At 44.4% G+C, this 70445-nt stretch overlaps 4 protein-coding genes across 6 annotated transcripts; 2 read left to right on the top strand and 2 right to left on the bottom strand.

The window, feature by feature from the left end:
* Positions 1-1691: 1691 nt before the first annotated feature.
* LOC132446181 (60 kDa lysophospholipase-like) lies at positions 1692-17302 on the top strand. Of its 2 annotated transcripts, XM_060036333.1 has the most exons (18): positions 1692-2108; positions 3887-4016; positions 4502-4537; positions 5498-5609; positions 5897-6022; positions 6448-6531; positions 7061-7187; positions 7558-7670; positions 10406-10591; positions 10933-11046; positions 11305-11424; positions 12202-12297; positions 13257-13420; positions 13734-13820; positions 14323-14422; positions 14767-14832; positions 15019-15057; positions 15624-17302. In XM_060036333.1, exons 1-17 carry the CDS (start codon positions 1940-1942, stop codon positions 15034-15036), a joined length of 1848 nt encoding a protein of 615 aa, XP_059892316.1. In that variant the 5' UTR covers positions 1692-1939; the 3' UTR covers positions 15037-15057; positions 15624-17302. The 2 variants fall into 2 exon arrangements, with proteins under 2 accessions (XP_059892316.1, XP_059892317.1); XM_060036334.1 differs by lacking the exon at positions 4502-4537 and having other exon boundaries at positions 1693-2108.
* Positions 17303-27930: 10628 nt separating this feature from the next.
* On the top strand, positions 27931-36525 carry LOC132446098 (cytosolic 5'-nucleotidase 3-like). The gene is made up of 10 exons (XM_060036203.1): positions 27931-28133; positions 28788-28865; positions 29305-29403; positions 30002-30071; positions 30687-30733; positions 31494-31579; positions 32476-32565; positions 32812-32974; positions 33839-34039; positions 34586-36525. Exons 1-10 carry the CDS (start codon positions 28131-28133, stop codon positions 34703-34705), a joined length of 957 nt encoding a protein of 318 aa, XP_059892186.1. The 5' UTR covers positions 27931-28130; the 3' UTR covers positions 34706-36525.
* Positions 35936-44801, bottom strand: fkbp10b (FKBP prolyl isomerase 10b). The gene is made up of 10 exons (XM_060036202.1): positions 44418-44801; positions 43723-43868; positions 42902-43091; positions 42521-42666; positions 41617-41806; positions 39366-39511; positions 38404-38593; positions 37676-37818; positions 37240-37403; positions 35936-36770 (listed from the first exon to the last, which is right to left on the bottom strand). Exons 1-10 carry the CDS (start codon positions 44609-44611, stop codon positions 36576-36578), a joined length of 1704 nt encoding a protein of 567 aa, XP_059892185.1. The 5' UTR covers positions 44612-44801; the 3' UTR covers positions 35936-36575.
* Positions 44802-46985: 2184 nt separating this feature from the next.
* Positions 46986-69884, bottom strand: LOC132446219 (disintegrin and metalloproteinase domain-containing protein 11-like). 2 transcript variants are annotated; one of them, XM_060036383.1, is made up of 22 exons: positions 69822-69884; positions 68023-68085; positions 66857-66942; positions 65982-66056; positions 65254-65325; positions 64511-64677; positions 64023-64107; positions 63453-63543; positions 63185-63236; positions 62007-62106; positions 61280-61351; positions 59495-59587; positions 58513-58593; positions 57923-57973; positions 57495-57558; positions 57004-57109; positions 54408-54527; positions 52547-52715; positions 52137-52251; positions 51540-51630; positions 50183-50200; positions 46986-49459 (listed from the first exon to the last, which is right to left on the bottom strand). In XM_060036383.1, exons 3-22 carry the CDS (start codon positions 66884-66886, stop codon positions 49444-49446), a joined length of 1668 nt encoding a protein of 555 aa, XP_059892366.1. In that variant the 5' UTR covers positions 66887-66942; positions 68023-68085; positions 69822-69884; the 3' UTR covers positions 46986-49443. The 2 variants fall into 2 exon arrangements, with proteins under 2 accessions (XP_059892366.1, XP_059892365.1); XM_060036382.1 differs by lacking the exon at positions 46986-49459 and having other exon boundaries at positions 49591-50200.
* Positions 69885-70445: the final 561 nt, after the last annotated feature.

The following is a 70445-nucleotide window of genomic DNA, read 5'->3' as shown; positions in this document are numbered from 1 at the left end:
GATTGCAACTCTCCACTCATTCTCCTCTGACCATGCATTTAATTGGCTTTGACCGCCATCAGTTCTCGGCAATTGCTCATTCGCCCTCTCACGTCTGACAGGTTCGAAATGATACTGCTGTCGGCCATCATACATGTTATTTGTGGTTCTTGCCACCTTACTGTCCGTCCACACCAGAAGCGAATTGAGCGACCAAATCGCCGGAAGTCATTCACTTTCTATGGGCAAGAGCGACCAAAGCGACCAACGCTACCAGCGGCCAAAGTTGAGCGACCAGAGCGTCAAAAAGAAGTTGAAAACTTTTTAACTTTATGCAAATGACTATTATTCGCTTCAGCGACCAAACACTGACAGCCAATCGGAATGTAGACGCTCTTCACTTGCGTGGATCCCAGGGAACATCGGCAGGCACTTTGGTTCCTACCTACCTTTATTCACTCACTGAACAAAATGTCGGCTGAAGTATTAATCGCGGCTGTAACTGGGCACCCGGTGTTGTACGAACCCACCCTTTTTCAGTTCAGAGATCGAAACGCCATAGTGGTTTGGATATCAAGTGATGATAAGCAATCTAACCAACCAATCGCGTGTAGCATGCTTTAAACAAAACCGTCACATAAACAAACTAATCGACAAGACGAGGGATAAATGACAAGGGATATATCTCTTGTCTTTTATCCCTCTATTCCCCACTATTCACGGAGCCTGAGGTGAATAATTTTTAATTAAATAGTCTAGATAGATAGATAGTCAAGTCTTTATTAATACCAAACGACACAAATACCACCTAAATGGGAATCCATTTAGGTGGTTCGTCCCACAAAGGACAGTAGCCTACAAGACCACACAGAACAAGTCTGACTGGACATACACACAATACATCACATTAAAACTAGACACGCGTTGATAGATAGATAGACAGAAAGACCTAGATAGATAGATATGTTCCATTATTTGCCTTGCGGAGCCAACCAGTCCTGTGCACGTATGCAAATTAGCCATGTGCGCTAACGTCTATATTGTTTTGAATGCGACGAATGAGTGCAGATCATGATTTGCAGATCCAGATCAGTGAAACATATTTCAACTACTACAGCACGCAGGGTTTTTTGTTCTCGGTTGTAATTAGCCTACATTTTAGGATTTTTATATTGGGGGGAATCACTGTCCTACTTGTTGTCGAAGCACTTTATCGAACAAGCAAAACCGTCTCGGCAATATGGCCAAGGTGTATGGGAGAGTTCAATATTTGATATGGCTGTCTGTAGGGCCTACTAAACGCATACGGCTCCTTTAAATGCGTCTGCATAATTGAATTGTACGTCATGAGCGACTTGAGCGACCAAAGCGAACAGAAAAATTCGCAGCGAAAATTCGCAGCGACTTTGGTCGCTCCTGGTGTGGACGTACAGTTAGACGCCATAGTTCTAGTAGGCTGAGGCTACCTTCCACCACCTGATATATGTACCCTTTAATCACAACTTCCGGTTAACCTGCACGTAGGTCTTTAACATGCAGGAAGAAGCTGTAAATTCCGGCCGTTATATTTTTTTTGAAGAAATGTGGAATAATAGGATTGTTTTTAGCCACCTGTTTGTGTCATCTTTTGTATTTATATCCACACATCGGCTTTGTAGCAGGGAGAGATTTGATTGGCTGCAGTAAGCGTCTACAGAGACCCCTATACGTCAGACACGCCCTAGGTCATCCGTTGACGGACGCAATCGCATGTATCGTCACTAAAGTGTCACTACACACTTTAACGCAGAACCATAAACGTTCACTACTGCGTCTAAGCGTCTGCGTGGTCATTGCGTTGCGGGAACGTGGGACCATAGAGAAGACTCCACTGTTGTGGTCGGATTTAAAGCTAGGGCCAGAGCCGAGAGGGGTTTAGTATAAGACGTCTACGTCGAATCCTCCCTCGATCTCTGAAAACATGACTTCACTCGCTCGAGCTTTGTCTAATTCCAAAACCAGCGACGCGGAGTGTCTTGATAGCCTCCCCAACGCGATGCGAAACTGCACGCTGCATGGCAGTAGGCGAGAGGTTCGGGTACTGGTCATCAACACCGGAGGAACCATCGGAATGAAGAGTCATAACGACGGTAAATATCTATCCATGTTCTCAGATGAGCCGGGAGAGAGTATCACGTTTCTAGGGAATCATCTGATGGACCATCTACTTGGACATTTAGGATGTAGTTTACGCTGAGCCTACTACGTGCGTTAGTGAGTAATTCATTGCAAGGAATAATAAAAAATAACAATAACAACTACATATAGGCATACTGCTGTTTAGGTTGAAGCATCACACTCCTGATGACTTGCACACAGGCACGCTGTTCAATCATTTCGCTGAAGGTTGGGATCTGGAAGAGCGCTAGTCAACTATGTGTCTGTGAAGGTTTCAAATCAACATCGTGTCGACCATTGATCAAGAGTATTCTTGATCATTAAAGAAATAAAATAAAAGCTACTTCACCAAGCTTGGATCAATCCAAGCTTAGGGCTGAAGTTGGCTCATAACACGCAAGCAGATGAGAGATGTATGTTGTCCTAAACCATAAACAATATTTCTTAAACACACACACTGGAAAGTTGAGACAAATTCCTATTATGTTCTGCATAAATGCCAATAAAGAAAAAATCCTAATCCTAATGTTGCTATTACAGTTTAGCTCTGAGTCCATAACTACACCAAGATGTAGGAAGGAACCTGGTTTTAGTCTTCACTGATCGAGATTCGGTAAGAGCCGTAACTTAACACTTTCATCTTTGGCACCAAGAATTATTTTCAGGTTTATCTTTATTTAGCTGGGGGAAATTGTGGCACATCAATTCATTAATTTGAACAATGCCCTTGATGAGTGAATCAACCTGACCATTCCTGCAATGTTCCCTACCTATAGAATTATAAAAGTCAGCCTGACCCCACAGGAGTCATTCACCCATATGTCCAGTAATAGGGGTGGAGCGAGTTGGCCTTCTTCAGTAGCGATGCTAAAAAGTAACTCAATGCTCACTGTGTAAATATAACTACTCATGCTTGCAGTCGAGGGTGACAGAGCCCAGCACACAGGTTCATGTTACAAGGAGTGACATCAGACGTGATGACGGAATAACACCAAAATATCAGTTTTGTGGTTTTCTTCCCTAAATTGTTCAGTGTGTTTTCCTGGTGCTTCACAGTATTGGAAGGCCAATACTGAGATTGGATGGAAGGCTTTCTTGGATTTCAATTCTTTGAAGTCTAGGGGATGCATTTCTAGATGAATTCATATGTGCTATGCTACCAATTCCTTTTGTGATATGTGATGTTTTTTAAACAATTTGCCTGTTTCTTTGGAGCGTTCAAACCTTCAAGTAGTAATAACGGCAAAGTGAACTGAAAGGTTACGCAACAACTGTGTGATAATAACAGCAACCCACAGATTCATGGAAAGCTTAAAGTGGCCTGGCCCAAATACAATAACAAACATGGAGGTCTTCCTGACATGCAGTATGTCTGAAGGCACATATCAACTGCAATTGTCAAGGCTGAAATTGACGGTTGATAATGTACTTCTCCTCAACTAAGTGAAAGATCCAATGGTTTATGTATTGAAATAAAAAATCGTACATTAAAGTACTTCAGTACGAAAACACTTCTCAGGTTTGAATAAGCTTCAACGATTTTTCTCACACTGTGAATACGTAATGTAACGCTAACATGTAAACAAGAAAAATAAAAAAAGTTATATTGTATTCTTGCGCATGTGCACCAAGTGCATTTTTCCTTGTTACCAGCAAAGTTCACTCTCAGCCAGGTTTCTGGGTTGCTTGTTTGTAACACCGCCCCAAACGCGTGCCTCTCAAAGGCTGATTGTTTTTGTCTCACCCCCAGTCCTCTCACCGGAATCCAATGCGTTTGTGGAGGGCCTGCGAAAGCTGACCACCTTCCACGATGAGCAATATGCCCAGGACACAGGCTTGTACGAATTCTACGATACCCCGGACAAAACACTGGTCCTGCCGTAAGCCTTTCGTCCACCAAGACACCTCTTCATAGCATATGTCATAAATATATTGCCTGTTAAGCCCTTTGAGACTGTACCTGTGATTAAGGGCTATACAAATAAAATTGAATTTAGCAATCCCATTGGTCTATTTAGGAGTCACCATCGAATGACTAGTAAGTTCTATACTAACTAATTAATATTTAAGAGTTGAGTATTTGTCGACCTGATGTGTGGGCTAAGGTTGTCGAAGATGTGTTCATTTCACTATGGACACAAACTCGTGCTAAAGAATGGAGGGTTCATTTTGAACTTCTAGCAAGCCACAGCACTATGTACAGGCCAAGTCATGGTTACATACTTTTCTATTCATCTCTTGGTTTATATTTAGTATCACCAGGGGTACAAAATAAAGCAACAGCCCCACCACCTCCCACCATTACTGCAACAGATACACTCTGCATCCTTCCTTCCTACTCTCAACTGCTCCGTTGCCCCAACAGGAACCCAAGCAGCCATGCTGAAGAGCGCTTTAAACGGTATTGTAGTACTGGAGGCATTGTGTGCGTCTCTACTATGCTTTTGTCGTGTCGCCTGAAAACCTTGTGCCATGAGCACGTTTTAAGATCCTGCTTGCAGTTCAGAAAAGGCCTTGCTGAGATTCCCGAGGCACATTGAAGCTACTCTTATTAGTCAGTTTGGTCATGGGTCATGTGACATCCTCCCTCTGTGACTTCAATACCAGTAGAGAGGGTGGCTGGCTTTGGGCCAAAGAAGAAGCTTTGAAGAAAAGGCTTTTTGTTTGTGGATGTTGCTCATCTCCTGGGGTATCTCTCCTTCTGAAGCTGTTAACTCCCTTTTTCTGCTCTTCTCTTGGCACTTTTGAAATATCTCAATATTGAGTTGAGATAATCCTAATTGAAATGTTAATATGCATGTGTTTTGCATTGCAATTTGGATATGTGTTGGCATGATTGCATTTCTTTTTTGCACATTTTTTCAGTAAAGAGGTAATGGCGAGAGGTAATGGCGAATGAGGAAACCTCTGAGGCCGGTCTGAGGGGGGCGCTGGATCATTTGCTTTTGCCTAGAATGTGTTAAACATTGATTCCCAGGGACGGAATTGGTTTGGCTAATGATTTATCCAGATGCTTTATTTGTTGTTTATTGAGAGACGGGCCACAAGGCCGGCCCACACCCCCACAACCTTTATTCCCCCCCCCCCCCCCCCCCCCCCAAAACACACTCACAAGCACAGACTCGAATGTTAGTCCTCCATTCTTCCCATCCGTTCTCTTAACGCTCTCCAGTTTAAGCATAAACTAGGATTAACAGAATGAACGTATGATTTCCTGTGTGATCCATTGCTCCTTTTCATTGTTATGCTGAATATCCACCTTTGTTGTAACTGCTGTATTCACTGCTTACTTTTAACGCCCTTCCTTTTAATCGGCTGGGTAATGTTTTTTGATAATTGCAAAGTCGACGTCTTTTCACAGGTCGTACAAGGACAATAAACGGGTGGTGTACACCTTTCTAGAGTACAGCCCCTTACTGGATTCCTCCAACATGTCGACCGAGGACTGGGGAAAAATCGGGAAAGACATCGAGGTATGTGAGGCCCAATTATTAGTTTCTCTGCAGCACATTAATTATCATGCCCTTTGGGTAACGAAATGTTAGTTGAATAAACAAGGCCAGAAACCTAGCTGCAGGCATCATAGAGCATGATGTTTCACACCCTTCTGCTCATCAATTAAATATAAGGTGAAACATTTAAGAAGAAGGCATTGCTGGTGCGTGTTGGATAGATGTGTCTGCTCATTGACTAAACAAAATGTGTTTTCCATAGATTGGTCATCTCAACCTTTTAAACCGTCTTAAATTTGTCTCGGTAGAAAAACTACGAGTGCTACAATGGCTTCGTGATCCTCCACGGCACGGACACCATGGCCTACACGGCCTCCGCCCTGTCCTTCATGTGTGAGCACCTGGGCAAGCCCGTCATCCTCACTGGCTCCCAGGTAACGTGCTTGGTGGCACTTAGTTCTATGAACATCCTTACTGTGCTGGCAGTGTCGTCATCCTCATCTTATCCGCTTATCCGGGGTCGTGTCGCGGGGGCAGCAGCTCAAGCTTTATTTATACTGTCGTTATACATATTGTTTCTCCTTCTTCCGACAAATGTACTTATTGTAGGTTGCTTTGAATAAGGCGTCTGCTGAATGCCCCAAATGTCACTGTTAAAGTCTGTCTACTTTACTTTTGTATCGACAGGATAGTTGAGTGTGTTGAAAGAGTGAGGGTGTGACATGTATCATAAGACATTTAAACCCGGGTAACCAAGGCATATTGTCGCCCGACTGGTTTGCACATCAGTGGGGTTAGTCACCGATGCACCACTTTTCAAATGTAATTATTTGATTTGAAAACATAAACTTTCTTCCAGGTGCCAATTTATGAAATGAGGAGCGATGGCAGGGACAACCTGATGGGGGCGCTGCTGATTGCTGGACTGTTTGTAATTCCAGAGGTGAGCAATAAGAGGCTGCTACTGTTGGCAACTGCAGGTAGATACTACGTATATGTTGCTACTGTGTGTCAGTTGATTCTTCTATTAATATTTGTAAATCAGACAGAAAATTTGTCATTGTTTTGACAATTTGTTATAGTTTTATGTGGAGGGAAGGAAACAAAACTTAACATTCTCAGTCAACGAGATTGTTGGGTAAACGTAGGTGTGTTTCACAACAGCAGGTGATTATCTCAAACAGTAAGAGGACTGTCAGGGAGTTCAACAAGATACTGGGAAGACAATGAAAACTAATTGATTATACTCCCTTTTTTACAGGAAAGATGAAACAGTTGATATGTTTGACACTATTTTAGCTGAATTCACTTGTCTAGCGAGTGAATGAATCTATAATGGTTTAGCTTGAACCAACCTCCTTCCCGACAGACGTTTGGTTCATGGCTGCTGTCCTCATCAGAAAGATTGTACTATTAAATCCATATTCCTCTATCAAAATACATTGTTCACCTGCACGCCTCTTCCTATCAAGGTATGCGTGTACTTCCGCAACAAACTGTACAGGGGAAACCGCGTCACCAAAGTGGACACCGGGAGTTTCAATGCCTTTGCCTCCCCTAACCTGCCCCCCCTGGCCAAGATGGACGTGGATATAACAGGTAATGGATGAATAAATGGATGGATGGATGATTGAATGGCTTGTCATGGTGCTAGCTTTTACATTTACATTTACATTGAGGGCATTTAGCAGACGCTTTTATCCAAAGCGTCATTTGTCATTCGTCATTTGTCATATATTGTTGCACTTCTTATGACATTTGTCATAAGAAGTGCATCAATATATTGCTGTCGGTATATTGATCGCTAGGCTAACCCATTCCCCGTGTTACAGCAATGATAGCAGCTACAGGTGATGGATGAATGAATGGACGGATGGATGATTGAATGGCTTGTCATGGTGCTATCTTATCGTTTGTATTTCCAGTTGTGGTTACCGTGGCGATTTAGTTAATGCTCGGTCCCCCACAGTCAACTGGGACACGGTGTGGAGAGCCAACACCTCCACCAAGTTCCGCGTGCGCACAGAGCTGAACCGCAACGTGGGCCTGCTGAGGCTGTTCCCTGGCATCACCGCGGCAACCGTAAGTCAGCCAGGGGGGGAGGGGAGACGGCGGGAGACAGCTACAAATAGGGGAGGGAGGGAGGGAGGGAGGGAGGTTGATACACAAAGAGGGAGGGAGTGGGAGGGAGCAAGTAAGTAAGCTTGAGGGAGGGAGGGAGGGAGGGAGGGAGGGAAAGGGGTTAGGGGAGGGAGTGAGGGAGAGGGTAAGGGAGGCAGAAAGAGGGGGAAAGGGAGGGAGGGTATATATACGGGGAGTCCACAAGGGAGGGAGAGGGGGAGGATTGGAGAGCGATTGATCCACAGTGTGCGCCTCGTGGCCACAGGTAGTTTCGTAAGCTGTCTCAGGTGGTGTTGAGTCAGAGTCTGGAGGTCTTCTGTATGGCTCTTGGTCATCAGTTGGAAATGGCTCATTAACTTTTGTAGTCATTCATTCTCTCACATGCAGAGGGATCAGAAAGGTCATTATAAACATTGGTGACATCGAAAATCATCCAAATATCTTTCCTATTTTGCTATTAGTTTCAAGCCCATTAGTGGGTGATAATATTTGTTGTCTCAGAACGAGATTGCACTATGAAATGTAAATTGAAAAACAATCATGATCTTGTCTGCAGTGTTAGCGCCATTCCATTATCTCAATGCGTGTGAATTAGCCGAAATACCTTTTGCTTTTGTCTTCTTTGACATCCATATGTGTAATCTACTATGCATGTGTATGTGTACTGCACAGGCTTTGCTCAGTTATAGGAATACATTTCACTATGTTATGACGATAAGCTCCAAACAACACGGGGCTATGGCATGAAGGAAGCCCTCCATCTTGCCATGCGTCTGTCTTCTAAAGTATTGGTAGTGGTATTGGCAGTAGTGGTAGTGTCCTTTCCTCTGCAACTTCTTACAGAATTCTGAGAATAGCATCCGTGTTTTACACAAATATTTGCTCGAGAAAGACTTTGTTTATTTCCTTCCCTGTAATTAGTCACCTGACCCATGTTTGTAAACGGCCTAAGTTAAATATAGGCCACCCACAAACCGTTTCCACTCCAATTCCAGTCCAATTCGCCTCGCCACAGGAGCCCTTCCCCGTGGTAAAGTCTGGTGTTTATGCCTCTAAAGGGACCTTACGCCTACTGCAGTGGCAAATAGGTATTTAAATCAAATGTCTTTATCCACACTCCTGAAGGACCAGGAGACACCAAATGTTTGTCTTACTGCGTGGCTTGTCACCTGCACTCGATAAACTGTACGACAATCCAAGATCCACTCACAATCTGGCCTGTTAGATCCCAGTCTAACGCCATATTAATTTCCTCAATTTATTTTTCCAATTTATTTTTGTGTTTTGTGATTTCCCTTATGCCAGTACTACCTGGCTCTGTTCGGATGTCCCCAGCAATCCTTTGGCCCCAGGAAATTATTCTAATATTTAGTTTTTCATCCAGAGATGAAAAGAGAGCTGCTTTCCTGTCTCCGTCTGTTCCTGTTACCCCTTCAACCATCAAAAGTCTCTGTCTCTAGCTCTGTGTCTGTGTCTGTCTCTAGCTCTGTCTCTGTCTCTATCTCTGTCTCTGTCTCTGTCTCTTCTCCCTCTGTCTCTAGCTCTGTCTCTAGCTCTGTCTCTAGCTCTGTCTCTAGCTCTGTCTCTAGCTATGTCTCTGTCTCTAGCTATGTCTCTGTCTCTAGCTATGTCTCTGTCTCTATCTCTTCTCTCTTCCCTCTTCTCTCTGTCTCTCTCTCTGTCTCTATCTCTGGCTCTATCTCTGTCTCTGTCTATCTCTCTGTCTCTAGCTATGTCTCTGTCTCTAGCTCTGTTTCTGTCTCTGTCTCTCTCTCTCTTCCCTCTTCTCTCTGTCTCTCTCTAGGTCTCCCTCCCTGCCTGCCTTGGGTGACATTGTTCACTGTACCGCAGCAGTTTGCTTTGGGTTCGAACTAAGTGCTTCAGTCTGTACAAGAGGCTTGGGGCAAAGTGTATCCGTCTATTGTATCAGCAAACGGCCCTTCTTGCTGGGCATTTGAGTGCTGTCCCACTTTATGTTCAGAGTGACGATACAAGCCTAGTTACATTCTTTCTGCTCATGTCTTTGTAAGTTACTGGTCGCCTCCCCCACCCCCTCTTCCTGGGGTTTAGCGGTTTCACCTCCAGATGCCATGGTTACCGGCGGGAAAGGGAGTCTCTGGGTGCCAGTCAAGCGGTGACGGGGATGGCAGCAGCACAAGACAACAGCAGATGTGCTTTTAGGAGAGGAGCTGGGATCACATGCAGGGACAGGGAGGGGGGAGTAGAGCCATAACGCTGGACAGGGAAGGGCAGTTGAGGTTCAGGTTTAGCAAAAAAGGCCAAATTATACTTGTGTGTTGAGTTGTAGGTACGCAGCAGATGTCGAGGTCGGGATGCAGTTACGACTCTGAGTCCGTGGTTCTGAGCACTCTGACACTTATTCAGCGACATCTAGTGATCTCTTTAACGGGGAGCTGATGTGTCGTAACTAGGAACATGTGTGAAAACGAATCATGAATGCACCGACAAACCCAGTAGGAAAGGCGAGGCCGGCGGTGCATCTCCATCACCCCGACTTGTAGCTAGGTTTTCGGAGGGGGGCACATAACCTCGGGGACTCTTAGGGGCTCTTGCAGGGGACAGAGACCCAGTGACCGACACAAAGTCCCATGTAGCCTCGACTCCACCCGTGTGTCTTGTCGGTTCCGTGGAGTCCATGTAAAGCGTGGTCTGACGCGTCTGCTCCGTGTGCGCAGGTGAGGTCGTTCCTGCAGCCGCCCATGGAGGGCGTGGTCCTGGAGACCTACGGCACCGGGAACGCCCCCGACAACCGCGCCGACCTCCTGGCCGAGCTGAAGGAGGCCACGGACCGCAGCGTGATCATCATCAACACCACCCAGTGTCTGAGGGGCACCGTGTCCAAGGTCTACGCCACGGGCGAGGTAGGAGCTAGCGCGGGCTAGCCATCAGAGAAGGGCTTCTGCTGAGTGGGTCAGGAGTAAATGGTAACAAAAGTGTGAATGAATAACCACGCAAACAAATGCTATTGGGGAAAACAACCAACCAAGGGCGTGGCTGAAGTCACATTTGAAGGTGGTTCTTCAATCTTAATTAATTGGAATTTAAACGAACTGAATCCTACCATCGTCCTGTGCAGTTTTTAAATGCAGTCGAAATGTCGTCAAAACTGAAATAAGAGGAATCGTTTGGAGGAGAAGTCCCTAAAATGGCAGACGAGGAAAATGAGCCCTTGGATGGTAGCCACCCGCCTGCCTCTCCCCAGGTCCTGTATAAAGCGGGGCTGCTGCCCGGCGTGGACATGACCCCCGAGGCGGTCCTCTCCAAGCTGTCTTACGTGTTGGCCATTGAAGGGCTGGACCACCAGACCAAAAAGAAGGTGGGTCTTGCATTTAGATTTACATTCAGGGCATTTAGCAGATGCTTCTATCCACAGCGACTTACATTAAGTACATTTGTTAGAAGAAGGAGAAACAATATATCGCTGTCGGTACAGGGAGGACGTTCGTAGAACCAAGTGCCAAGCACTAACAATTGTTTGTCAGTTTAGCAACACGCCGATGTGGTTGTGACTACTGCTGACCCACACGTTTGCATGCTTATCTTTGGGTTCCTGCACGTGCCTCACATGGTCCAGATGATGGCCCAGAACCTGCGAGGGGAGATGATGGCAGACCTGGCGGGAGCCAAGCTCAACCTGAGTGACAGCCGCTTCATCCAGGTCATCGCCAAGTCGCTCAGCATCAGCTGCAAGGAGGTCAGTCTGAACGGGAAGATGCTTTACGTTTTACGCCCTATCTGAGATGCAGCATGTGGAAAGTTTAGTGTTTTTCAATGAGATGCAAGCCTCTGTCTCCATCAGCCAGGGATTCTGCACACCGCACACGATCAAGCCCTGGATTCATAGTTTTCTCCAACAGTGCCGGCATACTCTAAAATCCACAAGTGTTTAGACGCCACTGGGCATGCTCACAGACTTGGGAGTCACACTTGGGGAACAGTGAGAATGTCATGCCATGGCTGCGATGATTCTGTGTGTGAGTGCAGAGCAGCTTTTCAACAAATCGTGAGGGAAAGTGTAAGCGGGGCCATTTTTTAAATGATAGGAACGCAGCCTAAGCCTTAACTTCTGGATCCAAATGTGCTCAGTGCCCAGCTGCTGGTGTCCTTGACCGTCGGCGGAAAGGTTTATAGCAGTTGGTGTCTCTCCCCGCCCTGCTCGTGATGACCTGTATCTGAAGAAAAGATTTGGGATAAACAGCCACTGAAGGGTGTGACTAAAGTCACATTTGATGGTGGTTCTTCAATCTTAATTGAATTGAACTCTTGGAGTTGCTCCAAGACTTGCTCCATTCTAACATTGTCCTGTGCAGTTTATGAATACAGTCGATATTGAAAAAGGGGATACTACTGTGGCAGTAATCCTAGTACTCGTTTTCACTGTGTTGCAGAGATAAGATGAGAATAAGATTTGTTGATAGCTCTGTCAAAAGCGACGGATGAAGCTTCCCTGATTTTGAATGCCGTTCCCCAGGAACTGGAAGCCATCCGTGATGCCCTGGCCCCCCCGCTGGCCTGCGCCGCCGCCAAGATCGGAGACGTGGAGGCCCTGGAATCCATCCGGGAAATGGCAAGTAACACTGAATTAAACACAAAATAATAATGTTGCATGACAGGTAGGGCTGCAACGATGAGTCGACCAAGCGAGAAAATTCATTCAATCTTATTTTGATAGTCATTTATCAAGTATAAGTATAAAACAATTAATTCCTAAAGCTAGAAAAGGGGATTTATTTCAGAAGCATTTATTTTTTTTCTCTTTACATCCCAACAGTAATCAATAAAGCAAATGCTCTGGGGAAAAAAAACTGGGAAAAGAAAGAAATGGCTGGTCTGTGGTTGTCCCAGGCCGGTCTGTCTACTAACCTACCCTGCTACCTGCACACAGTCTGCCCATGCACTGATCACGCATGACCAGAGCTTTCCACAAGGCTAGGCAGAGCTATTGCTAAAGCTAGCGAGCGAGTAATGTGTTTCAGGAGAGTCACTCTGGAGGAAGGCCTTCAAAATCAACCTCCAAATTGACTAACCGTACTGAAATATTGTTTTTGTTGGCTTGTCAGAAAAAGCCAGCACCTTTAAGCCTTCTCTTTGTAGTCTGTTACCTTGTGATGAAATATGCTTTGACATCTTATCGTCAAAATTATTAATCTTAAAAAGATCCTGTTAGATTCATCAACTATAAAAAATAATCGTTAGCTGCAGCCCTAAGGCCAAGACGTTGAACGCAGCAGCCTGGCAGTTAGACAGATCTACAAGATTGATGCAGATATACTTGATACTATATTATCAAGTATATCTTGATAATATAGTATGCTTTGATGTAACTTTATTTAGTCTCTCTAACATTGATCGCTTCTGTTACTTCGAGGGACCTGGGAGGCTAATATCGGCCGTGTTTCCATTGGTTCAGTTATTCTATCGTTCCTTAATAAATATATATCGCCCCGTCTGCTGTTGTAACTAGATCGTCATCCGGTCTTCATCATTTTACCAAAACACTAACGTCAGTCGTTGTGTGTGGATTAGGGGAGTTACCTGAGTGTTGGCGACTACGACGGACGCACACCGCTGCACATCGCTGCGTGCGAGGGCCACCTGAAGGTGGTCCAGTACCTCCTGGAGCACGGGTCCAGCGTCCACAGCCGGGATCGCTACGGCGACACACCCCTGTCTAACGCAGTGCGCTTCAGGTAACCCCCGCAGTAACGTTTGTGAAGGACTCTGCTTAACTGGCTTTTAATAATTGTAATATTAATAAATACTTGCCTGGCATTTATCCAATTCTGATTACCTTTTCTTTTTGTCACCACCACTCATTCAAAAAGAGCATATGATGGTAGACGCTGTATTGTCCCCTGTGTTTGCACCTCAACAACATGGACACCTCCCAACAAGTGCATCTTTGTTCTGTCGCAACCCCCCTAATTATACTCATTGGTGCCCAATTGTTACTGATGCACAACTCCTATGTTCCCCCCTCCGCCCCTCTGTGGTCTCCTGCAGACGCAAAGACATCGTGAGGCTCCTGCGGAAGACCGGAGCCCACCTGTCCCGAGAGCAGCTGGCCGTCTCGGGCACAGAGCTGTGCAGGTGAGACGCGCTCAGAGATGGTATGGGCCGGGGGGACAAACGTTGAGACGACCACCCCCACACTCGTCTTCACAGCTACGACCAGCCTCCCCAGTCTTGACGCCGAGTGGCAGCAGGAATGCTCCCAGGCTGCAAAACTCTCTCTCCCTGGCCCCCATGCACGCAGAGCCTGGCTCCTCTGTGTGGCCCCCACGCTCGGGTCGCTGGCCCTGTCGGCTCCGTCACGGTCCGGATGCTATCCTGCTGCGTCACAACATGTCCTGTAAAATGTGCTGGTTGAAGATCTGATTGTTAACCATTGTTAACCACGTCGCCGATCATGAAGTCCATGCACTACTTCTATTTCACTGTCTTTTGAAAAAATAAAACAAATGCATTCCCTTCGTTGATGCTTGCTTGCTGGTTGATATGACTGCAGCGGTTTAGATATTCTGGTCGTTTAGTGGAACGGCAGCTGTACGTCCAGGGCTACTCTGACCTCTGATACCTTGTGTGTTTTTAGCCTAGCGGCGCACGGAGACCTGGACGGTCTGCAGATCTGGCACCTGGCCGGGGCCGATCTGAACATTCCCGGGTATGACGGACAGACGGCCCTTTCAGTGGTTAGTACTGGAGTCCTTTTGCGTTTCCTTCTCCTCCCTTACTCTCCTAAAAACACCCCTCTTACGCATTTATTGTATGTTGTACGTCCTGGCACTTCAAAACAGTACGTAGCATCATGTAGCCTGTAGCGTCTTATCATAGCTATCTTCTTTATACACGGGGAATGGGTTAACCTAAGAATTGTCAGTGCATGGACCTTGGTTCTATGAACATCCTTTACAGCCAGTGATGTATTGTTTCTCGTTCTTCTGACAAATGTACTTATGCAAGTCGCTTTGGATAAAAGCGTGGAGGAGAACCATTCTAGTGTTTGAACATAACAGTAACGTGTTCCTCCTTCCAGGCCACGGGGGCTGGCAAGTTGGGGGCCGTCGCGCTTCTCAATCGCCTCCTGAGTGCCGAGGATCAGGTGAGCCCTGATTTCAGGTTTAGCTACAACCTTTTCTGTCGTTGTTCGTCGCCAATCTTCCCCCCCCCCCCCACACACACACACTCCTAAGACACAACGCAAGCCAGTAAACCCACTGAACTTTAGTGTGTTTCTCTGTCTCTCTGTCATCAACTCTTGTCTGTCTTGTCTTGTCGCCAATTCCAGGGAAAAGGTGATGAGTAGGATGATGGTGACGGGGGTGAGGTAAATGATATAGACTGTCTATGTGTGTATAACCCGTGGGATTGTCCTGTATCTGGATTCTGACCTTCCTTGCATGCTCTTTGGAATCTTCCTTTCCTTTGACCTTAAGGATTTGTTATCGTTCCTTTTTCCCCTCCTGTGTGTGAATTGGTCAGCTCTCGTTATTCTCATTTGTGGGTATATCCCTACACTTGTGATGTGTATGGAGGGCAAAGTTTCTACACTTTTGTATTGGTAAATTTAAGGTCTTGGTCGGCCCATTTTGTAAAGAAAAACAACTCAGTTAAAAGTTTAGAAGCATGATTATCATTTATCATAGGGACCATGTTGTTAATCCTACCCCACCATACCTACTCCTGCTTGGGGCTGGATCTCCAGGAAGTGCCTGCACACCTCAAACCAGTGCCAACGGCTGTCCCTGAAAGCTGCCTATCTCTGTGTGCATGGGTGCATGCGGTCAGAACAAAGCAGCCATAGTCCTCTGAACAGGCAGCCTCTGCTCCCCACCGTCCCCAACCCCCCTGTACCCCATTCTAATCCCATCTCCTCTCGCCCTTCTCCCTCAGAGGGGGATCAAGCCCAACCCCCCCCTCTGGAGGGACGCTAGACCCGGGAGGGCTCCCACGCCAGCCAGGCTCGCTCACTGCCTTTCCCAGAGCGGCGCCATCGCCTCCCCTTCCAATGTTCCAGCGAGTCCTGCCGCCTCAGCGCGTCCTCGGTCCCTTTGTGACGCGCGTCTCCGTACGCCACCAAACACGAGCACATGTCGTGAACCTTTATTTCTGGCATCACTTTTCGCCAAGGCTATGTGTGTGTGTTATTTTGATGTTCATCTATTGTATGTTCTTGTAAATGTTGTTTTTCCACTTGTCCATACCAGGCAATCAGGGAATCTTCTGTCAATGGCTCAAAAAGATGATGAGAAGAAATTGACACGCTTTGTCTGGGAATCTGTATCCCACCTGCTGTTTTAGACATCTGCTGTCCGGAGACCTTCCTATGGGTTTGTGAATTAATATGTCGGTAGTTTCTGTTAACTTACTAGAATGGAATGAGATTGCATCGTTGAATATTGTGAAATGGAAAGAAGATTTTTATTAATATTGTGAATTAATTGTTTTTTGTGAAACGAACAACGAAGTCAGCATCTGTGAACCTTAGAGCATATACATGCAACCGTCCACTTCGCCTATCCAGTATTTGCTGGTGTGTGTGTGTGTGTGTGTGTGTGTGTGTGTGTGTGTGTGTGTGTGTGTGTGTGTGTGTGTGTGTGTGTGTGTGTGTGTGTGTGTGTGTGTGTGTGTGTGTGTGTGTGTGTGTGTGTGTGTGTGTGTGTGTCAAACATACCTCTGTCAAGTCCCACTGGTTTAACACATCCACAAACTGCTTTTCAGGAATTCCCAACACACCAGACATCATTTGCATATCACAAGAGAAAAGTAGCCTGTGCCTTTGACCTGTTCATGGAGGAATCCTACTGTACAAAAAAACTGAAATACCATCCTCTAACATCTGCCATTGAAATGTGTCCTCATTGTTCTTGTCTTTGGCATTCTAGGCCATGTGCATAGGCTGGTGGTGAGTGGACTTAACATCAGTGGACTAAGTAAAAGAAGGGCCAGACAGCTAGCTAAGTACTGCTCAATATCAACTGTTATAGGGAGCATGTTCATCTGGAAAAGGAGATGTTTCCTGTACCCTTAATGATGCATTCCCATAACAAGATGTTTGTTGGTCAAATAGTTGTTGGATAATTCATCACATTTGGTTCCTAAAATGATATTAACTTGTAATGTGGAATCAAATAAAGTACATAAAATGTGTGTGCGTGTGCACATGCTCACACTTTTATTAAACCTAGTGCTACACTTGCACTTGAGATTCTTGAACCATTGTTTCCGGCCTTCTGTGTGCTGTTGTCTTTGCTGCTGAACTGATTGCGCACTGTGCTGGACTTCTGGTGCTTTTACTGAAGAGGAGTTGTTATATTTGCAGCGCTTCATTTTCACTTTTGACCATGTTTGTACCTAAAGCCAATGATAAAGTAGTTACTTGAATGTATTCTTCTAAAGCAATCAATTAAGGTTTGTTGAGTTTTTAATCTTGTGTTTCGTTGGACAGCAATCAGGGTTATGGTAAGGGTTTTGTGTACCTGTCATATCAACTATGTTTAAATGCTGTTCCTGTTTGATTCGAAATAAAATGTATGAAAAACATTTAATAAATGCGTCCCATTCTAAATAAATCTCCTGTAATAAATGGTGAAATGTTATGTCCACATCGAGCATCTTTGAACCAACCAATGAAGGTAATAGTATATTTAGATATCGCTTGATCCTTACAGGACGAATAGCTACAGTCATCAAGTCCCACTAAACGTGACTCAACCATCGCGACACAGTCCTGCGTCCTCACTACTGTCAGGTAAAAGTAACGGGGAAGCGTCGTTACTTTTGATCTCAACGGGCTGCAAATGGGGTGACCAGATCCCAATTCACCAGATGTGGGACGAAGACTACGTTTGTGTGGGACAATGTGGGATACCAATGCATTGAGGTAGTCTAAAATAACTTAAAATATGTATATTCTGCCCCTTTGCTTATAATATTATTGCCATCTGGTTGATTCAGTAGCACATAACAAATATATCTTATTTAAATGAAACTTTCCCGAGTTCTCTCACTTGAGAAAACATAGTAGGCATGGGGCTTTCATGCTATTTCACAGTGCCTCAAGTTAACACACCTGACTGCATACAATCAAATAGAATAGACAGTCAAGGCTACAATTGTTATTTCAAGTATTGTACTTTAATGTGCCTTTTCTCCAACAACAGAGCAACAACCTAACCCCAGCACAACTCAAAACACCACATTAAAGTGTTTTCTCTAGTAGAACAATATACTGAACCACATATTCAAGTAAAACATGCACTGGATTAGGCTACTGCAGTTTAGGCTGATTACCTGAACAAAACAAAACTCACTCAGCTCAGAATCACAGATTAACTACACAAAAGAAATGCATTTGAAGATTATCTGCATTTACTGGACAACGCCAACTAAAGGCACAACTAGGTATAAAATGAGGCAATAGGCAATACATAAAATAATAACGTTTTTTGTGTCCCGCATTGTCTGTGTCGTTTCACGACGTATTCACCTCCGTGTGAAACGGAAAATGACTCAAGCAAACCTCATACAAAACTTTACCAGACTCCCCTAACCCTTGCACTGGTTTCACCAAGGGATAGATAATTTCCCAGTCTTTATTGTAGCTGCATTTCTTCTTCTTAGCCGTACGTGTCGTGCTTTCCTCCATGTGTGCTGTGCTGCATGCCGTCCACACTGTTGGTGGGTGTGCCCTTATTTGCGTCCGTGTCCCAGTTTGATTGACATGATCTAACAGCCCGCCCGCCCCCTGATGAAAGCACTCACTGCTGACTCCGCACACAGCTATTTGATCAAAGCCAGATTATAAAACACGCATTTCAAAGAATAAAAAGTCGAGTCTGACTATCAATAACAATCAATCAATTAAATCATTTTTTATTCAAGACACAGGAAGGTCCATAAAGACAGCACAGTACGTATATATATATTTAAAAAAATAATATATATAGGCCTATAGGCTATATATATATATATATATATAAAACAATACAAAACATTTAAGAAGGATGCAAATGAGGCATCAACAATTGTAATACAAACACATTTAAAATACATACAAGCTTCGGGTCCAATGTTTCCAGAAGCAAGATGAGTACCTTGTGTCACTCTGAGCAACATCAGTTAAAGACACAATAATCGTGTTCAGAGACTCAGTCAATCTGCACATACACTACACATACAATTTCTCAGAACAGCATTAAAAGTGGGCACATTGTTTGTCACAAACATTTCTATGGCACTACCTCCCCAAGGGAGTTTTAAGCAAAATTCTCAGAGCATCATTATATGCCGCTTGAATTTTTTCATTTTCGCTTTACTATAATTACAACACAGGTGGGCAGTATACAGTATAGTGGAGTGCAATACGTTTTGAAGCATGTTTGCCTGCCCATACAGTTTACCACACTGACGCTCCACATCATCATCATCATCATAACAGAGGTCATCTCTTATCACATGTCCCAGGTATTTAACCTTCTTTACAACCACTAGTGGTTCATCTGCCAGTGAGAAAGAAGGAGAGACAAGCTTCCTATCCTCCTTGGTTCTAGCAATCAGTACCACACTCTTCGTTGAGTTACATTTAATATCATACATTATGCCATATTGAGAGCATATTCTAAGAATCTGCTGCAGGCCAGCACTTGAGGGAGACAGTACCACCAAATCATCCGCGTAAAGCATATGATTAATGAGGCTATCCCCCACCAAACAGCCAGTTTTACATTCATTTAGCTTTTTAGATACATTAGATGATCCATGTACAGATTGAATAGTAGCGGGGACAGAATTCCACCCTGATGCACTCCATTGAAGACATAGAAGGTTGTGGACAAGGGTGCTGTGTAACGATGCGGGACAACGTCTCAATTTGCGAGAGTGTAAAAAGTAATGGAAATGGGTGACTGTCCCGCACAAAGTGGGACATCTGGTCACCCGAAGAAAGAATGATACGAGTACTGTTAGTTCTAGGAGCCAGTAGATAACACAAATAAGGAGGCAGTTCGTGCAAAATTGCCTTATAAAGAAACATATGCCAGTGTTACATTCTACAGGTATATAGGAAGACAGACCAACTTTCTCATACAACTTGCAATTGTGCGTTTGGAAACCAATCATAGACAAATCGTAATGCTGCATGGTACACAGAATCTAACATGAATTTGAATGCATATATATAAAATAACACCATAATCAATAATGGATAACGAACTGTTTGGACAATTGTCTTTCTGGCACCAAAATAAAAACAACATTTATTTCTATACAAGAAACCCAGTTTCCTCCTTAGTTTTTTAGTAAGGCACTCAATGTGATGTTCGAAAGAGAGATTTTCTTCTAGGAAAAGGCCCAGGTATTTGTAGGTTGGGACTCTCTCATTCGCTTTGCTATTTAGAGTTACAATCTGGTAGTCATATATATTACATGTTTTTTTACTTCTTGAAAAGTGGATCATTTTGGGTTTGTCAATATTTAGTACCAGTCTTAATTCATGGAGGTTTTGCTGAACAACATTAAAAGCCGATTGGAGGTCCTTAGTTGCATTTGCTAAAGATGAACAACCTGGACAACCTGATCAACAGCACAACCTGATCAACAATACCCGTAAGCTCTGCCGAGAGTTTGAACGTGATCTATCTCGCAACATCCAGACGGATCCAAAGGCATTTTGGCGACACACAAATAGCAAATTGAAAAATCACCCAAAACTAGGAGACCTGCAGCAAGAGGATTGCTCACTGACCAAGGATGACAGCAAGAAAGCTCAATTGCTAAACAACTTTTTTGCCAGTATCTTTACAAGGGAAACCAAATTGGACAACATGCCAGATCTGAGTCGGAGACTCAAAGGGGAGCCCATAGTAAATCTGGATATCACAGCTTAGATGGGAGAGAAAAAACGGAAGAATCTAAAACCCACAAAATCATCCGGACAAGATGTACCGCACCCCAGAGTCCTTCAGGAAACAGAATCTACCATTGGCCTCCCGTTGTCATTGATCTTCAACAATTCACTGGCTGAAGAACCGACCCCCGGAAGCCTGGAAGACCGGCAACATTACACAATCCACAAGGTGAGGGGAAGAAGACAGTACCAGGTAACTACAGACCTGTTAGCCTCACATCAGTTGTAGGTAAAGTTATGGAATCACTTGTCAGGGATAGATTGGTACAACACATCACAGAGGGAGACTATTTTTTGAGGTGCTCAATATGGGTTTGTCACAGGGAGGTCCTGTATGACCCAGCTCCTGGTCACACTGGAGATATGGACAGACTGGCTAGATAGGGGTGTCATATAGATGTCATATACCTGGATTTTAAGCCTAACCCTTTGACAGTGTGCCCCATACTCGTCTCCTCCAGAAGTTGCGAGCTTATTGCGTGGGCGGCAACCTCCTGAGCTGGATCCAGCACTTCCTTGTGGGACGAAAACCGAGGGTTACAGTAATTGGTAAGCTCTCTGATTGGGCCACTGTACTGAGCAGAATCCCTCAGGGGAGTGTCCTAGGACCGATACTGATACTGGTCATTTTCCTAAATGACCTCCTTGAAATGATCTGAAGCACAGCGAAGATATTTGCTGACGACACCTATATCTTCAACAGAATAATAACCGGAGACGACCAATGTCAGATCCAGGCAGACCTTGACCTCCTGGTTAAATCGCCAGAGGAATGGCAGCTCGGCTTCAATGAGGGAAAATGCAAGTTTAGCATCATCACAGTGGCATCCTCTACACCTCTGTCAGCTCTGATCTAAAGAACCCTGCACCTGAACAGCCTGCTTTATCACCTTCTCAAAAACCTCCACAACGAAAGATGTCTTACAGGTCTGAAATCAATAAGAGTCTTTGTGTTTTTACACTTCAACAATAGTTGAGTGTTCCCAGATTACTGGTATCTTTTGTAGCTGAAGAGGTTCCATGAAAACAATGTAAAAAATATAATAAAATCATAAAAATAATAATGTTTATCAAACCTCAAGTAGAACTCAAAATCCAGCTAGTTATGTATCAGAGTTAAAACCATTGAGCCTAACTACCTTATTCCACCTCTCATAACACCAAGTAATTGTTCATGCCGTTCCAAGCAGCTCTTGGTTTAATGCTTCTAAACTCTGTATTCATTTTAGCTTTCTTAATTCCCTCTCCTTGGCTGCATCACCTCTATTAACAGTAGTCTTCCTTTGACTAATCAAAACATAAATTATTTTGAAACCAAGGATTATTATTTGTAAAGACTTTCACTTCCTTGGAAGGGATCACAGAGTCTTTACCAAACCCAATGTAGCTAGCCGTTACGTCCGTCAGTAAATTTATATCGTCTGAGGCGTCCAAGAACACTGACCAGTCTGTGCACTCAAAGCAGCCCTGAAGGACTGAGGTTTGTACTCAGTCCAAAACCTCCAGCCTTTGCTCACCACCTGCTCACGCTGCAACAGTCTTAATGTTTGAGGGTTACACCTCCAAGGTGTTTGGCTCACAGGTAGGCTGCAGTGCTGGTCCACACTGGGCTCAGGGCAGCTGCTGTAGTGCTGAACCATAGTGGGCTCAGGGCAGCTGCTGCCTTTGGGGTGGTCAACACTAGTCTCAGGGCAGCAGCCCTTGGGGTGGTCCCCACTAGTCTCAAGGCAGCTGCTGCCTTTGGGGTGGTCAACACTAGCCTCAGGGCAGCAGCCCTTGGGGTGTTCCACACTAGTCTCAAGGCAGCAGCCTTTGGGGTGGTCCGCACTAGTCTCAAGGCAGCTGCTGCCTTTGGGGTGGTCAACACTAGTCTCAAGGCAGCAGCCTTTGGGGTGGTCCACACTAGTCTCTAGGCAGCAGCCTTTGGGGTGGTCCACACTAGTCTCAAGGCAGCAGCCTTTGGGGTGGCCCAAAGGCACAGTTGCTGTTGGGCTGGTCCATGTAGGAACCAGTTAGTCCAGGTCCCCATGGGCAAAGCAGCAACAGGAGAAGGATTTCATAACCGTCTTAAAAAACCTCTTTACTCTGCCCTGTTTCTGCTGCTTCTTCTTTGGGTTGACATCTGAAAATGACACCAAAACAGGATTATGTTTTAGTTTAAAATACAAACATGAGTAGACTGAGGCTTTAGACTTCTAACTAACCTAGTGGGTTGTCTGCTACAGCTGGCTTGACCTCCACAGTCTCCGTGGCAGCAGAGGAAGCGGTAGGTATTGATACAGTGCTGTTAAATTAAAAACCAAGAGGAAAGATGTTTAATGTATCGTAATTCCATCAACAAATCCTGATTAAAAACAGAGAATTATGCAGTGCCTGAGCCCAGAACCAAATGAATGTTGAAAGCATGATATTAGGAAGCAACTCAATTGCAGATCTAGAAAGATTTGGAGAGTGAATGGCACACCTACCCTTTGCCACTGTCTGTGGTGTCTAGTGAGACCTTCCTCTGTTCCTCTGACACAGAAGGTGTGTGGCTCACAGGTAGACTGCAGCGCTGGTCCACAATGGGCTCAGGGCAGCTGCTGTAGTGCTGGTCCATACTGGGCTCAGGACTGCTGCTGTAAGGCTGGTCCACACTTGGCTCAGGGCTGCAGCTGTAGGGCTGGACCATAGTGGGCTCAGTGTAGCTGATGGTGGGCTGGTCCACAGTGGGCTCAGGACTGCTGCTGTCGTGCTGATCCTCACTGGGCTCAGGACTGCTGCTGTAAGGCTGGACCATAGTGGGCTCAGGACTGCTGCTGTAAGGCTGGTCCACAGTGGGCTCAGGACTGCTGCTGTAAGGCTGGACCAGAGTGGGCTCAGGGCAGCTGCTGTTGGTCTGGATCTCTTTCCCCAGGCTGATGAAGGGATGCTCCAGCAGTGCGTGTGGTGTGATGCGCTGGTCACAATCCAGATGGAGCATCCTCTTCAACAGGTCCGTGAAGCTCGGCGGGATAGTTTGGCCTGGCTCATATCCTACCTTCAGGTTTGAAGTGAAATGATTTAGAAGATTGGAAACAACATGGCCACTGCATTTAAGTCTACAACATTACTGGATCAACACCTACTGTACCTCGACCACCTCCTCCAGTGAGATAAAAAAGAACGATCTGGGCCGGCGCCTCTTGAGCCCTATTCTCTTCATACTCTTCTTATACTCCCGTTGTGTCTGGAAAATAGCCTCTGTTTTGCTTAGGTTATTTTGACCCGTAGATAAAGTAAAACAGGTGGACGGACAGGTATATTGATACCTTGAGTCTCCAGACGGATCCTTTGGTGAAACACAAATGGCTTTTGATGCCTTGGTCCAGCATAGCATCAGGAAGCTCACTGTGGGTATGTATGATGTATGCCCACTGAAACACAACAGAACACATCCTTCCTGTTAGCAATCCACCACTGGATTATGTGGGAGATTATGATTATTGTTCAGGGATTCAAACATCTTTCCAATGATCCCCACAGACTCAGACTTGTAATTTGAACATTGTCTTAGTGTTAAAGGTTTTCGGTATATTGAAATACACCGTTTAAATACACCGACTTACCATATCATACTCGGTGTAGCCGGGATAAAGGGGGTCGCCAAGTAACAATTCAGCTGCTATGCAACCCAGGGACCATATATCAACCATGCCTGTATATGGCAGACCCAGCATGACCTCTGGGGATCTGATAAGAAAGAAAGATAGGAAATTGGAGCAACCATTGTAATCAGCAACCAATAGGAACCAACCAGGTCAGGATGGCTGTCAGTTACTCACCTGTACGGGAGGGTCCCGAAGTTGAAGCCAATCATTGCCTGGGACAAATGGAGGGAACAGCCGAAGTCAATGATTTTGACTTGAGTGTCCTGTCCTGTCATCATGATGTTTTTAGGCTTCAGGTCGCCATGAATGATCCCAAGGTTGCCAAGGTGGTCCAGGGCTGAGGCCAGCTGAAAATCAATATTTGATGACAGTTACCACTCTCCCCCAGTACAGCTGCAGTATGTTATCATTATGGCTGAACCAAGGTGAGTGAGTTTGGTCGGCCTGGAGCCGCCCCAAGCTTCACATGTTTAATGTCTGTTGGCTAGCATGTTCCTTATATGGTGAGACACAGGCTGTGAGTCAAAGGAGAACTAGAGAGAACTGGTTAGCCGTGTAAGAGCGTACTGGAAGTACAGTAGATTTCAACATAAAAGAAGAATGCATGGGATGAGGTGATGACGTATGAATGATGTATGGACAGAATGGTGCATATAGGCAGAGGTCTGGGGGGTGGTTCTTTGGTTATTTTGCATCTCACGCTTTGTTCTAACTTGTTCGTGAGTGATCTTACGTCAGACTTCTCGAACTCTCTTATTTTGTTAATGTGTTGAATGCGGCGGGTCTACAGGAGTGCAAACTGGTGATGGCCCAAAAAGGTGACAACATTTTTTGGCCAATGTGTTCTCCACGCTGCCTTGAAGTGGAGTGAGCATTTCAGCAGACGGAGGGCGAATGACCCATTCTACTCGGCCCTTTAGTAGAATGGGCCAATGGGCCAGCCCAGTACCCATTGTTGAACATTTGGATGAGACGTAGACATGGTTTTTGCAGATCTACGCAATTCCCGTGGATGCACTAGGGTTAGTTAATTGAGAAGACTGTAAATTTCGCCGAAAGGTGACCCTTACCCTCCACAGTACCAAAGAGCAAAGTGTGATGATTAAATCCAAAGTCTTATACGCAATTAGAAACACTCAAGAAATACAACAATGTATTGTGTTTCGAGCAGCGACATTACGATTGTGTTGAGGTTGAGGTCCAACCTTACCTGTTCCACTATATTTTTGATCTGCATCAGCGGCAGACAGTGGTTTGCTGTCTGATGGGCGAAGGCTTGGAGAGACTGGTCCAGGAGCTCAAACACCAGACAGAAGTGCGGACCGTGTTTGAGGGCACCCATCCATCTCACAATCCCACACTTTTCCGGGTCCAGAGCTCGGAGGCACCTTAAGACTTGAATCTGAGAATAAAGAGCAGGTTAAAGAGATATTTTACAATGCAAAATCACATGAAAAACTAGTACCAAAAAGAAACACACAATTCGAAAATGGGCATATTATCTTTAGCAATATTTATTTATTAACATTATTTATCAACTTATTAATGCTTTCCTTTACCTCTTGCCTAACCGACGCTAACACTGACGGGTGGTTCTTGATGATTTTAACAGCCACCTTTAAATTGGTGCCTGTTTTAACACATCTGGCCACCTTCCCAAAGGTTCCTTCCCCAAGAAAGTCTTCAACCAGGTAGGAGGAAGACTTTGTGGTTATCAGGTCTCCTTTGGACATGGAGAATGATTGACCTGAGAGAGAGAGAGAGAGAGAGAGAGAGAGAGAGAGAGAGAGAGAGAGAGAGAGAGAGAGAGAGAGAGAGAGAGAGAGAGAGAGAGAGAGAGAGAGAGAGAGAGAGAGAGAGAGAGAGAGAGAGAGAGAGAGAGAGAGAGAGAGAGAGAGAGAGAGAGAGAGAGAGAGAGAGAGAGAGAGAGAGAGAGAGAGAGAGAGAGAGAGAGAGAGGACAACATGAATTAGAAAAGCCTATAATGACATGAAATCGACATCCAAAGATTGGTTTGTAATTGTGGTAAAGAAATTGTAGAAATAGCTAACTTGCTAATTGATTTATTATTGTAGGCAACGTTGGGCCGTTAACAGTATGTGTCTTCGTGTTTCACTCCTGTTTTAAAATGTACATTTCAAACGGGACTAAAATGTTTTCATGAGGTTCTTCCAAGGGAACCTACATTTCGAAGATTTGCGTCTTAGCAGCGCTACCACAGGCGAGAAAAAGACACGCATGTTCAATGGGTAGACGCTACCTGCTGTGAGGGAATAACCTCGTCATCCAGCAAGGATGACATGTAAAAAAAACAATTTTCTTTCAGTCTAGACGTCATTGCAAATGAGGGTCAACCCTCAATTGATCTCTCGAGTATAAAAATAAAGCTTAAATACAAAATACAAATTGACCTACAACTGAAGCTCGTATCAAAATTGAACGTGTGTCTTTCTCTGAACTTAAGGTGGCGGTGTTGAGCCGAAGAGCTCGTTACCACAGAGGCTGGAGCCTCACAGGTCGTCACTACAGAGGCTGGAGCCTCACAGGTCGTCACCACAGAGGCTGGGGCCTCACAGGCCTCACAGCGGTACACCAAAAATATACTGCTCTGCACAGAGCTGGGAACTCACCGTCCATGTTCTTACTACAACGTCGAAAAGTTGATTAGCAAATATCTCTTTTCAACAAAGCTGCTCTCTCTCTCTACTACACGCAATGTCCAAACGACTGATATATGTTCTCTGCAAACAAGATATTGCTTAGGAACAAATTGTGACGTCATAATTGGAAAAACATCATTCTTAAATGCATGTTGATTGGTTGCTATGTGTGTTAATAGGGACGTTTAAGTCACAAGAAACATACCATCTACAGAAAAAACTCCCAACTTATGAACTGACAGACACCATGCTTACATAATAGTGAAGAGCTATGGGGAAGAAAATTAATTATTTTCTTTCCGATTGAGGGGACGTGGATGGGCGGGGGACGACGACGACGACGACCACCATATACTGTCCATAGATATATAACAACTGACTAGATAGAGGACTTTTCCCAGTCAAAATGGGCTGACGATTTCTTTATTTTTAAGCAATCTTCAGCGGGTTGGTTTCTGACATACATCAGACGTGTTTTCATAAGTCATTGGAACATACATACATTTTCTCTGCGAATTGCAGCAAAAATATAAACCTAAACTTCCTCTCATGTGAACATTGTTTTATTGGGCACCCAACGGCAACACCATGACATGAATGGTTAATCACCCTAGAGCAGAACCACCTTGCAAAACGTATTTCTTGTACTATCTCACTGGAGCTGAAGTGTGTGGACTTTGGCAACAAGATGCTGGCTTGGTTTATGGAATCTGGATACCATCAATGATATCAATTGATTCCTTTCGTTGGAGCATCCATACGAAGCACAAAAAATCTGGCATCTTTAACTCAGAGCGTCAAACCCACTGAACGTTATAAACTAGACTCTAGTTTATAACGTCTATTTTATACGTCTAGTTTGTAACGTTATAAACTACTCTCTACAATATAACGTTATAAACTAGTTATAATGTATATAGCCGTTATATATATCTGTGAGATGTTACAACGGGTTAGACCCTATGTCACCCCCGTCCCATCTCAATGGATTTCCAAATATATGAATTCTCGCGAGATGTAATGACGAGATCTGCTAGTCCAGCTGTATGGATTTGCGTTTGTCAACAAACAGCTTTCACTATAGCATTGTAATGCGACAAGTAGGACAAATGTCATTTTGGAAATCGCCTCATATGCTCGGCATTATCCTGGTCGTTTTCACCGGAAGTCTACAAATACGTATCTGACTCCTAACACTTTCAAAATGGTAAGTTATTTAGCTAGCCACCAGACTACCATGTAGTTAAAACGAGCTGAAGACACTCGGGGATTCCCTACCAGTTGTTATTGTACTTACATTTACATTTAGGGCATTTAACAGACGCTTTTACCCAAAGCGACTTACAATAAGTACATTTGTCATAAGAAGTTAAACAATTTATCGCTGTCAGTACAGTTGTACTGTTGTACCAGGTTGTGTAAAAGTGGACTAACCAATGATTAATGAATTCTGAGCTCATCCAAGATATTGATGTCAATTACCGGTATTTTAGTCTATGCTTCTTTCTGATGGCATGTTTCAAGCTAACAACAGTTATGAATGTTTTCTTCTCCAGATAGTAAACACCATATAGCACTAAGGTTTTATGAGTTTGTAGATAAGTTAAACACTAGAAACATGGCCTCTTTGCCACAAAGCCAAGACAAAGCGAAGGTTCACCTGGTAAATGAAAACCTGTAGGGTGGCTTCGCCTACCTCCAATATAAACTTCATGAACCAACTCCAGAGTGCAAGCTTACCTTGTGTCCCTGAATAAACCACGAGGTATACCTAGCCAAAACGACGATTCCTCAAAGCATCAAACCAGGTTTTCATCAATATCTGTCTTTCTCTTGTATTTTGGTCGACTCCTCTCCCCAGACATATCCCGTCCCATGGATAAACATCCCAGTGCGGACCGCCCTGGCAATCTGGTATCAGTGGACCACCAGGACTGAGGTGGGTTTTATTCCCATTCTGTCTTTATAATTTCCAATCTATTCTACTGACACTATGTTTAAGTAGAGGGCATCATGTTTATAACTAGCTAACATAGATGTTCAGCGAGTAGTATTGGTTTGGTTTAAACTATAATCTTCCTCTTTTCCCTTTGCCTGCTTTATACTATACTATATCAGTTTTTCAACAATTAGCAAAATTTGTATATTATTTGTGTGTGGGAAAAAAAAACATTGGCGTTTAAAAGCACTTTAATAATTGAAGTCCACATGTTTGAACTCTTCCCCGTTCTATACATATTCCTAACCCCAACAGTAAGGTTTAGTCTGGTTTAAGCCAGGTCCCTCTTGTTGTGGGAGAGCCAGTAGCTATACCCAATAACCTTGGGCTGGGAGGCTCAACCCCCTAACCACCTCACCACCCTGCCCTGTCTTTACAGTTGCCAGAGTTGTCCAAGGTCTCCGTGCTGATGAGGCAGAGGAACAAGGTGGAGAACACCTTGCGAGCCATGCAACATGCCGGACCAGGGACCCTCCAGGTACACAGGCGTGCGTGTGCTTTCAGTAAACCGTTAAACCACCAATCCCAGTATTCCCTTTACTGTTGCCGGACTGTTAATGTATGCACGGTATTGTATTGAAGGTGGACAAGCTGACAGACAAGATATTTTTGTCGTTTGTGGGTTCAACCAGAATCTTATTGAAACCAGTACTGTACTGGAACGTTGATGTACTCACCCTAATTGTTTGTTATGCAAGATAACGTTGAGTCTAAAGAAGTGCGCGTGCTCCTCCGCCTTGCTACGAGTAACTGCCGTCTTCAGTTTAGTCTCCCTTCTTATATATATTTTTTTAGTTTGTAACAAGTCGTGTAGGTAGGGATCTTGGACCTATGTATCTAATAGTGTGTGTATTTGTTTTGAAATTTGAAATAGCCGTGAAATTTACCGCGGTGACCTGGCGTAATATGGTCCCAGTTATATAATATAAGTACCGGTGGTTACTCCTACTTGTTGACTACCTTCTACTTTATGCTAACCGGAGCTAATAATAACCTTGACCTGCACCATCGCACGTTACAAGCTGTGATGTCATTTTGAACCAGTGTTGACCTGTGATGACCCCTGTGCCCTTCAGGTGATCTCAGACTTTGACATGACCCTCAGCAGGTTCGCCCACCACGGGAAGAGAGTGCCCACCACCCACAGTGAGTAGACCACAGGGAGATAATTGATTATTAATTATTATTATTTATTTATTTTTATCACGAGCATGATTCGATCACGCTCTTTTATACAAAAGTATAATGTTTAGGGCCCCTGCAGGGGGTGTTACACCACCAAGACGACCTTAAAACACCTAGTTTGTGTAATTATAATAAGCCACATTACTATTGATGGAACATTTGGGCTGTAAACTTTTTACGCTTTATCTGACTGTCCAGACATAGAGCGGCCGACTATAACAGTTAAATTAACCCTAACCCTAACCACAGACATTTAATGTCGTCTACAAGTATCGCATATTATACTCTTACAACTGTTGCGTACACAGTTCTGTGTAATCATGTTCTTTAGATTGTGAATGCATTTATTTACTTTGCAAGTAATTCTGGGACAGTGATTTTCATTCATATCCTTCATATACCATATACATTGACCTTGGGTGTTTTGAAAGGCGCCTCTAAATTAAATGTATTATATACGTTTTTAAGTATGGAGGTGAAATAGGTTCAAAATTGCATTCATAACGGTCTTAAAAGTCTTGCATTGAACTTCTTGAAACCTGTAGAAACCCTGTGATGTCTCTGTGTACCTCCCAGATATCCTGGACCACAGACTACTCATCGATGAAGACTGTGCCTGCAATGTAAGCACTATTTGTGAGGCCTATGCATGCAGTACTATCATTTAAATAAGTAACTATCAGAAACCAATGTGATGGAAAATGACATCATGACATCATCATGCAAATATTAAGGCAGTGTGATACTGTGTGTGTTAAGGACAACCTTATCTTCTCTGATGAGAACAAAGGGTTGACATGTCACGTGACACATATTATCAGACAACCACTGATATTCCTTTTTTTCCACAGAAACATAGATAACCACAAACATCTGGACCTCAAAGTTGAATACATTTGTTGATTATAGATCATACCAATCTATGCTTATGACAAAAATGAAGAAGATAGAAACTTTATCTGAGACAGCCAGGCTTTGGTGTTCTTGCGTGACCACCAAATAAGAAGTAAAACAACCAAAAATAAAATGAATAATCTACAGCTTTAAAACCTACGGAAAGAGGTGGAGCATCAAAAAGCTCTTCATATTAATTTCTTGCTTCACACATAACTGAAAGACCACCAGTTAAAATGACAAATGCAGTATTCTCAGTATTCTCAGTATTCAGTTTTCTCTTGAACATGGATTATGATCTGTTATCTGCAAGTTTGTCACATACAGCAGCCTAAACCTTGACCTGCAAGACTTTATTTCTCTCATTAAATATCATAGTATATATTTTCATTGTGAGGGCCCACAGTGATTTTTAAAGCTGCTGCAATAGCAGTGTCATATACTTCTACTAGCACGTTTCTAATGTTGTGTTTACCCCCCTGCGTCCAGATGAGGAAGCTGTTGAAGATCTACTACCCCATAGAGATCGACCCCAGCTTGACCTCGGAGCAAAAAATACCCCTGATGGTGGAATGGTAGGAAATCAGAACCAGTATCCATTGATCCTCAATGCGTTTGAAAGTGTTTGAAATGACAGGCTTTTACATGTTATTACCAAGTAATAACATGTAAAAGTAGGGGGCTATTACCATCATAGCCCCCTACTGCACCATGTTAGATAGGGATTATTGCCTTACTGTAGAAATACTGTAGAAAAATACTTAAGTGGTGTTCTGCTTAAGAAGAATAACAAACGCATCATGATACTGATGGTTGCATGGTGGCTCTTGAATGGCTTTTGACTAAATTTAGGAAGCATAAATAAGTTAGTAATTAGGGTTTGAACATTTGCATTTACATTTAGGGCATTTATCAGATGCTTTTATCCAAAGCGACTTACAATAATTACATTTGTCAGAAGAAAGGGAACAACAATATATCGCTGTCTTTGAAATGTTGGGTTTGTTACTCATGGTTTGCGGCGTGTATTTATCGTTAATTTGCCTCCCAGATTTCAGTCAAAAAGGAATACGCAAAGAAATCCTTAAAATAAAGTTATATATTGAATTTTGGGAACCACCCCTAATAGCAGTATATGGTAGAAACCCAACAAGTGACTTTATAATAGACAGCAGGCTACATATGTGATTGTTCATCACAGATAAACAGTATTATGAAACCCACATTGGATGGCTACAAATCGCAGACTGAAAACAGCTGAATACCGTGCACGTGTACATCAGTACCATGCACGTGTACATCAGTACTGTGCACACGCAAATCAGTACCGTGCACATCAACATTGTGCATGCTTGCACCTAAAACACACCTCAGCTGGGCTGCTGGTCAAAATCCATGGGTAAACCCTCATCACACTACATAGATGTACCTGTCAGAAATGTGAACGATGTCCTCCTCTTCCTCGCTCCAGGTGGACAAAGGTCCATCACCTGTTGATCCAGCAGAAGATCCAGAGAGACATGCTGGCCCAGGCAGTCCAGGAGTCTGGTGTTATTCTCAGGTACTTGACACACATGCACACGCATGGACATACAGTTTAACAGTTCCCTTCAGTTCATCATCTATGAAGCAAAACAAGGATCATATGATAAACTTCCTTCATCCCCTAAAAAGGAGATTAAATGTCAACATCAAAGTTAAGAAAGTGACAGGTGGTGTGTGTGCGTGTGTGTGTGTGTGTGTGTGTGTGTGTGTGTGTGTGTGTGTGTGTGTGTGTGTGTGTGTGTGCGCGTGTGTGTGTCTCCAGGGAGGGCTACGAGGTGTTCTTCGACCGCCTGGCTGAGCTCCAGGTCCCTCTGCTCATCTTCTCGGCGGGAGTGGGGGACATCTTGGAGGAGGTGGTCCGTCAGAGCCAGGTGTTCCACCCCAACGTCCACGTCATCTCCAACTGCATGGACTTTGACGCCAACGTGAGACGAAGGCCACCTCCCCTTCCGGCCCGCATGTGTGGTTTTTATTTGGGGCAGAACCCCCCCTTGTGAATTATTTGGAATGCGCATTATTGTATATGTTTGATGTGTTAAATTGACCCACGGTGCGTGGGTTGTACAGTATTTTCACGTGCAAGAGCCGGGGAGGATTCGTATTGTGTCGTGGTGGGCGAAGGTGTTGGACTAGCAGGAAGGCACTGGGTTCAATCCCAAAATGTTCACAAAGCCTAAAATGTCGGCATCCGTAAGCAAAATGCCCCACCCTCCACTGTGTTCTCCGGGCTCTGGGGTTGCTTTAGATCAAATATCTTAAACATTCAAAGTATTTCTTTAGGGAGTTGGTAAGTGTGAACTGGTCAATTGAACATTAAGAAAATCTTCTAAACAAAACAAGCAATTTACAATAGGTACATTTGTCAGAAAGTACTTATTGTATGCACTCACATTTAGGGCATTTAGCAGACGCTTCATCCAAAGCGACTTGCAACAAGTACATTTGTCAGAAGAAGAGAAACAATATATTGGTGTCGATACAGTAAGGATGATTGTTCATAGAACCAGGTGCCAAGCACAAACAATCGCTGGATAACCCATTCCTGTATACAACAAAGATAGCTAGGATAAGATGCTACACGACGTACTAATTTAATAAGTACTATTTTCAAGTGTCGGGGCGCACAACATACACTAAGTGTGTCGGAGGGGTGTAGAGTCTGGGTGAACTCTGAAGTGCTCCATGTCCATTCCCTCCCTCTCTGTCAACTCTCCAATATACGACACTAGTTCTGCACCTTTTGTTGATGCACCTCCTAAGACGCACCATCTCTGTCCCCGGGGGCTCAGGGCGTTCTGCGGGGCTTCAAAGGTCCCCTGATCCACACCTTCAACAAGCGTGAGGGGGCTCTGCTGCTCGCCGCCCCCCTCCCGGAGCTCCGGGAGCGGCCCAACGTGCTGCTGCTGGGGGACTCCCTCGGGGACCTGGCCATGGCCGACGGGGTGGCCCGGCCCCACAACCTGCTCACCGTGGGCTTCCTCAACGACCAGGTCTGGCCCAGGGAGAAGAACCCACACTATTATATTGGCGTGTGGTTTTTGTGTATTTGTATTGTTTGTGCTGGTACAGTTTTACTTGTGCCGTGACACCCTGTGTGGGCTTTCTGATCTGCAGCAGGAAGGCCTCTTACTGGGCCCTAGCTTTCTAAATGCAATGTGAAACCATTATAGAAATGATAGTTCAACAAAGATTTGGACGCCTAACCCTGACTCAAACTGCCTACTTTAAACTAGTCTGTGTTTAAAGTAGACTATGCAAACACAAACAAATGAGCTTTCAAGTGCATAACGTGTGTGTGTGTGTGTTGAACCTGGTGTCTGGTGTCAATGTCTGTAGAGCTGGCGATCTGGCCCTTGATTATTTTCAAACAAACTGACAATTTTGGATTAAACCATTTTTTCTGTTTTTCTCTCAAAAAAGACCAAACTATGTGATCCATCATTTGCTGCATTGTTGATGAGCCCCTTCCCTAGGTTGCTTCCTCCACAATGGCTCAGCATTAGGTTCAAACCATGTGTTTGTTGGGTTTTGTTTAGGTCGAGGAGAGGACAGAGTCGTACGTGGAGGCTTTCGACATTGTTCTGGTTAAGGACGAGACGATGGAGGTACCCAACGCTGTGCTGAAGTTCATCACCTCTGGGAAAGATGCCAAGTGACCATGCAACATGTAGGAAATACAACTACCTGTTTACAGTGCAAGACACACTAGTCACATGACACATGGAGCTGTTTCACTTCACTTGCTGATGGATGGACAATATTAATGCTGTAAACACACGTCAAGTCAGCGTGGCCTCTCGCCAGGTACCTCAGACCAGATCATGGTGACTATTGGGAGTGTTCACATGTGTACTGTACGTCTGGTTAGTAATGTGCATCTCAGGTGACCGACAGCTGTCTCAGATTCTATCTAGTGACAACAGAACTTTTATTTTTAACACAAGGTTTGTGTGGATGCCGATACTTTTTGTGCAACACCCTCCATAAATATGAATAAGCTTTTATTTTGTAAATATTTTTCCAAATATTTGTAGTCTGCACAAGGTCTCTTATCACTTTTGTTGAAAAAAGGTCTGCTTTGTGGTAAATGGGTTTTATTTTAAGTGCATGATTTCAATGTATGATAGTAACCAAAGTGATTGGTGCTTTTTATCTTGGGTGGAAGAGAATTTTAAATTATTGCATGTTTGACCATGCAAGGTGTTACTCAATGCTACCTCTACCTGAGAAGGTTAGTGCCAGCAGCCTGTTTACAGTGTATACTGCACCCAATGCAGTTATACAACATGGCAGCTACTCAAAAATGTTCATTGTTTAAATTGACATTGTATACTTGCAAGTTAATGCCCTCTCCTGGATTACAGTAGTCCAGGAGGGCATTACACAGGGCAAGGATTAAAATGGTAAAGGAACTTTTGTGCCTGTGTGTTGAATACGATTGAGAGTTTGACATTTTTATTTTTTAACATTCAGCTGACTAGGGTGTGAGTAGTGTGTTGATTCAAAATACTAAGACTTGCAACAAAATTAAAATGGTAATGTAGGCCTATTTTCATCTTTCAACCGTCAAATAAATTACTAATTTCTAGGGATATATTATTTTACAATTCTGCTTGTAGTATAATTTGGGATCCGTAATATGAAAGTATTGCTTATCTGTATTTTCCATTAGAAGCTTCTATGATAAAGAAAAAGTTTAAATCCAATCTTGTGTGAGCTGGGATGTTATGGGAAGCATTAAGTCACTCTTACCTCTCAATAATCATAATGTTGCCTGTGGACAAAACGTAACGTAATTCGATATCTTCAAAGATACTGGCGTAATGTGAGCAGTTATCGGACAGTGGATAATATCGATCATAAATTACAATAAAAAAGAGACGCCATTTTTCTTAAAAACATTTTAACATTACAAACGTCACGGACGATAACAATAGGGGCTTGTTCGGTAGATTAATTTAAGTCAATGCACTTACTTAAAACTCTGTTTCAAACACAACCAATCACACAACACAGAAATAAAAAAAAGTTTCCAAAATAATTACTTTCAATATTTTCTCTCGTTATTACAAACAAAACTTTCAAATGTGTTGCTTTAATGATGCTAAATGGAAAAAAAGAACCTTGAAGTTAAAGTCAGTCATAAAATGTTTCAAAGGTGTTTGGCTTTGTCCCTGAGAGAGGATGCGCACATTTCATTGTCCGTCCGTTTGTTCTTTCTGATATTTCTTTTGTTTGCTTTTTCTTTGCGATCTTTCTTCCTTTTGCTTGTTCTTTGCGATCTTACTTCTGTTTGCTTGTTCTTTCCGATCTTTCTTCTGTTTGCTTGTTCTTTGCGATCTTACTTCTGTATGCTTGTTCTTTCTGATATATCTTCTGTTTGCTTGTTCTTTCTGATATATCTTCTGTTTGATTGTTCTTTCTGATACATCTTCTGTTTGATTGTTCTTTCCGACCTTTCTTCTGTTTGTTCTTTCCGGTCTTCTTGTTACACTTGTTGGTATGTTTGTTGTCTGTTTCCACGCATCACAGCTCGGTGTGTTGGGCGGCCTCTCGCTCCTGGTCCTCCTCCACCTTCAGCTTCAGCTCGTCGGGGGTGATCAGCCCGTCGTGGTTCCTGTCCTGGTTCTTGAACATGTCGGCGATGATCTCCTCTGGGTCCATGCCGGGCTTCATGCGACCTTTGCCCTCTGCCACCTGCAGCTTGATGAACTCTCCGAACTGAAATAGAAAACCATAAGGACCACATGAAAAGGGGGCTTCCTTGTTTTCCGATAACCGCATGCATTCCCAGGAACATGTGAGTGATGTGATTTGTCCCTGAATGTCTGGAATAAGTCCTGAACTTGTTGAGCGCAACATCAACACTGCCAGGGTTTACGGTTCAATTCCCACTGGAGCTGACCATCCTAAATTAGACTACCTCTGGTTAACGATCTCCACTAAATGGCTTGTCCTTGTATCTACATATTCGCTAACTGGTCCATGGTAACTTGTGCGTCATCTCAAGACAGGTGAACTGTCATTACTTCATATGGACAAATGTTTACCTGCGGTTATAGCAACGATCAGATCCAGATGGCTGAGTCAAAAACATTGAGTTGAACCTTCACTACGCCGAGAACCCTCTTAGTCTTCCCCGCTCGAGGAAAACACAACGCTATCCTCAGACAGGGACGGAGCCACTCACCTCCTCCTCAGGCACCTCCTTGTTCTTGTTCATGTCCAGGGAGTCAAACAGCTCCTGGGGGCTTTCTCCCAGCCAGACGAACAGGTATCCGGGGGGGACACCCTTCGCCAGGTCTATCAGCTCCAGCTCAAACACCAACACCGCGCTGCCCGGCACTCCGGTGGCTGAGAGAGAGAGAGAGACAGAGAGAGAGACAGACAGAGAGAGACAGAGAGAGAGACAGAGAGAGACAGAGACAGAGAGAGACGGAGAGACAGACAGAGAGACAGGGAGAGACAGAAACAGACAGAGAGAGACAGAAACAGATCAGAACATGTTCTGGTTACATTTCATAACAGTTAACAGTCAAAACATGGTTTATTTTGGTAACCAGAAAGCGTTACTGCAATTTGCACCCGTTAAGTCAGGAACTGCAGTTCAGGAAGGTTGGCCTCACCTCCTTTCTCTCCATGTCCCAGGTGGGGGGGTACGGTGACCACCCTCTTCTCCCCGACACACATGCCCCTCAGGCCCTGGTCCAGGCCGTCGATCACCTTGTCGGCTCCCAGCAGCGCCTCCTGGTGGTTCTCGTAGTTCCCTCTGTTGGACGAGGGAAGAAAATAAGCTTTAGATCCCCTCATATTGGCATGGAGAGCCCAGTTACTTAGGAGATGTGTCTCCAGTGAATACCCATAGCGGTCATTAGGGAGCAGGTAGGGCTTGGGTGCGTCTTGCTCATGGATGCCGAACCAAGGTAGGTTGTGGACATTGGGGATTGAACTGAGAGTCAATTCGCCCTCTTTGGCTTGCTGCCCTTTATCTATACTTCAGAATTGTTTTGACGAATACTTTAAGAGAAGATGCTGTGTTTTGTAATACAGGTACGACTAAGTTGCCAGGACTCCGTTGTAAAAGAGATTTCAATATCTCAATGGGACTTCACCTTGTTCAATAAAGGAACAATAAATAAAGAAAAAAGATGAATAGGACGCATAATTAAAATCGCAATGACTCTGTAAACCTTTGCTACACTACACAATACTTTGTCTAAAACAGTTTGACTTTGCTTCCTGTCCCGAAACGGCTGTAGGCTTTGGGCTTCACAGCTAAACACTGAATTTAAACTGTATTTAAACCGGTGGGGACAGGGTTGTGGGGCGTGCCGAGCGCGGTGCGGGGACTTACGAGGCGAACAGCAGGGTGCCGTCCATGAGGGAGCAGTTGTAGTGGTAGTGGATGAGGTCGTTGGCGTCGCTGGTCTCGTTGCAGATCTCTGGCTTGGAGATGATCTCCACGGTGATGTTGTCCTTGGGGTTGTGGAAGTCGATGATGTCCACGTCAAAGACCAGCACGGCAGAGCCAGGGATGTCCTTGCCTGGAGAGAACCCCCGACCACCACGAGAGCAAGCATTTATATTACAACAGCCGGACATTAGGGCAATGGTGGCATCAGTGTGATGATGTGGCAGTCATCGTTGAAGATGACGAAGTTAATGCGAATATACAGATGAACGCCTTGACTAAGAAGGCGCAGGCTTGAAACCCTAAAGCGTAGACTGCTAAAGCCAAGAATGCTAAAGGAAAAAAAGGCCACGATAACTCAAGCTAAGAATGGTAAGGCTAAAGGCAAAGAACACCAAAGCCGACATAGCTACAGCTAAAAAATAACAATACTAGCGCTAACAATGCTAAGCAAAAGGCCCTAAAGATTAGAAATGCTTTTGCTAATAGTCGATTATAGAGGTACCCATGCTTTAGGGCAGGGGTCTTCAACGTTTTCCAGGCCAAGGACCCCCAAACTGACGGAGAGATGGACCGGGGACCCCCTATTTATATATTGCATAAAATTGTGTTTCATATTAAACTATCCTTCTTCTTAATTGAAGGAGCAGGCAGAGAAAAGCTCTCTCCATCGGAACAAAAGTGTCCATGTAAACGTGGCTAGTGTGTTGGATTCATGTTAATGTGTATTTAAAGACATTTCAATTTGTGGAAACAATTGCGGGGGGGAATATAAAAAAAGTCTCATCCACCAAAACTTTCGCGGCCCCCCTGCAGTACCTCTGCGGACCCCCTGTTGAAGACCTCTGCTTTAGGGCTAAAGAGGTCAAAGACAGTGCTTGGATGGTCTTCTGTGCAGGACTCACCGGCTCCTTGTTCGCCGTAGGCGAGGTGTGGCGGGATGATGACCCTCCTGGTCTCGCCCACACACACGTCGAGGAGCCCCTGGTCCATACCGGTGATGACGTAGCCCATGCCGATGTAGGTGTTGTAGGTGGTGTTCCTCTGGTAGCTGCACACAGTTTAACAGTGATAAGCAAGAGGGACAAAAATGAGAAGCTAAATCAAAGGAAAACTGTCTGTTGACTGCCCCGTTTTGGTTTAAGGATCAGATTTGCACATGCAATACAAAAACCTGGATGCAGCTCAATTTCCTCAAAATCAACAGTGACAAAACTGAACTGCTCCTCAATGCCTCCGAGTCCACCATCAGAGGAATCAACAACCCCCCCTCTCACCACTGGCAGCACTACTGTTTTCCCTTCCTCCCAGGCACGCAACCTCTGTGTGATCCTGGATCCAGCCCACTCCCTCGAACCTCATGTCCAATAAGTCGTTAAACTGCTCTCTACCACCTCAGGCCCTCCCTCACACGCTCTGCGGCTGAGACACTGATCCACGCCTTCACACCCTCCCGTCTGGACTACAACTCACTCCTCTATGCCGGCCTCAGTGCCAACCTCGTCAATAAACTCCCAACTGGTCCAGAATGCGACTCACACCCAAACCCTGGCACCCCTGTCCCTAAGGACCTCCACTGACTTCCGGTTTCCCAACGAATAAACTAATTAACTGGCTCCCCCGTACCTCACTGACCTCCTCTCTCCCTACCCCCATTGGGCTGTCCCTCAGATCCACCTCAGGCGGCCTCACCACCTTCCGGATACCCTCCCCCGAGACATCAGAGACCCTTCCGGTTTACAAATCCCGTCTCAAGACCCGTCTATTCTCTACTGCCTTCTCTTAACCCCCCCTTCCCCCATCCACTCCTGGGTGCTTGTGCTGTCTGCCTGTTGTCTGTTTTACAACCACTCATTGTAAAGCGTCTTTGAGTCGTTGAAAAGCGCTATATAAACCTAATTTATTAGGGCTTTACTATCAATGACTTGGATTTTGTACTTCAACATTTCTCACAGAATAACAAGGAACATAACTGCCATGGAGGTTAAAGAACCAGAATAATAATAATACCCCATTTATAAAAGTAACTAAATCCAAAAGGAAACAAACCAACTTCTTAAAGATAGAGTACGTTATTTTTAGGAACCAGGCTGAGAGAGATCCATTTTGAATATCCGACTAAAAAACTCCCCCCCTCCTTTCGGGCCTCCTCCAAAGCCCCTCCCTTAACACGTGACAGCTGGCAGCCTGGCTGCTCCGTGGGATAGACAGGGATGACATCCATTCATTCAAGTCGGGCCAAATGATTGGACAGGCTTATTACAAGCCTGCAACATCTACAGAATACGTACATGTTCTTTTATTTCGTCAGGGCTTTTGCTTTATTGATTGCTGGCAGGATGTAGAGAACATTTGGCTGAGGTGTTCATTCTAAGTCACTTCTTTATTTAGAAGTGATGTATTTCCATGCATTTCATAAAGTATGAAGAGGTTGGGAGCAGAGGGGTTAGGGATAATGATACTCAGGGTTAAGGTGACCTAGAGAAAGACCGCTAGCCTATACATGTTAATATCACAGTGGTATGTTTAAAGCCATGACGACCAGTGTACCTGGCTTCATGGTGGTGCATCTAAAGCCATGACGACCAGTGTACCTGGCTTCATGGTGGTGCATCTAAAGCCATGTTGACAGTGTACCTGGCTTCATGGTGGTGCATCTAAAGCCATGTTGACAGTGTACCTGGCTTCATGGTGGTGCATCTAAAGCCATGTTGACAGTGTACCTGGCTTCATGGTGGTGCATCTAAAGCCATGTTGACAGTGTACCTGGCTTCATGGTGGTGCATCTAAAGCCATGTTGACAGTGTACCTGGCTTCATGGTGGTGCATCTAAAGCCATGTTGACAGTGTACCTGGCTTCATGGTGGTGCATCTAAAGCCATGACGACCAGTGTACCTGGCTTCATGGTGGTGCATCTAAAGCCATGTTGACAGTGTACCTGGCTTCATGGTGGTGCATCTAAAGCCATGTTGACAGTGTACCTGGCTTCATGGTGGTGCATCTAAAGCCATGACGACCAGTGTACCTGGCTTCATGGTGGTGCATCTAAAGCCATGACGACCAGTGTACCTGGCTTCATGGTGGTGCATCTAAAGCCATGTTGACAGTGTACCTGGCTTCATGGTGGTGCATCTAAAGCCATGTTGACAGTGTACCTGGTGTCGAAGGTGACCCCGTTCAGGAAGGTTCCGTTGTAGTGGTAGCGCATGTAGTCTCCGACCACCGACTTGCGCGTGCAGGACTCAGGAACCACCTGGTTCTCCACCGTGATGTTGTCCTTGGCGTTGTGGATGTCCACCAGCAGGATGCTGTAGATCAGGGTGGCCTGGGACGGCACCTCCTGGCCTGGTAACACCAACGTCCACGTTGTTTTTTATTATTGACATGACAACACTGCTTCTAAGTATGGATTCTTTCGTTGCTTAAGTAATTCTCTAAATACCATTACAATTACTTTAACACTGACTGTTATATACTAGTACTTATAATAACGATGTTGCATATTTGATTTCAATGTGTTCATCACATTACTCTACTCCTCATCACCCACCCTCTCTCTCCCCTATGTTGACTGTCTCTCTACCCTCCGACAAAATACAACATTTACTTTGCAGCAATGATTGGCTCCAAAGCAGTGAATTCAGGTCCATTTCCTAAAGGAGCAGGTATGCCCCCCCCCCCTCCTAGGCACTTATTGATGTGCGTCTTGGCACTTAATGTACGTACACTTTTCGTATGGTGTTCGTCCTGGAAATTAATGTGTGCACTTATTGCATGTTTTACGTCCTGGCACTTTAAAATAGTGCTTCATTGTGTAGCATCTTATCCTAGCTATCTTTGTTGCATACAGGGAATGGGTTAACCTAGCGATTGTTGGTGCTTGGCATTCGGTTCTATGAACATCCTTACTGTGCCGACAGTGATATATTGTTTCTCCTTATTCTGAGAAATGTACTTATTGTATGTTGCTTATGATAAAAGCGTCTGCTAAATGCCCTAAATATACGCTACGGACATTTGGGGGAGATGACCAAACACAGCCCCTCCTCATGAACCTACCCAGTCCCTTCTCTCCGTAGCCTTTGAAGGGAGGGATAACCACGGTGCGGATCTCTCCCACACACATGCCCAGCAGACCCTCGTCCAGGCCCTTGATCAGCCAGCCCTCGCCCACCAGGGAGTCGTGGGTCTGCTCGCGGGCGTAGCTGAGGTGGGGCTCATACAAGCGCAAAGTAAAACACACTTCACACTACGCGGGACCAAAGACCTGGCGACACAGTCTGAGACACACAGAGAAGATGTTTTACTTGACATTGGCATTTCTCCCATAATGTGAGGTTAAAGTTGAATCAGTTTGATTAGTGATTATGTTTTTGAGAATATGTAAAACAGCTAAAGTCACCAAATTAGTATGTGATACATGCCAGCGTGTGAGTTCACCTGGAGTCGAAGAGCGTGCCGTCGAGCAGCGTGCCGTTGAAGTGGTAGCGAGCAAAGTCGGTGCGCATGATGGAGCGGCGGCAGTCTTTGGGGGTGGAGATGGTTTTGGTGACCACCATGTCAGCGTTGTTCCACAGGTCCAACAGATGAAGGTCAAACACCAGGGTGGCATCTGGAGGTACCACATCACCTACAAGGAAAAACGTTCATGTTCAATCCAAGACGCTAATCTGAGAAAAGTTTAAATAATTTAAATGAGAATAAATGGAATGTTATAGATATATATATGAATCCCCCCCCCCCCATTATTGAGGGGAAGGGGGGAGGGGGGTTCAGTTAGTTGCTATTTGCAACCTCGCCACTAGATGCCACTAAATCAAACACAATTCCAGTGTCGGTTTTTACTGAAAAGCATTTTTATTTGTTAATTGTTGTCTTTGCAAATTTTTTACATGGTTTATCAGTTCAGAGAACGTCCGTAAAATACATATTTCATCTGAGAAGGCTCTCTGGGTATATTAAAGGAAAATAAAATAAAATAAATAAATACTTCACACTACCCCTTTAAACTTCACCCAAGTTTGAAATATTTGTATTTATTGAATAAGAACATAATTTATGGGGATGAAGGAAGAATGATGAATAAGTGCCGTTATAAATAAATAATTATAAATTAATAATAAATAAATACTACACACTTTCCCTTTAAACGTCAACGTTTTTATTTTATTTTTTATTTATTTATTTATTGAATGACAACAATTTATGTGAGGATGAAGGAAGGCTGCCTGATGAATAAGTGACGTTAGCGACCGGGTTACCTGCACCGGCAGCGCCATAGGCCAGGTGTGAAGGGACGGTGACTTTCCTGCGCTCGTTGATGCACATGCCCACGATCCCCTTCTCGATGCCTGCGATCAGACGGCCTTCCCCGATCAGTCCAACCTTGGGTACTCCTTTTTGATGGCTGTGAAGTGGCAGGAAGGAATATATAAATAAAAAGCACCGTGTAGCCCATTTCTGTAAACATCTAAGTTCCACCTCCTCCTATTTTTTTTTTTTTTTCGAAATACAAATGGAAAAAAAGTGGCGTCCTGAGTGCCACATATGCAAACCATGCCCCCGGGCTACAGTTACTCCAATACCGCAATTAAAGGCAAATTAAGGTCATAGAATCAAATCGCAGCCCCATCTTCCATCGCTCGCACATCGCTTTACCATGAGTTTGCATTACATCCTATATGGTAACATTAGGGTAAACTTTCTAGGAATGGGCCTAATATATTGCCTACATCATTAAACACCATATTACAAAAGCCCATGCTGCATGGCACGTTCCGTTGCCTTACCTTTTTAAGATTTAAGGTTTCATCCTCTTCATTGTAAAGAAAGACAGGAAGGTATAAAAGAGAGAGAGGGGAAGACACGCAGCAGAGGACCACGGGAAGGAATCGAAACCCGGGTCGCTGCGGTAAGGACTGGGCCTTAACGGTACGCACTCTACCCGTTGACTTACCTTGAGTCGAATGTTTTCCCGTCGAGCAGAGTCACGTTGTAGTGATACCGAACATGATCTCCATTCTTCACCTCTCTGGGACACGCCGCAGGCGTTGAATACCTCTCCACGACTACATCTCCGACGGGACTTGGGTTGCACTCCACGCAAAACAGCGCATTGAGCACCAAAATCAAAACGCACACGGCGAACATGTTGCAATATAAATATAAAACCAAATTTAAAACAAAACCTACTAAATTTAAAGGAGTTTAGAGTTGCATCGATGGTGTGGGGGGTAGTGCCGGATAACTACGCAGGCACCTCGGGAAAGTCGGCTGCAGACTGTGCGGAGGAGCAGTGGGTCGGGCTGAAGGGGGAGCAGTGGGTCGGGCTGGAGGGGGAGCGGTGGGTCGGGCTGAGGGGCTGGAGGAATGTTGTAGACGTGGACAGTCTGCGGGATGCTGCCTGCAGCCTGCAGAGTGTCGGAGAGCGTCGCTGCAGAGCTCAGCGGCCGCCTGCTCCGCACTCCTGCTCGGTAAACAAACCCTCTGTTTGGCCAGCATTCATCAGGTGAGCGCTCACCTATCTTCTTAGCTTTTATTAGGGGTCCAAGCCAACAGGTTGGATCCCTATTGTTTTTCTTTCTCTCTTTCTTCCTTTATTATTCTCTACAAACTTTGGGACCTAGGCTACTCCTTCCCACCTTTTCACTTTATATATACATATATATATATACACATATACATATACATTGTGAGAAATAATGTTTTAAAAGTACAATATATAAAAAATGTAAATATATATATAAATTTAAACTTTTAAGATATTCTACTTTTAAAACATATTTTTTTACAATGGAAGTCAACTGTCAACGTGTAAATTCTCTGACACTTGAACTACTTAAATACATCCTTACTTGGTGAATTTCTAACCATTAACCTTTGTTCAGACCTTTAACAAATCATCACACTTATTTTAAGATAAAATAATTTCGATATCATTTATACTTTTTTCAGAATCACAGTTTAACAGTTTAATTTCATACCCGCTTTGTATATTTTCAGTTGGGGCTAGAGCGTGATTATGTCCCAGCTCTAGCCCCAAGGTAGTTATCACAAAAGCTAACCATTGCGGACGTCGCGGAGCCTAACAACGTCAATATTTAACCTAGAAACACAATGTTTCTAAAAAATTATTAATTGTTGAAATGTGGAAATATGATTGTTATATTTCGGGCGTGTGTCTGTGGGGACTCCGTTTATATGGCTAGGCTACGAGTCTTTAGGACGAACGAACCGAACCGGTTTGTTTCTCTCGTTCGTCTCGTTCACCATTCGATTCACCGGAAACTCTACTGAACGAACGAACAAGTTTCCGGTAGCACTAACTCCACTGAGTCTGACTGACTCACCTGAGAACCGTGCAATGGCGTGCATTCCATGATGCGATTCACCGTTACCGGAAACTAGGCTGATTCGCGAACGACTCCTCCCAGTTCAGTCGAGTTCCCGGTGAATCGATTCACCGGGCAGTAATTCGCATCATGGAATGCACGCCATTGCACAGTTCTCAGCTGGGTCACGGAAACGAATCATTTAATCCACCACTAACACACACACACACACACACACACACTTTCAGAACAGATTATTCTGTATTTTATCTCAAATGTATTCAAACTCGACTGAACGAACAAACAAACGAACGATTCGCGAACGACTCCTCTTGGCGAACAGAAACACGCGAACTGGGTCACGGAAACGAATCATTTAATCCACCACTAACACACACACACACACACACACACTTTCAGAACAGATTATTCTGTATTTTATCTCAAATGTATTCAAACTTGATCAAATTAGCTATTTGGTTAACACTTCACTTTATTGGTTTCCAACCATTTTACATTGCATGTTTACATTGTTTACTCCATTTTGACTTTGTTCAAATCCCTTCACATGATTTAAACAAAATTAACATTTCTTTACGTCTTAAATTACGTGGCTTTGCTAAAAAAAAACATATATTCAACCTCACTTTGCACTACAGCACTCAACGCATTGTCTGCGGGAAAAGCATTTTCTCGTTTGTTCTTTATATTATAATGCAACATTAGGCCAGGCCGGTCACGTTTAGGTTTCACCTTCCTGCATGATGTTTGATTTGCAGTTGGGGGGGGGGGGGAAAGGGGTAATTGGCAGTGAACAGAGATGGATCTCTCCTAAATGGAAATTTGATTTAGAGATATAGGCTGTTTAGACTTAGAGATAACTGTGACTTTGAGATGTATTCCAGTAGTATACAGGTGGAAGTAGGCCTAAGCTACCCATAAACGTTTACTGAAGTGTACGAATGAACAGTTCTGACTTTAGTTTATCGACTAAAGAGTTTGGTAAACGTAACAGCTGTAACAGATAATATACCACCTCTCTGTGGGATGGGGGTGCTGTTCAGGCCTAAAGCAACGTGTGTTCTAGAGCCACATAGGTATATCCCCAGCCACCAAATTATAAATAATAAAAAAATAAAAACATTTACCAGGTATACCTATACATAATTAAGAAAAAACTAGAGAAAGCCAAGTTTGATATTTTTTTTGATTTTATTTTTCTGTTACTTCTGAACATTCTCACTAAGTTCAGTCATTTAGATTAATGGTGTAATTACAGATTCACATCAATCATTTGTTTTACAGCTATTCCATATGTAGAATGCCAAAGAAAACAAACTCAGAAAATAAGATAAAAAAAAATCCTACATCTAGGAGTCATCTTCACTTTATTTTACAGATAATGTGTAAATTACAGATTATGTAAACACATTAACATTCCTTAACTACCGTACCTACCTTTCTGTCTAGTCTTCTTTCATTTTAACGTTAGACACACAAATAAATGAGTTTGGGAATGACATCATGACAGATTAGTTGTGTTCATTTGGATCACTATTTGGAAATTGAATAGAGTTAACCAATTTGAGTTGGCAATGCTTATATTATCCAAGGACGATGGTGGTTATATAAAAGGTGTACAATTTTCAGTTAGATTGTGTCATCTAGGTCACTTGTATGTTAAATTGTATTAAATGTATTTGGTTAATTCTTCCATATTTTCTGCTTTGGAAAACCAACATGACACTGGTTTATTGTACAGACTGGTCTATCTCTGTACAAATAGGCAAAATGTTAGCATATTTTACAGTATATTGTAAGCTATTCCTAAATTGCTTAAGTGCTCTTTGTGTTGTATGTTATTGCTATTTTGCCACAACTTCCTTCCTTCCACTATATCTTTACAAATAAATGATGGGCCGCTATATCCAGAGAAAGCATGGACAAAGTATTTGGACAAAGTACATGAACATTTGTTTTTGTAAAACAAACAGAAAATCGTTCCAGGTTTTCCCTCAAAATTACATTTAAAAGAAATCCAAGGGGCTAAGTCAGGATAGGCATACAGGGCTGTGGATCATCATCGGCCTTAACCAGGAAAGATGTGACAGTGAAACCAGCTCCACACTGGTTTATTAATGACAATTGTTTTATGATTTTTTTTTTTGTTTAAATAGTTATTTTTGGGATGTACCATGGTGGTTTTACAAAACAGGACACCCTTTGTAAAACGACTCTGACTGTTACGTTTTTTTCCAACTCTTTAGCACCTTTCCAATGGCAATGTAATAGCCTTACACAGCCACCAGATAATACATACGTACCACTTTCAGCCAGTATCCCAATACTGACTGTCAAACCATGGGAATATTTGGCTTGAGAAATGGCATTTGTACATTTAAAATGATCCTTTTCCTAAAAGCTTGATGCATGCTTTGGAAAATAATAGTAATTTTAGTAAATATGATATAGAAACTATTTAGCAAGTGAAATTATAACAATTAGTAAATGTTAATATTTAGAATAATCAGCTATAAGAAAGATTAAACATTGAGTATTAATTGATAGACTTACTGCAGAATTTGAGTCTTGCATTACGTATACGTAAGTACTGTTTATATTGTATACATATACAGTACTTAGCTTGGCTAGATAATATATACTGCACACTGGTTTTGGAAGGCATTCTGTGTGTATGTGCAAAAGTCAACCTAGCCAAAATAATGGACACACTAGCCAAGAGAGTTGTCAATCAAGCTGGATTAATGGTCAGTGGTAAACTACACACAAAACTATTTCTGAAAAACTAGACTCTGCAGACATCCTTTTCAATCTGTACAGGAATAATTATACATTCATTAGTGAATGAGATATGAATGTATGTAATATATGAAGAGCTGACTGGTGTATATATCAGATTGAGATACTGCATAAACAATTACCTAGTTGGACAAGCAAATGCTACTTACTAAATCCTGACCACCTAAAGTCGTTATAAAGGCGTAGGGAATTGTAACAGCCGGCAGAACAAGGAGAAGACACATTTTGTGTGCTTTAAACATATTGAGCACTCGGGTCAGACAAATTCAACTGGAGTATGTGGGTTTTCTGGAACACACACCAGTTCAAGATTACGAAAGGCTGTTAATAGACACATTTTGACAATGGTGAGTTGAAAAAAGAAAGTGTTTCCCTGATATACAGCATATAACCGGAATGAATTCTTGCACCTTTGGCCTGTGCCGAAAGTTAGGTTTTAACAGAGAGGGAGAGAAAGTTATGACAGTAAATGATGTTCTGACTAAGTTAATTATATTCTATGTAGGAGATAAGAGAGGTAGGAGGAAGAATTGTAATGTGAATTAAGGTAAGATAGGGTAAGGTTAAAGTGAAGTCAAAGTTAAGGTTAGATTTCAGGTTAAATGTTAAGGTGAGGTTAAATTTAAGATTATAGGTAAGGTTAAAGTTAAGGTTACGTAAGGTACATCAGGTGTACTTGAAGGTAGGATTTAGGTTAAGGTAGGGTTACAGGATAATGTAAGGTCCAAGGTAGGAATAAAAGGTTGAGGTCAGTGGAAGACGTGTTAGACTGAGGATAGATTCCTCAGAGAGATCACAGCTGGAGAGGAGAGCAGGGGAATGACCAGTGGATCACCCACCCCCAGATCTAGAAGGAGAGGCAGGAAAAAGGTAGTGGTTAAGAAAATTCAGAATGGTTAAAAAATTCAGAATGGGCATTCGAAACAGACATTACACTAAATCATGAAACGTTATTCAAATAAAACAAAACACTTGAAAGCATTACTCCTATGTATTTATTCTTATATTGGACGATTACAAATGACAAAACCAAACGTGACTTTATCAAATATCTAAGCACGCAATACTAATTCATTAATTAAAGGGTTTTGTGAAAGACAAAAATCTACCATTGAGTTAAACATCCATCTACAAGTCTATATATAAATATATAATATAAATCTAAATATTCAAGTTTAACAATTTAAAAACAGGGCATTTAAAAGCAATGCATCTATGATAAAAAAAAAAACAGGGTACAAATAGGGGAAGAATATCTGCATTGGGAAATGAAGAATGCAACGTGTTTGTAAATGTTGGGTGAAACTACATATTGGAGAAGTTAGGTGAAGGTAAGTTAAGAGAAGATCCTGAAGCTCCCGTCTTGGCCAACTGATATAGAGCATTGGCTCTGGGGTTCAGGGTTTGATTCCCACTAGGGTCCTGTGTTATGCACGCACTCACAGACGCTGGATATATTGTAGGACGCTTTGGTTATATTTATGATGGAATCGGGGGAGGTGGAGGGTGAGGGTGAGGGCTGGTTCAGACACAAGATGTTTAGAAGGTCTCTTGTTCAGAGGACTCATACCTTCCCCTGCGGATGTTCCTGGTTCCCCAGGGAAGGGTGGGAAGAGCAGGAGGAACAGAAGACAGGGAACATGGTGACAATGGGGACAAGAGTTCAAAGTCAGAATCAACAGCCATTTCCTCCTTGACTCAAGGAAGCCGTAACATACAGCCAGTGGCGCCGGAACGATCTCAGTGGTGGGGGGGGGGCAAATGCATGTGCATGTGTCGAACAGCGCGTGACACCTCATCATCCTAAAGCCGGCCATCACACGCGTCAATTGCCGCCCCTAGCACCAATAGGAAGCGACGCGCTGCAGCACCGTTGTGATCCAAATAATGCGTGTTCCACGTCCCGACAAAAAGCCTGTCGGCTCGCTAAAATGTCCAACCACTATGAAATGTCCCCTGTTGACAGCGAACATAGCCAACGTGGTCTTATTCTAGCCCGATCATTAACTAAAAGACATATAAAGAGTAAAGCATCCAGCATAGGATTTCAACAATGTGTGAGGGCATACGCAGCAGGGATGATCTCACAGTGGAATGCTTCTGGAAAACCAGCGGACGAGCGCTGGGCGGGGGTTTCAGAAGCAGGGAGATTATAGAAAAATATCATTTGTCAGGTTGCCGTTTGTCTAGTCAATATGTTGACCAACTTATTATTTATTTATTTCAAATTTGTATGGGACGAACGAATCCGGGCAAAATCGGGCGGAAATCGTATAGTCTGAACCAGCCATAAGCTAGCAGCAGCAGCGCCATTGTGCGAATTCCCGAACTAGACCAAACGAGACTCGTAGGTAAAAACAATGGTTTATTATAGCATGCAATTGTCATGTAGAAAAAAATAAAAATAAAACAAAGTTTACCCTTGGGCCATGGCAACGCGATTGCTACCTGCTGTAGTACTCTCATTCGCTGAATCGTTGAGTACGTTTTAGACTCAATCAATATAAGGTTGTGGGGAGGCGAAGCTCTGTTCGTTTGTGTAGTAACAATATTAGGCCAAAACATTACTGAGAAACGAAATAGTTCATCAATACAGGCAAAAAATACATTGATAATTTTTTTTGGTGGCCATTGGTGGCCATTGGCCCCGTGGCCTCTTGGTTCCGGCGCCTATGCATGCAGCTAAACACTGGGTTCTGGACATATGGGATTACATGTAAGATCACTTTGAGAACAATATGAACATTGTAAGTATTTGTCTTTTCTGAATTCAACTGTAGAACGTTATATACTTTTCTTTACGCAGGAGCAATAAAATACATTTGCAATAATAAAAAAAAGTATCTGTGTAATAAGATGGAACAGGTACAGCAAGCTGGACATTATTTCACAATAATGACTGAGCTTATTAAAGAGACAGGTCTTACTTGAAGCCCCAGCCAGTGCCCCCCAGGACGATGGCCCCCACCAGAATGGCCCCGGCGATGGAGCCGATGATGATGTTGGTGCCGCTGGGCCCTGGAGGGGAACAGAGGTGCTTTAATGTCACTGTGCACAATAGCGCCCACTGGTGGCCAGATCTGGAACCTGCTTTTTGGCCCGGCGATGACCTTGTCGGCACAAATAGATAGACTGTTTTTGTTCTTCTAATCTTACATAGATTTGAACTAAAGCGAAAACTTGCAGTGATAGTCGTGGAAAGCAAAACAGAAGTTGGAATGCAACATACAGGCGAGAAGAGGAAAGGAAAAGGTAAATGGACTGCATTTATAGAGAGCTCTCTAACCAGTGGCCACTCAAAGCGCTTTACTATATTCACCCATTCATGCACACATTCACAAACCGACGGCGGGCGACAGCCAGCTCGTCAGGAGCAGTCAGGGTGAGGTCGGTGTCTCGCTCAGGGACACCTCGACACTAGGAGGAGCCGGGGATCGAACTAGCAACCTTCCGGTTACCAGCCAACCCGCTCTACCTCCTCAGCCACATGACGCCCAGAAGTCGGAAGCACGTCCGCCCCCTACCTTTGTGCTTCTCGGGGCCCTCCATGGGCGTGGGCAGCAGGGCGGGGTCGAACACGCTGCAGTCCTTCCCCGTGTAGTCGGCGTCACAGATGCAGCGCACCTCGTTGCTACACGTCTGCAGGGAGAGAGGGGCAGGTTGATCCAATGCAGGTTTAAAACCTAAACTTAGATTGAGAAAGTTAAAGAAATGTGGCATAAGATGTAGATATGGACTCCAACCGCCCTCTGTTGATTGGTTAAACGCATTCTATTGCACAGGCCACCATGTTTTGGCTTCGACTCCCGACATAATGATAGGGACCCACAGACCCATACGACTGGCAGTGCTAAACCACCGGCCGACACGCCGTCTAAGTCGCTGTGAAACGTAAAGCAGAACAGACAACAGGCGTGTTGCCGTGGCGACGGACCCCGTGGTGGGAGCAGATGCGGGAGGGGGAGGAGCCGGGGCAGAGCGTGAGGTTGAAGGTGTTGACGGCCAGGCAGTGGCGGTTCAGGCACATCATGTTGGGCCCGCACGGCGTCCCGTCCTCCACGTAGCCCAGGTCCGACCCGTCCTCCAGCACCGCGTGGCCGCCGCTGAGGACAGAGGTCAAAGGTCAAAGGTCGCCAGGGAGCCACAGGTGGGAAAAGGGAAGGAAAGGGTCTCTAGGGCAGCGGCTCTTAAATAGTGGGTCGGGACCCCCCTTTTTGTCTTGACCCATGATTGGGTCGGGAACCATGAGTAGGTCAGGAGCCCTTAATGGGTCATGACCCATGTGTGGGTCAAGATGACCCGTCAGTGGGTCATCTTGACCCGTCAGTGGGTCGTGGCCCCTCACTAGGGGGGGAGCGGGGGATTGACACCATATACATTTGAAATAAATAATAGTTTTATTATTTCCTATTGATTTATATAACTCCACAGGTGGATTATGGCAGGACACTTCCAGGCATCCTGTGTTAGAAGGGGTCAAGGCATGTAAACAAAGGGTAAAGACACACACACGCACACACACACACACACACACACACACACACACACACACACACTCTCTCCTAACGTTGACCAAAGCTAAACTACTGAGGATAATTTGCAAATTACAACATGAAAGCAGAGTAAAGTTATCAGTAAAGGTGATGTTGTTTTTCAGCTAAATGTTGCAATAATGATAATACAAAAGTAAATAATATATAATATATATCGTTTTTTTGAAGTTGTGAACGATTCAGAATAATAAGATATCTATCTTAATCTTTAACTACACCCCTATTAAAAATCATCTCGATCCAACTATTAAATATCCTCTGCCAGTTCCCCAATCTCAGATTATTAATGTCTGCATGTACAATGTGCCCTGTAGCACAATCAATGCTTAAGCTCCACAACCACAGCTGAGTCGACTAACAGCACGGCTTAGTGTGGAGAGGTTTAGCTCCAGGGAAAAGCTGGAGGAATTCCACATCTCATATTAATCCTCTTGTTCCCTCTTGCCCCCTATAAGTTCGGACTCATCCTCTCCCACTATCTCTCTGTCTTACCCTTCCAACTATTATCTCCACTTTCTATCTGGAGTGTAGGGCAGACTGGTTGAACTCTGGCTGTGTTGAGGACCAGCTTGGGCAGTGGCCGGCTGGCTCTGGCTACAATAGATTAAGAGCGAGCAGCAACAACAGACTCCAGCTCCAATAAGCATCGGCTCAATCAACACTACAGGAATGTGACATTAGCCTGTCAGGTCGCAGCTAGTTTCTGAAATCATTCAACCCATAAAACCCCCGACATTCAAACACAGTGCGAAGTTAGCACACATTTGCCACCTGACACGTCTAACACATTTAAAGGAGAGGAACCTCGCCGATTTTTTGAATAAATAGGTGACGTTATATTTTTGATGTGGAAAAACAACGTTTTCCCTGTCAGATTGCAATTCCCTAACTCGATTTCTGTTTGTTCTTTATATTTATTTACTGCGTTCATGTCTCATGCGTGAATGACGTTCAGAGAAAACTGTTGTGTTTTTTAATCTTTATCTTTCTATTGAGTTCATTCAGTAGTATGTATATATTCAACAGTTCAAAATACACAATGTATAATTTGATCGGTAATGGTGGCCTTCTCCTGAAATGGGTTCATCTCCGCTGAGTGAACCAAGTGTAGCTTGTCAGGTTTTGCCGTATCTTTGGGTCAGTGCATGAGTGGACTACAACTGCTACACACAGTTTGTTGGCTGACGGGATCCTTTGAGTCCTTTGCGTCCCGTGACCCTGGGACCTCTAGGATGAGCTCACCGACAGTCCATGTAGCGGCTCTGGTGGTACACCGTCAGGCTGGTGGGCTCCCCCTGCTGCTCCCCGAAGCGCGGCCGGGAGGTCAGGTTGGTGCACATCAGGAAGCCACACAGAACGTCCCTGATAACACACACACACACACACACACACACACACACACACACACACACACACACACACACACACACACACACACACACACACACACACACACACACAGAGGGAGAGAGACATAGAGTTAGAGGGGGGGAGAGAGAGAGAGACAGAGACAGAGAGAGAGAGAGAGAAAGGGAGAGAGAGAGAGACAGAGAGAGAGAGAAAGGGAGAGAGAGAAAGGGAGAGAGAGAGAGAGAAAGGGAGAGAGAGAGACAGAGAGAGAGAGAAAGGGAGAGAGAGAGAAAGGGAGAGAGAGAGAGAGAGAGAGAGAGAAAGGGAGAGAGAGAGACAGAGACAGAGAGAGAGAGAAAGGGAGAGAGAGAGAAAGGGAGAGAGAGAGAGAGAGAGAGAGACAGAGACAGACAGAGACAGAGACAGAGAGAGAGAGAGAAAGAGGGAGAAACACAGAGGTAGAGGAGCATAGAGATAGGTAGAGAGTAGAGATGTCCGATATTATCGGCCCACCGATATTATCGGCCCACCGATATTATCGGCCCGATATTAGCATAAAAATGTAATATCGGTCAATATCGGTATCGGATTTTTTTTGCCTTAAAACCGATAAAATATTATTTTTTTTATAGCTCAAATAAATGTTTTCAAAATTGTGCAGTACAGTGCACATTGTAATTGACTCATATTTGTGCATTTATTCAATTAAGGTTATTGAGTTTTAGTTAAAGAAACATACTGCTATGTTGCACATAGTTGTTCAGGTACAATGTTTTATCATTTGTGAAGTCAAGTTTGCCCTATTTGTTGTGGGCATTGTCAAGATTATCTCAGGGAGAGTGTAATCCAAACTGTTGTCTGAGACCATTAAAAAAAATAAAATAAACATGGCACTTTTCCCTTAAATTAAGTTGAAGTATTTTTCTTATTTTGCACAGACAATGTTAACATTTGGAAAGCCTTGTTGCATTCAAGAATGCATCCAGTGGGGCATCACAATAACATTAAGCATGTTGTGTTAATTCCACAGCAGGAGATATGTAATGTTACCTAAATTAGGTTTGAGGAAAAATAACCCAAATATCGACATCGGTATCGGCTGATATCGGAAATCCCTAGTAGAGAGACATGAAGGGACAGTGATAGAGAAGTAGAGAGATAGGAAGAGACAAGTAGAGAGACAGGAAGAGAGCGGTAGAGAGACATACAATGATAGCGGGTAGGGTTGAGGCGTCTCGCTGCAGGACATTTAGGTAAACTGGTGGACCTGGGTGATCAGACCCATTCTCTCTGCGTGAATCCAACTGGATTCAGCGCCATTCATTTTGACGAAGCAGCTCCCCAGCTGAACACGGCAGCCCCAGTTCCCCGTTGCCCCAGAATAATGATGGCTATATTGGGAGAGTGTGCTTAAGTAGGCCGCTGAATGCCAGCAGGCACATGACTCACGGATGTCGTCAAAGACTTCCCGACCACAGCTCCCGGCACAACAGTGCAGAGGCGAGTGCACATGCGCTACGGCTCAAAGCGCCCGTGAGTTGGCGTTGCACTGACTGTAGCTAGGTGGAGCAAGGGTGAGGGTGTGGTCACCATCACCATCTACCAGTCCAGTGAATCCCTGCTTTTACCCAAGGGTAATTCAAGGTTTTAGGAGATCCCTAGGGACATTCAAATGGCGTATTTGAAGTATTCCATTGTATAATCGGTGTCTCAAAGGTAATTCAGGGGTCGAAGCAACACCAAGAACTGCGCATCGCTGCTTCTTCTAAACACACTGTTTCCATATAATGAAGGGCTGTGGCAGCGGGTCAAACCATTGTGGGTTTATGCAGACACAACAGAGCCGTGTGGCAAGTAAGTGAGGAACGTGGCCATAAAATGGGGTGTGGTAGTGGTACACAAAATACTGCTATAAGAATTGAGAATATCCTCTCAAAAAGGTTCAAAAAGTTTTATTGAAAAGGTCGACCCTGAAAACGTAGGAAAAGACACCTCATAGGTTTGATAAGGTAAACATAGACCCTCCGATATCCACTCTTAAATATTGAAACCTTGCTTTTGAGGTTCAAAAAGTATTGACCAAGGAATCCATGATGGTATGCTTTCAATACATGATGCAGGGGGCTGTCCTCACTACCTCACCCACTCAACCCCCATCCGCCTGAGGACTGTCCATCTTATTTGAAGCAGACGCTATTACATTTACATTTATATTTAGGGGATTTTGTCAACGCTTTTATCCAAAGTGACTTAGAGCTATTCATTCAGACATTCACACACCGACAGCGGGAGTCAACCACGCAAGGGGACAGCCAGTTGGTCAGGAGCAGTCAGGGGGAGGCGTCTTGCTCAGGGACACCTCTTCAAACACTCCCACCCTCGACACACACTAGAAGGAGCCTGGGATCGAGCCGGCAACCTTCCGGTTACCAGTCAGCCCCCGCCCTCCCTCCTGAGCTACTGCCGCCCCTGTGTCAGTAGAACTCACAGCTTCTGGCAGGGCAGCCACCCGTGGCCGCTAGGGTCCCGTCCACAGTTGCCCTTCTCCGAGCCCTCCACGTTGAACTTCTCGTAACAGAAGCGGTCCGCGGAGTCTGGGGAACAGAGGACGCCGTTTATGAGCTGTAGATCAGGGTGAGGTTTCGGAACCCTGGGGACTTAAAGGGGTGATCGTTTTGTAAAAAGTCAGCCATTTGAAAATCGGCCTTTCCCTTTGCCCTAGTGACATCACTAGTGGGCGTGTCCACCTAGATGTATGATGGATAGATCCGTCCACCAACCTAGCCAGTGGACTGTAGCAAGTGTCGCTGATCTATCCATCATCGCACAACTGTGTGATGTCTGGTGCAACATACAGGTTTTAAGAAGGAATCAGCTGTGGTGTCTAACTCAGTGGTTTTAAGAAAGGAATGTGTGACGCCGTGTGACGTCTGGCTTAATCAGGGGATGGAGGAAGGAAAGACGGTGAGTGTGACATACTGTAGCCCCACACGGACAGACACTGCCCGTCTCTGGTCTTGCAGCGTCCGCCATAGCAACGGCCCTGATGGGATAGGAGACACGAGATTGGGATGAACTCTGAATGCATAATTCATAGATAAGATACAAATATGAGTCTGAGGTACTTTAGGGGTCATGTAAATATTGGTGGTAATGAAAGGGGTTAGACCAGTGACAGAGCTACGTTTGGCCAAACTAGAGACATACTTCCTGCTTGTTGCTTGTTAAATTGTGTTTGTAAGAGCGGATTATAAGTTTACTCAAATTCCTAGGAAGCTTTTTCTGTTATGAACAAAAACAATCTATTGTTCACACCAAGCCACCCGGGAACACTTTAATTCAAGCCAAAAGTAGTTTTTGGATGTAAAACGTTAGTATAACTACACAAACAAGATAAACAGACATACCTGCCCAGTCTGACACGTGTATCCATTCAGCTTGTGGACATTATGCGGACACTGGAAGAGAAATGTGAATCATTCGCATATCCAATGATACTTAGTTTATTAAGTTGTATTCTTGTTGATGAGTAGATGTACACAGAACACACCAGATTAATGTTTAGATTAATTTGCTGTACTACGGGGCACTGTTTTTCTGTCATTCATATAATAGAGTCAAAAACCAGAGATGGGCCTTGTTTAAATGACATGTATGATATAGGTATTTTCGTTACTTACTGAGTATTTCATCATTTGTATTTGACCTGAGTGTACTAAGGAGATGCAATCTTTGATTAAATAAAAAAATAAAAAGTATTTCAACTATTTCATCTATCGTTTTAGACTTCAACATAGACATACCCAAACCTTCTATTTTGAGATTAAAAAAACCAATAATACTTTGTTTAAAAACACTGTGCATAATCCCAACAAAGACCAATGTCAAATTGGATTCAGCAGGAGCATCGACCTGGTCATACACCAATGTTTGTATCTCATAAAATACAGAATTAAGAAAGTGTTGTCAGTTCATCAATGAGCGGAGTGTCTTTCACCTCGCTGGAGTCTCCTGTGCAGGTCTCGGGGATATCACAGTCCCCCACCGCCCCTCTGCACGTCGAACCCCTCAGCTCATACTGAACACACACAGCATCAATCATCATTTCAGAGAGGAGAGCGGGGAGGAGGAAGAGAGGGGAGGATAGGAGAGAGGGGGGAGAGGGGAGGAGGAAGAGAGGGGAGTGAGAGGGGAGAGGGGAGGAGGAAGAGAGGGGAGGATAGGAGAGAGGGGGGAGAGGGGAGGAGGAAGAGAGGGGAGTGAGAGGGGAGAGGGGAGGAGGAAGAGAGGGGAGGATAGGAGAGAGGGGGGAGAGGGGAGGAGGAAGAGAGGGGAGTGAGAGGGGAGAGGGGAGGAGGAAGAGAGGGGAGTGAGAGGGGAGAGGGGAGGATAGGAGAGAGGGGAGTGAGAGGGGAAGATAGGAGAGAGGGGAGAGGGGAGGAGGAAGAGAGGGGAGTGAGAGGGGAGAGGGGAGGATGGAGGGGCGTGAGGGAAGAGGGGAGGATAGGAGAGTGGGGAGGAGAGGAGAGAAGGAAGGAGAGTAGAGGAAAGGAGAGATGGGAGAGAGGAGAGGAGAGAGGGGAGAAAGGGGAGGAGAAGAGAGAGGAGAGGAGTATCAGATGAGAGGGGAGAGGAGAGAGGAAAGGAGAGTAGAGGAAAAGAAAAGGAGAGGAGAGAGGGAAGGGGAGAAGACAGGGAAGGGATGAGAGGAGGGAGGAAAAGGAAGGAAGGATTGAGGAGAGAGAGAGCGAAAGAAGGAGATAAAGAAAAGCATAGTGGTCATTAGGTGATCTCTGGATGTTCATACAGTTTCACATATCACAAATACCAGGATGCATGTTTGCTGCATTCAATGTGAAATGATAATTAAATGAAAGTAATATCAATAGATTAATAAACAAAATAAATGCAACATAAGTCAGATGTAAATCACACCTGCTGCCATTCAGAACATTAAAGGTTAAACGCTGTGTTCTTACCCTGCAGTCTCTGCAGCAGAGGCCGGTGCTGCACATGGCATCATGGGTAAGGGTGCACTTCTTGCAGCAGGCCCCGCCGCTCCGGGAGCACTCCTGTGGAACAACACCCCAGGGTGCCTTACTATTCACAGCACACTGCAGAGAGCCCCGCAGGTTTGGCAGTTCAATTCGAAGATTCATTCCTTATTTTAGTTCAGGGCCAAATTAACTCCTGAATCAGCCTACACTGGTCTCAGGTTCCCCTTTCAGACTCCCATTTAATTGCCCTTTTCAGATACCTCTCAGATATCCACAAAAAGAAAACAAAAGTGTCTGTCCTGCTCATAGTTCAGTTATAGAATTCCAGCGCATTAAACTACTGTAATAAGAATTTAAACAGGTTTTAATGTCATGTTTTCATTATTAAATGAAGATTTTAAATCACAAGAATCCCTTTTTCAACGCCTTATCTTTTAGCTTTCTTTATTATCTAACGAGAGGAGGTGAGCTGAACAAACACCACGGCTCTTGACATTAACCATGTAAACAATTAACCTTGGGTCTTAACAAACGACAGAATCCTCTAAGCTGATGTATGAAGTGCATAGCTTCTTACAAGTAACTAACTACTCTAAATATAAGGAGACTAAAATGTCCTTTAATGCACAAGGTGCTATTTGCTATTGTGGACTTTGCTATTCTTAACCAATAGGAATGTACCATGGATACCAAATCAACCCATGGCACGGAGCATGAACTATCTCACATTCTTCTGCAAAAGACTCAAGACTCACTTGTTCAGAGTTCACCTAGACAGCATAGCCACCCTCTCCCACTCCCTCCAACACACTTAATGTATGTTGTACGTCCTGGCACTTAATGTACACACTTAGTGTATGTTGTACGCCCTGGCACTTAATGTACGCACTTAGGGGCCACTCACACTAGGGCCGCGGCCCCGTGCCCGAGCTCCTTTTTTGCATACTAAAGTCTAGAACGTTTGGCTAGTGTGACCACGCCATCCGTATTCCAGCACGGAACAGCCCCTTGGCCACGGCACACTTGGGCGAGGTGTGCCGTGGCCAAAGTACAGATGACACGCGCACACGCGCGGATACGCAACGTGAGCTGGATGACGTAGTCCTTGCGCGACCCTTCTTTCTTTATAGGACCATGCCCTTCTTCCCCACCACAATCATTTTAAACAATGGCGGCAAGCGGTTCACGAGTGGATTTACGTTGGTGCGATGGTGAAGTCGAGTGTTTATTTTAAATTTGGGCCGAGGACAGCATTCAGTCGCAGCTGGACACCACGCTTGGTGATGACGTATTTATCGTATTACGACGTGATGACGTATGTATGAAGGAGCAATCGTGCCCAGGCCACGGCCTTTGGGAGCAGTGTGACCACAGGCCAGCGGGGGGAGAGGGGAGGGGGGGAATCGTGCTGAATCTTCCTGCAGCACGGAACAGGCAAACCTGCCTAGTGTGAGAGTGCCCTTATTGTATGTTGTACATCATGGCACTTTAATAGTACTTAGTTGGGTTGCATCTTATCCTAGCTGGCTTTGTTGTATACAGGAATTGGTTACCCTAGCAATTAATGGTGCTTGGCACTTGGTTCTATGAACATCCTTAGTGTACCTAGATATACATAGATATATTGTTTCTCCTTCTTCTGACAAATGTACTAATTATAAGTCGCTTTGGATAAAACCGTCTGCTAAATGTTCTAAATGTAAATAAAATTGTAAATAAACTGTACATCCCGGTATCATCATCACCAGCCGACTGTGTTGTACTCACTAGGTAGGATCCACAGTCACACTCCTCCCCAACCTCTAAGAAGCCATTGCCACACTCTTGAGGATCCAGCAGCTGAAATACACAGACATGAGCATTACCACCAAGTCATCACGTCACAATGAAATAATATAAAATGACGATGAAATGAATATAACTGGACGGTAACCCATAGTAGGTCAGGACCATAACAATAGTGTACATAACCTCTATTTCTACTCCAGCAGAAGAGCCTCTACCTTGAATGGTTTCTGACGACAACAGAATATAGCCTACCCCGGTGAAATCCCCTCAAAACCCCCAAACAAGCATGAAAAACACCACGACCAGTTTAACTGACTAACTAAACACCATATACAATCACTGAATGAAGATTAGGACAATAAAAGGCACATTTCTAACTAGAACTGCCGAAACAATGTTAATATTGGGTAAGGCAGGTTTTCAAATGGCTTGTAATGGCTAATCACACTCACTCCGGTTGGCATGATATCACCCCTTTAATTAAATTGATACTGTCCTGAGTCGGGTATTGGTATTGAATTAACAACAGGACGAAGTAGAGATGCTGCAGGTTTCGGACGTCAAATTTTCACCGTCTGTATTAACGTTAACACCTGATGCATGCAAGGGCAAGGAAAAGTGGGGTTTGTACATGAGCTCCCCATTAAAGTTCAATCCACTCCCATTGGGTCCACCCCGCCACAGCTCCTCTCCACGCAAAGCTCACCTTGCTGGGCTTGTTGAAGAGGCAGCTTCCCCCTCCCTCCTGGAGGAACCGCAGGTACTCGTCTATACTGCAGCGGGAGAACTTCCTCGGCAGGTAGTACCTGGGGAGATAGATTGAACGAAGAAACTTTATGAGTTGAACTGACAGTGGATGTCAGAACACAAGGAATTAGGAGAAACCTTTATTCCAGCTCGGCAGTTAGATGAACAAAGAACTTTTGGAAAAACTAAAAAAATAATAAAACATAAATTGAACAATTAAGTGTCAATTATTTAAATCTCTGCCTTCTATGCCTATTTACGACCACCAATACATTTTTAAAACAACTAGTTATCTCTTTCTGATTCCTATTGCTACTCTCTGCACGCTAATATTGATCATCCACATTGAGTGTATGAATCTTCACATCTTTGCTTAGGATAACAGCGTCTGGTAATCAACCCGATGGAAGAAGATTGTAAATTAATGTCACAATGAAAAGCAATTATGCCTGACATGATGACAAATTTACAAGAAACAAGTTGAATGAAGTGAAAGTAGATCGTTACAGACTCTGTTTATGGTCACAATCAAATCATGAACCTAAATTAAATAAGTATGTAATAGCTTTTTTATTATGCAAAATTTGTTAGAAATGGCCATCAATAGCCATCTGCCAGTGATTAGTGAAATGCTCTGTGAGAAGAGCTGTTCTGGTTGCTCTCTGTGTGAGACAATTTAGATTTCTGACAAATCACGGAATGTCTTCCAGAAAGAATCCATAATTCCTGTCAATAGCCTTCACGCACACAGCGTTATAATAGTGGTATATAGCGGTGGTAATAGTAATGTATAATCAGATTTTGTGTTTTCATTTATTGTTATTTCCACATCCTTGCTCCCTTCGGCCCTTTTTCATTCTCTCGCTCTTTACTCCTCCACTACCTACTGCAACTTTAGCAGCCATAATGCAGCCACAATGCAGAGGAAAGAACAGTAAAAGAACATAATGTTTTTGTTTGACTGCGGGGAGAAGGTAAGGCTTATTCCTCAGTAGTGTGTCTTCCATAAATTTCACATTATTGATCAGGGTCTCTTTGTGCACAGCAAGTTCAGAGTTGTGTTTCTCACCCTGTGGGGGAGAAACACAACTCTGAACTTTGTATTGCAGTTGTGCACTAAGAGAGCTGTTCTCTCACCCAGTGTCCTCCATGATGCAGCCTAGCCACGGGTCTGGACACCGGCAGTCTCCTGGTAAAGTCATAAAAAAACATCATACACCTTCAAATAATGAAACACTAGACAGCGTCTTTCATTCCATTAATTGTATTTACATTATCTGTGGATTACGTTCTAGAAAAGGGCCCTGCACTGTCACCATTTCACCACTAGAGGGAAACGTTGCAATTAGACAAGCAGGCTGGATACGTTACTGGCTGGAGCGAGGCGAAGGATGTGAAGGGTTACCTGCGGAGGCCCTCTGCTTGTTCCACATCATGCCGATGTTCTGACCCAGGGTCTGACACAGAGTGATGGCCATCGGACCCACGTTGGCGTACTGCAGCGCAGAGACGCGTGGAAATAGAGACGTAGACACAATGACACCGTACTGATACATAGCGATAGCCACATGCACACATGCATACTCGTCGATAAACATCGATATTCGATGGGTGATGCTGTCGATGTTTACAGACACGGCACATTTATGGACACGGATGGGAATCAATTGACATCATGCCACATTTTTGGGATTTTTCTTTTCTCCATCTTTCCCTGTTTCTTCTGATCATATGGTTCATGGTTCAATCCCTATAGTCCGAACTTCAGGCATCCCTCCACCCAACTGCTCCTTGCACAATGTAACGCGATTCGGCTACAAGAGTCTTTCTAAATTCTCCAATAGTCCGTACACAATACAAATCTAAACAGGAATCCTACCCATACCCGCCCTTTCTCCAATTAACTACTTGTTACTAATCGATATGAAGCCCCAATATGAAATAACCCATTCTGGTGAACGGCGGTGATTCTGACCTCATTGACTCCGCCCCCCCGAGTGACGGAGCACACCCCGCCGACGTAGGCCGTCCCGCTCTTACTGTTGAGGAACGTCCTGCCCCTGGAGAGAGAGAGAGAGACACACACAGGCAAAAACATTGACTCTCTACCAAGAGGAGGATCACATTTAGAGGACTTCGCTGCCGCTCTTATCCCGAGCGAGTTACAAGCACTCATGCACACACATACACACACCGACGGCGGAGTCAACCTCGCAGGGCGACAGCCAGCGCGTCAGGAGATTTGAGGGTGAGGTTTTCCCGCTCAGGGACACCTCGACACTACGGGGATCCGGGGAATCGAACCGGCAACAGTCCGGTTACCAGTCAACCAGCTCAATCTCCTGAGCTACTGTCGCCGGGGAAGATCGAGGCTAACTTGCCAATCTATTAATACCAACTGACCGAAATAGACACCGACCGTTTTTTCGACTTTTATTGTGGAAAGGCGTTACTACGACTCACGAGAAGAGGTGCACGGCATCACTGTGCTCCCGGATCCTCTCCTTCCTGTACTTCATGAAGTCGCGCAGGGTCACCAAGGGGTCGTCGCCCACGGAGACCATGTTGTGCAACGACCACGTCTCCATGGCGACCAGCACGATACGTGTGTTGAGCTGTTCCTTGAAGATCTGAGAGAGAGAGAGAGAGAGAGAGAGAGAGAGAGAGAGAGAGAGAGAGAGAGAGAGATGATCTTGTTGAGGCTGGCGGAAATCAGTTTGACATTTATCAGCGACATAATAATAATGAAGATGATAATACAAATAGTTAACTTCAAACACACTTCCAGACACTTTTGTGGCTAGGGTTTGTTTATTTTATTTACAGACGATTTCATTCCGCCACTCTTTCAACCTTTTCTGTCTATCCTCACTATCCCAGCCATGAGAGCATAAAGAGCCCACATGAACATCTTGAATACCTTACAATAATGTGCTCCAAGTACTAATTATGTTCAATCCAAATCAACAAAACAGATACTCCCTAATCACGTCCAACTGACGACAACTGATATCACCGGGGACTATGAGCCAATCAGAGAGAAGCATGTGGTATGACCCTGGGCTTTGGCAGCAGTCTCCCACATTAGTGTGTGGTTACAAAGTGACATTGTCCCTGCGGTGATGAGGAGAGGAGGAGGTGGGGGAGATGACTCAGGAGAATGTGTGAGGAGTAACGTTGCTAAGGGGTCTTTGTGGGTTGCTTACTGCATCAGCCAGGTTGACCACAGCCTTGGCAAAGTTCTTGGTCTGGGAGAAGGAGCGACGGAGCTGGACAAACTGAGGAGAGGAGGAGAAGAGAAGGGGAGGAGAGGAGCAGAAAGGGGGAGAGGAGGAGAGGAGGAGAGGAAGGGAGGAAGGGGAGGAGGAGAGGAGGAGAGGAAGTGAGGAGGAGAGGAAGGGAGGAGGAGAGGAGGAGAGGAGCAGAAAGAGGAGATGAGGAGAGGAGGAGAGGAGGAGAGGAGGAGAGGAAGTGAGGAGGAGAAGAAGGGAGGAGGAGAGGAGGAGAGGAGCAGAAAGGAGCGGAGGAGCAGAAAGGGGGAGAGGAGGAGAGGAAGGGAGGAGGAGAGGAGGAGAGGAGGAGAGGAGGAGAGGAAGGGAGGAGGAGAGGAGGAGAGGAGAGAGGAAGGGAGGAGGAGAGGAGGAAGGGAGGAGGAGAGGAGGAGAGGAAGGGAAGGGAGGAGGAGAGCGGTGCCGGGAGAGGAGGGGAGAGGACCAGAGAGGGGTAAGGAGAGGAGGATTAGAGGAGGAGAGGGGCGGAGAGGAGAGGAGGAGAGAGAGAAGAAAATTAAGATAAAAGAAAAAGGAGAATGGATAGAAGCAGACAAGAAGAAAGGGGATGAGAGGATGAAGAATAGTGTTACTTTCCTACATTGAAAAACAAAAAAATGTACTACAAAACATAGAGACAGAGCCAACATGAGTGTAGTTTGTACCAGGTCGTGGTCGTTCACCACCATGAGCTCGATGTACTTGGTTTCTGTCGTGACGGTGCGCTGCCCTGGTTTCACCTGCAGGGGGCGACAGAAAACCAGACTGATAAAAGTTGTCGAAGCTTGCGTCCTCGTAACCTTCACTCAGGGAAAGAAAAGGCACACAAAAACACATTGTTCTCAGCAGGTGAGAACAGTATCCCCCCCCCCCACACACACACACACACACACACACACACCAGGTGAGACAAGCACTCTCCATCTTACTCCCACACACACCCAAGTGTCGTGAGGATGTGTGTGTGTGTGTGTGTGTGTGTGTGTGTGTGTGTGTGTGTGTGTGTGTGTGTGTGTGTGTGTGTGTGGTGTGTGTGTGTGTGTGTGTGTGTGTGTGTTGTCTTAGTGTATGTGTGTCTGTGTTGTGTGTGTGTGTGTGTGTGTGTGTGTGTGTGTGTGTGTGTGTGTGTGTCCTTGAGAGAGACTTGGCCAGTAGTGAAGGGCCAAATCACATTGCTGTGAATGTGAAAAAGGTTCACATACACTAGCCTGTAAATTTGTCTGCAGAACCAAGCGATCTCCATGACTTTATACTGCTGGTTGGGCGTCACCACTCTACACCAGACTTTTTCATGGGTTTCTTTTTTGCTTGTGTATGGAGCATTTAGGAAACACTAAAATAATTCAAACACTAAAAGACATTTACAATAACAAAGGGATTCAGAAATATTGTAATTGACTAATGTTATGTAGTTCTATATATGTGTTTCTGTAACGGGTGGAATTGAAATATGGTTCTTTATATTTAAATCAGTCTCAGGGTAGCTCTATACATTTGTTTTTATCGGGTGGTGGTTGACAGTATCAGTCTTGGGTGTGACCTGTCTTTTGGAGCGTCTGAGGGTTTCCATGGCGATGGGAATTTCGCCAGTTGTCCTTTATTTCGCGTCTGTCTCACTGCGGTTGTCTGTCAAACACAAACAAAGTAGGGGGAGATGGAAAGAGAGAGACAGGCAGATAGCTAAGCAAGGGAAAAACATGTGGTTGTGTGCGTGTGCGTGTGTGTGTGTGTGTTATCCCATATGTGATCGAATTGTTTTCTCAAATACACCCTGATCACTGAGAAGGAGAGAAGGTAGTGGACAGAAGAGAAGTAGTGTCATTAAGTAGAATTAAATGGAGGGAAGGGAGAGGAAAAGGTGAGGAGAGAAGGACACAGGAGAGGGGGTAGAAGAAGGAGGAGGTGGGGACATGGTAGAGGAATTAAGCCGGGAATTGCTGGCAGGGATGTTGAGGGAAATGACCTGATGAAGGACAGGGTGTGGTGCAATGAGAGAGAGAGAGAGAGAGAGAGAGAGAGAGAGAGAGAGAGAGAGAGAGAGGAGAGAGAGAGAGAGAGAGAGAGAGAGAGAGAGAGAGAGAGAGAGAGAGAGAGAGAGAGAGAGAGAGAGAGAGAGAGAGCAGACGCAGAGAAAGAGGACAGGGTGAGAGAGATGAAGATAGTGATAGCGAGCCAAGATTAGCCCAGCAACGGCCAGAAAAAGAGACCGAAATAAAGAGGGAAGGACACGAGAACAAAAGAGAGGCAGAGGGGGAAAGAGAGAGAGACAGGTCATGAGAGAAAGGGATGAGGTGAAAGTGACACACCATAAAAAGTATTTAGAGAAACAGAACGAAAAACAGGAAGAGAAAGAGGCGAATAAAGTCATTGAGAGGGAGGAGGGAAACAAAGTTACACCTAAGTTAAAGAAAGACCTGTATCGGGGAACACAAGAGATAGGGTGAGAGGGAGGGAGGGAAACAGAGAGCGAGACAGAGCAAGAAAGAGAGAGAGAGAGAGAGAGAGGAGAGAGAGAGAGAGAGGAAGGGAGACAGAGAGAAAGAGAGCAAGACAGAGAGAGAGAGTGACGATGCGATGGAAACACGAAAAGAGGAGGAGGAGAAGAAGGGTGTAACAGATGATGGAACGGGAACGTTTGCAGTGGGATGGAGGTCCTGGAGGAGGACGGGGATGGCAGTGCACCGTGGGAGCTACGGGAGGTCCTACCTGTGGAGGAGGGCTGGAGCAGTTCACGTCAGCCATGCGGTACACTGCATGCTCCCTGTATACCTGTAAAGACATTTTACGCATCAGTAAACACACCCAAGCCCCTTTCACAGTCTTTCCCTGCAGAGTGACGGAGGTTTCCCTGCATGTGGTCTCGAGTGAATGGGAACAGGGATTGATATGCTGGGAGTTTGCATCTCCATTACAACGGGGCTACCCACTTGTGTCTTTAAGCGATGACGCGCTTGTCTTGAGTTTATGAAACAACAACACACACACTTATATCCCCGCTGATGAATTCAATCTGATGCTGAATATTCATTTTTGCTTCTCATCTCAATATCTTATCGAGTGCCGATGTATATCAGTTACACTTTGGACAATGTTTCTCACATACGTGTGTCACATGATGTCCTTGATATGGCAAACAAAAATTGATGATTGTCAATATTAGCGATATAATAGTGTGAAATATCTTTCAATGTCCAGTCTGTAGAACAAGACTAATCTGACCTGTTTTAGCTATTTCCTATTGCAAGCAAACATCATCAAACTAAAATCCCTGCCGAGCGCTTGAATCTAACTATTCAAAGTGTTGAAACCTCTGGCTGCTCTCCGCATGAGAATGCATCTCAGACACAATAACCCACAGTTATTGTCTTTAGTGTCAGGCCCATATTCTTACAATCCGACAGACAACAACTGCTTCGAGAACCAGTTTTTGTCTCTCAAAATGTGAGGTAAGCACATCCCACTTGGCTGCGGGTCTTGCGCTTTGGCCCGACTCGAGAGATGCTTGGGTTTAACCTGGTAATGGAAACAAAAAGTCAACAAGCCGATGCTCGACTGGACCGATTGGAAAAGGGCCATAGGTCCATCAGCAGAGGGCTGGGGCTCAGATAGAGTACCTTCTGAGTGGACTCCATTAGTGCAGGGCTTTCTTAACCAGTCACCCCTTAGCCTTAGCCCCTTCTTGCTCTGTCTGCATATCCCTCTGTCTCCCTCCCTGGATCTCACACGAATTGGCTCTCAGAGGAAAACATATCTTGTCTACAGTCAGTCCGGGCCGGACGATTTTTGTTATCTGGGGAATTGAATGTCAACTCAACAGTTTCCATACAGATTAAGTAACAGCTTCATTGCCAGGGTGGCGGTGGGGGAAATGAAAGAGAGATGAGAGAGTAGAGAGTGTGAAAGAGTGTAGTGAGAGAGAGAGAGAGAGAGAGAGAGAGAGAGAGAGAGAGAGAGAGAGAGAGAGAGAGAGAGAGAGAGAGAGAGAGAGAGAGAGAGAGAGAGAGAGAGAGAGAGAGAGAGAGAGAGCACAGAGACAGAGACAGAGACAGAGAGAGAGAGAGAGAGATATGTGAGAGGGAGAAAGAAAAATATTGACCACATTAGAGGTAGAGAGAGCAAGTAGAGAGAAAGAGAGAGAAGGAGATGAGGCGGAGACAGGTAAAGAGAGACAAACGGGAACATTATTACACACAATGACACACAACAGGATGTGTGTGAGCATTCAGGCTCCTTAATAACTTCCCAAATAGAGCAGAACAGAACACGATATAGCGTAAGATGGGTAACAGGTTGGGTTCTCTAAGATTAGAAGAACGTAAAATAAATCGGACATCCTGAATACATTTAGGTACGAAACTAGGGAATATAATAAACGTGGGAAGTGGGGAAGCGAAAAGGTGCGACAGCGAGGTATACAACGGGCCGTGGCCTCCTGCGACCCTTCGACCTCTTGGACAAAGCAGGCGCCTCCCTGAGACATCCGCAGACACCCGGCCTCAGCTTACCTGCTGGCTGCCAGGGTCCAGCGGCTCCACCCCGTAGAAGACGTCCCGTCAGAGAACATCCCCCTGGAGGAAGACAGCGGGTTCATGCATGAGATCATATGAGATCATGTACTGTAGATTGGTGAGACTGTGGATTATTTAGCGTTATCACGATAACATCGGTTATTCTTCCCGCATTGGACCTAAGGGTGTCAGGCGCAAGTAAAGCACAGAACTTTTTGAATGATAAAGTAAGAGAAATATATTTGTACAGAATAAGAGTAGTACAATTGTATATATGGTTCTACTCCGATACAAAATGCTACTATCATCATTTAATTAGAATTTACCAGTATTTAATGTATTAATTAACATAAATCATGTTTTAATATGCTTGGGCAAATAATGTCATTCACGCATCATTTTAAATTCGAAATGAGGGGGAGAGGGACATTTTTTAGTAAACTTTATCGATCACCTTTGGGCCGGTAAACGTTGTAAACGATTATAATACCATGGGAATTTGACCAATCCACCTAATAGGTCATTTAGACATTTTGAACATGATCAAATAAGCAGGACAGCAAACCGAGCCATTCGCAAAGGAGAACTGTTCACGTGGAAATATTGCTCATAACACGGTGC

The sequence above is a fragment of the Gadus macrocephalus genome, chromosome 18 (genome assembly GCF_031168955.1).
Source record: "Gadus macrocephalus chromosome 18, ASM3116895v1".
Taxonomy (NCBI): Eukaryota; Metazoa; Chordata; class Actinopteri; order Gadiformes; family Gadidae; genus Gadus; species Gadus macrocephalus.
The sequence above is the reverse complement of the archived record's forward strand: the minus strand, read 5'-3'. Positions and strand labels throughout refer to the sequence as shown.

What these genes read in the sequence shown, in the direction of transcription:
- LOC132446098 (XM_060036203.1), top strand. An exon ending in CCGGACCAGGGACCCTCCAG is followed by an intron (nt 29,404 to 30,001) that starts GTACACAGGCGT and finishes TGTGCCCTTCAG; the next exon opens with GTGATCTCAGACTTTGACAT. An exon ending in TGGGCTTCCTCAACGACCAG is followed by an intron (nt 34,040 to 34,585) that starts GTCTGGCCCAGG and finishes GGTTTTGTTTAG; the next exon opens with GTCGAGGAGAGGACAGAGTC.
- LOC132446181 (XM_060036333.1), top strand. Translation starts at nt 1,940, where the DNA reads ATGACTTCACTCGCTCGAGCTTTGTCTAATTCCAAAACCAGCGACGCG. An exon ending in TCTAACGCAGTGCGCTTCAG is followed by an intron (nt 13,421 to 13,733) that starts GTAACCCCCGCA and finishes GGTCTCCTGCAG; the next exon opens with ACGCAAAGACATCGTGAGGC. An exon ending in TCGGGCACAGAGCTGTGCAG is followed by an intron (nt 13,821 to 14,322) that starts GTGAGACGCGCT and finishes GTGTGTTTTTAG; the next exon opens with CCTAGCGGCGCACGGAGACC.
- LOC132446219 (XM_060036382.1), bottom strand. Translation starts at nt 66,886, where the DNA reads ATGGAAACCCTCAGACGCTCCAAAAGACAG. An exon ending in TGGTCAACCTGGCTGATGCA is followed by an intron (nt 64,678 to 65,253) that starts GTAAGCAACCCA and finishes TCTCTCTCTCAG; the next exon opens with ATCTTCAAGGAACAGCTCAA. An exon ending in CAAGCAGAGGGCCTCCGCAG is followed by an intron (nt 63,237 to 63,452) that starts GTAACCCTTCAC and finishes TGACTTTACCAG; the next exon opens with GAGACTGCCGGTGTCCAGAC.
- fkbp10b (XM_060036202.1), bottom strand. Translation starts at nt 44,611, where the DNA reads ATGTTCGCCGTGTGCGTTTTGATTTTGGTGCTCAATGCGCTGTTTTGC. An exon ending in GGCACGCTCTTCGACTCCAG is followed by an intron (nt 42,667 to 42,901) that starts GTGAACTCACAC and finishes GCCCCACCTCAG; the next exon opens with CTACGCCCGCGAGCAGACCC. An exon ending in GGCACCCTGCTGTTCGCCTC is followed by an intron (nt 37,819 to 38,403) that starts GTAAGTCCCCGC and finishes CTCGTCCAACAG; the next exon opens with AGGGAACTACGAGAACCACC.